Source organism: Macaca nemestrina, chromosome 10 (genome assembly GCF_043159975.1).
Source record: "Macaca nemestrina isolate mMacNem1 chromosome 10, mMacNem.hap1, whole genome shotgun sequence".
Lineage (NCBI taxonomy): Eukaryota > Metazoa > Chordata > Mammalia > Primates > Cercopithecidae > Macaca > Macaca nemestrina.
Window position 1 is genome coordinate 51,407,668 of NC_092134.1, and position 72,089 is coordinate 51,479,756.

A 72,089-nucleotide genomic window follows, 5' to 3' on the forward strand; every position below is an offset into this window, starting at 1 on the left:
TGTGCCACACTTAGGACAAGTAAAGTACATGTCAAGTAATAAACTACTTTTAGCACAGAAATAACAGAAGATATGCTCACATCCTGTGGTGTGAGGCATAGTGGGACAATCTCCACATAGAGATCATTCTTTGCCACTAGTGGTTAATGTATTGTCACTACTGGGAGCACCAGTAAGAGGGATACACCATGAAGATAACTTGGCTTTCAACTTCTGGACATTGGTAAATGGTAGAGAAAAATCAGAAATTCAGAAAAACCATGCCAGAAAATAGCATCTCTGAATTCCTACATGTTGTGGGAGGGACCCAGTGGGAGGTAATTGAATTATGGGGGCAAGTCTTTCCCATGTTATTCTCATTATAGTGAATAAGTCTCATGAGATCTAATGGTTTTATAAAGAGGAATTTCCCTGTACAAGCTCTCTCTGTTTGCTTGCTGCCATCTATGTAAGATGTGGCTTGCTCTTCCTTGCCTTCTGCCATAATTGTGAGGTCTCCCCAGCCATGTGGAACTGTAAGTCCATTAAACCACTTTTGTTTGTGTGTAAATTTCCCAGTCTTGGTTGTGTCTTTATCAGTAGCGTGAAAATTGACTAATACAGTAAATTGGTACCAGTAGAGTGAAGTGCTGCTGTAAAGATAACCAAAAATGTTGAAGGGACTTTGGAACTGGGCAGCAGGCAGAGGTTGGAACAGTTTAGAGGGCTCAGAAGATAGGAAGATGTGGAAAAGTTTGGAACTCCCTAGAGACTTGTTGAATGGCTTTGACCAAAATGCTGATAATGATATGGACAATGAAATCCAGGCTGAGGTGGTCTCAGATGAAGATGATGAACTGTTTGGGGACTGGAACAAAGGTGACTTTTGTTATGTTTTGGCAAAGAGACTGGCAGCATTTTTTCCCTGCCCTAGAAATCTGTGGAACTTTGAACTTGAAAGACATGATTTAAGGTATCTGGCAGAAGAAATTTCTAAGCAGCAAAGCATTCAAGAGGTGACTTGAGTGCTGTTAAGGGCATTCAGTTTTAAAAGGGAAACAGGGCATAAAAGTTTGGAAAATTTGCATCCTGACAATATGATAGAAAACAAAAAATCCCACTTTTTTTTTAGGAGAAATTCTAGCCAGCTGCAGAAATTTGCATAAGTAACAAGGAGCTGAATGTTAGGTGTCCAGGGCATGTTAGAGACCTTTGTGGTCGCACCTTTCATCACAGGCCTGGAGGTTTAGGAGGAAAGAATGGTTTCATGGGCTGGGCCGAGGGCCTCTCTCCTGTGTACAGTCTAGGGATTTGGTACTGTGTGTCCCAGTTGCTCTAGCCATGACTAAAAGGGGCCAAGGTACAGTTTGGGTTGTTGCTTCAGAGGGTGGAAACCCGAAGCCTTGGCAGCTTCCATGTGGTGTTGAGACTGAAAGTACATGGAAGTCAAGAATTGAGGTTTGGGAACCTCCACCTAGATTTCAGAGGATGTATGGAAATGCCTGGATTCCCAGGCAGAATTTTACTGCAGGGGTGGGGCTCTTAGGGAGAGTTGCCTTCCGCCATGATTGTGAGGCCTCCCCAGACATGTGGAACTGTAAGTCAATTAAACCTTTATTTTATTATTATTTTTCTTTTTTTTGCCAAGTCTCAGGTATGTTTTTATCAATAGTGTGAAAATGGACTAATACAGATGCCATGTTACAGGGTTTGAATGCCTGTGGATCAGGCATTCTCTAAGCCTCAGGCTGGTGGCAGCAACTGAGTCACAGCAAGCAGGAAAGGCAAATGCACATCCTAAGTAGGTGTCTAACCCTTTGAGAATGAACCGCTGCCCCTCTCAGGATGGAAAGAGCCCAGTGCTGTTTATTTCCACCATGTGGTCAGTTGGTCCCTTGAGGAATAGTGCCACACTGGGATGTCTGGAGCTGTTATAGACTGAATTGTGCCTTTCCAAAATTCATATTTAGAAACCCTAACTCTCAATGTGACTGTATTTAGAGATAGGGATTTTCAGAATATAATTAAGTTTTAATAAAATCTTAAGGTAAGGCCCTAATATGAGAGGACTGTTGTCCTCATGTGCGGAGGAAGAGACATCAGAGTTCTGTTTCTCTCCCTGTACATCCCACAAAAGAAAAGCCACGTGAGAACACAGTGAGAAGGTGCAGTGTGCAAGTGAATGAGGGAGGCCACACCAGAAACCAACCCTGTTGGCACCTTAATCTTGGACTTCCAGGCTCCAGAACTGTGAGAAAATAAATTTGTGTTGTTTAAACCACCCAGTCTGTAGTATTTTGTTATGCAGCCCTAGCAGACGAATATAGTGGCTGACTGGATAGAAATTCAAAGATGTAGTAGCTGAATGTGTGTATCAATTATGCTCTCTCCAGAGGAGGCTCTGAGTGAGTGACTGTCACACCTTATTATTTTATTAATCAATTGGCAGACAATATTTTAAAGTTGGAATTGTTTTAAATATAAGAATTAACTACAAAATTTTAATAAAATGCCTTCTCCATTCAAATCATTTTTTTGTTTTAAATTTTCTTAAATTGAGATAAAATTAATATAACAAAGTTCAACACATTAACAATATTAAAGTGTAAAATCAGTGCTTTTTGGTGTATTCACAATATTTTGCAATCATCACCACCAAATAATTCCAGAGTGATATATACACCCCCCAAAAAACCCTACTCTTATAGAGCACCTGAATATTTCAGTTACGAGTGCTAGGGAAGAGATAACTAATACTATATGTCAGCCCTTAGAGCTTTCAACAGTCTGTGAAAAATTCAAATAACATGTATTTCTGCAAGAAGGTATATTTTGCCTTCAGTTTCAAAAGGCATGTTATTGAAATTGCTAAAAATAGAAAGTAGAATTGCCTTAAACATCTTTTTATAGTCCATTCATTAAATCTTTAGCATGAATAAAAGTGAATTTGACATTTTTAAAATCTCAAAATAAATCCATAAAAAAATCATTTCCCACTTATTTGGAGTTGACATCTCTGAACCACTGCATACATTTATAAGCAATGTGGCATATTTTTATTGTGCATCTGCTGTGTTTTACCCAACTAGGTGGTCAGGATAAAACAATCAAAAAGACAGGTGCTCATTCATGCTCATCCTACTCTTAAGGAAATTACAGAGTAATGTGTTCCTTATCAGACCTTCACTTAAGATGTTAAGATCAAAGAGATTTTACATCTTTTGATGCAGCTTTGGAGGCCTGTGTATCTGTTTTACCTCTATTACCATTTGTATGGTCAAGTAGAGCATAATGAGAGGAAACACTGGGCAGAGTATCTGTCATTTTATTCAGTTGATACACACTGTGAAGATAAATGTTTCTAATAAGGTAAGCAAAAATGAGCATTGTCATACAGTGCATAGCCAGCTGTAAGTAAAAACATTAAATGCAAATGAAGGAAACCCAATCCAAATCAAATTTATGAGCTATAGAAATGGGACCTGGATATGTTTTAAAAATTGTTTTATATGTATTAATATTTTCTTAAATTATATGTTACAGTCCACGAGTGTCCAATCTTTTGGCTTCCCTGGGCCACACTGGAGGAAGAATTGTCTTGGACCACACTAAAATACACTAACATTAACAGCAGCTGATGACCTTTAGAAAATGGCAAAAAAAAAACCACCTCATAATGTTTTAAGAAAGTTTATGAATTTGTATTGGGTCACATTCAAATTTGTTCTGGGCCACATGCAACTCACAGCCTAGGGGTTGGACAAGCTTCTTATAGACCATTTCTATAATGTGTTCTATAAAATAATAATTTCCAGTGATGAAATTATTTTCTTCATTATTTACCAAAGATATTTTAATCTTTTAAGGTGTTTAAGGTATCTACTATTTTTGCAGTGAACAAAATTATTTTGTTGAAAAGTGGTCTACAGTGTGTGGGTGTGTGTCTTTATATATGTGTGTGTGTGTGTGCATGTGGGTGTGTGTCTGTGTGCACACTGTTTGGTATAATCCTTATATTTCTTTCTACCTCATCTAGTTCTTTATTTACACTACATATATTCTAGAGTTTATGCTAAATTACTCTTCTATATTAAATTAAAAATCCTCATGAGAAAATGTCTCTTCATTCCTTTGGAAGTTAAATTTAATATAGTCATAGTAAAGTTTATTCTCAAGACTTTTAGCTATATATAATAAATATGTCTAAGTAAGAACATGCATTATTTTTATATCATCAAACTCAAGGACAGTATCACTGGAGTAACTTTATAGCATTTTATAAAATTAAATACATATAATTCTTTTGTTGCAGTTGCCTAGGAACACATTACATTTGAAAATGCTTCCAAGAATCCCAGTAAGGTGGAAGGAGTAGATTGGAGCCAAGCAGAAGATTTTACTTTATAAATACAGTTTACACTAAACTCCTTTCAAAGAATACAACTGGAGTTGTGATGATAAGTTTGCTTCTGAGTTAGATAGAAAATGTCTACCTCTTAATTAGTCATATTTGTTAAAATATAAAAAATTGTCGTATCTTCTCTCATGGGATTTGGTCGCTAGACTACATAGTTAATGATGTGTAATTTATGAAGGTGTAACTACTCCCTTCGTAACGCGAGGAAACATTTTAGTCACCTTATTCCTCCTAATAATTTAGCTTCAATTTTGAATGTGTTTCCAGTTTATGAATCACAAAAGGGTTATGAATAAAATAATCCTTGTGATGTCATTTTGCTTTCTGAGTAAGGAAATATTTGGGTCTGGAAACAGCAAAACAAAATAATACCCAGTGTTAGGGAAGGCACGAAGAAGGCAAGTTGTGCTGTTCAAAAGTGGGCTGCTTTGGCTTTTTGCAAAATATAAATGTGTTCTTTTCTCTCTTGATTATTACTTTTTGCCATGGGTCTAAGCTTATTATTTTATTATAATTCACTAAACACCACTTCAATTGGTTTATATGTTCTATAAAGTACCCTATTAACTAGTACTCCAATTACAGGTATAAAACACAATCTGAATGTGACCTTAATGTAATTCAAGAATTGCATAATCATGTAATTAGAGTTCTGATTGGTTTTATTCTTATGTGAATGAAGCAGAAATGGTTTACTTGAAATAGCTGAGTTTTACATTCCCAAGTTAGGACTGCAGGGGGTGTCCTGAGGCTGGTGTGTGTACCCATCTCTTCACAGTTCAAATAAAACCAATCAGAACTCTAATTACATGATTATGCGATCCGCATCTCAAAGATGTAGGAAGCACAAGTCATTCCTGCAGCAAATATATTATTGCCTGTGTTTTATATCTCCATAATATGTGACAACTTATATTTGTTCTACATATGTATCTAAAATGGCGATTCAACAAATACTGTGGATAAAATAACCCAAAACACATCAAACTTATTTATATTACAGGTTGAACATTCCTAATCTGAAAATTCAAAATCTGAAATGCTCCGAAATCCAAAACTTTTTGTGCTGACGTGATGCCATAAGTGAAAAATTCCATGAAGACCTCATGTTATAGTCATGGTCAAAATTTCGCTTCATGCATAAACTTATTTAAAATATCACATAAAATTACTTCAGGCTATGTGTATGAGGTATATATGAAACATAAATAAATGTTGTGTTTTGATTTGGCCACCATCTCCAAGCTGTCTCATTATGTATGTATAAATATTTAAAATTCGCCAAAAAAAAATCTGAAATCTGAAACACTTCTGGTCCCAAGCATTTCAGATAAGGCATATTCAACCTTTATATCAATATGCTAGATATTCTCTGGGTAGAGTCTCATGCTCCTTTGAAGTCACTTGAGATAGGTTCAAACCTCCAATTCCATGATCTGTGGAAACATAAGCCCTTTTTCCATTCAAGTGTTGCATGAATGTATTGGGGCTTCTGTGGTTACCATTTCTCTACCCTCGAGCTCAGGTTTCTGCACATGCCGTGTTTCACCCTGCCCAACTTACCCCATTTGCAAGGCTTACAGGGAAATATCCTACAAGAAAACACTCATAACTAAAGTAGTTCCATAGAAGATTGATTGGGAAGGATATCATAATGAGGTGCTGGATTTGGGGGAGGTAAGGTTGAAGTAACAGAAATAACTAGAAAGGAGACAGTTGCTATTGGATGCTTCTTAAAAACCTCCTGTTACACACCATCGCTCTGGTTCTTCTGACTTTCTTGCTGTTCTGTCTTTGTCTTCATATATTGATCTCTCAGGAGCTGAACAAATCCCTTTCCTTGTCTCCTAGAGAAAAATTTACTCACAATTGTTTGTTTCTTGGTTTTTCCTGATCCTAATGTCTGCAGTACTTAACCTCTGCAGAAAGTAGCTTAGCACAGTAATTAACCAAAGACATTTTTTTTTTCCTTAGGTAAGTTCTTATTTTGTCGTATCCATATGACTTTTGTGAAGGAAATGTTCTTATGTGAATGAAGCAGAAATGGTTTACTTGAAATAGCTGAGTTTTACATTCCCAAGTTAGGACTGCAGGGGGTGTCCTGAGGCTGGTGTGTGTACCTATCTCTTCACAGTGATGGCCATATCAGTTGCCACATTCACTCTGTGATACAGCTACCTCTGCAAAAGTAGGGCAGCATTTTCACAGGGAAGGGCATCTTTCTCTCGTTTCAAAGGAACATATTTACTACTTACAACTTTATATGAAAAGTGGGTCTTTTCCTTTAGTTTAAGAAGTGACAAATATAACCTCCAAAAGCACTGAAAAAGAAAGAAAGGAGTGACAATTGTGTTACTGTTTTTTGCAGTATTAGCAAAACCCAACATTTTTTATATAATAAATTACTGAATTTTTAGTGCTGTACCTTCATAATAAAATTACATTTACTACACAATAATTTATAAATTGAAGTACATGTTATCAAGTCAGAAGATAGCTTCTTATCTTATCATATATTTCCAGAAATATTATCTGTGAAAGACCTTATTTCCAGAACAGGGCCATTAATCCAAAATATCTGAATAGTTGTCTTAGAAATGATTCACGAGTTACAAAAAAGAAACCAAAAGTAATTAAAAACATTTTATATCTTGGCAGGTGAACAGGGCCAAAATGGAACTGAAAAATTAAAATTAACCCAATGGTGGTTGAGATTTTGCTTTCCATTTCATCCTCAATCCATCCACTTTCTCTGAATACACCAGCTCACACACACGTAACCATTTTTGAAAGATAATATAGAAATATTTATTTTTGCAAATAATATGAGCCGAGTCCACAAAATGCCAGACTTACCATAGGCCTTACATGCTTGTACTTTAGACATGTCTCCATATCTAAGAATTGTTTTACACTGTTGCTTAGCAACAATCTGGTCATTTAATTCAAAAGCTATTTCTAAACTACAAAGCCTTTTGTGTAAAAGAAATCAAATAATCTGATGTTTTGTGTGTATAGAAAAAATGCAGGCAAGGTCTTCTGTTTTTCATAAAGGGACTATAGTATTAAATCTGGAAAATAACACTCTGATGGAAATGTTTGTTATAATTTTTAAGTCTTTTTATTTAAAATATTGAAAATAATGAAGTCAAGTGTCCTTTGCTCTGCTTATTCAGTTGCTGGTTAATGTGACATCCAATTTATATCCTAAGTTAAATGTGTCTGGGAGCTAATCTTTTGAGGAAAGCTGGTTGAAAAGGTGGTCCTTTGAGTTTTGTTTCTTTTGTTTTGCCTAAAGAAGAAAAGATTAAGGAGATACTTAATATTTAAAACACATAAACATGTATTTAACCATTGTACTTATGCATCTATTATAGAAACTTGTTACATTCTACCTGGTATTAGAGTTTTCTACATATTTTTTCTCTCACACTATTGATTGTATTATTTATAATCAGGTATCCTTTCTTATTTCAGTTTTCTATAATCTATTATTATCTTGTATGAAACAGGCTCTTCATAAATATATATCAAGTTTAATATATTAATAATAGTTATAACAATAATAACAATGCCATTTTTGACCAGTTATCTATGTGCCATGCATTTCATTAATGATCTATTTTAATGGTAAGAACAATTATGGCTATTTTTTCTGTTTCTATGAAGGACAGAGAAGAAGGAAATCTTAAATTATAGCTACTGTAAAGGTTGGGAAACACTAAAATAGGTGACCAAGAACTTGCATTCTCCCATATTATGATAATAAGGTAAAGTTAAATGCTTATATTTTTGGGTACTAATGGGTTTCAATAATTGTTTTTTACAAACTTAGATCTTAGGCCACATCAGGAATAATAATTTATATCATAGTGCAGTGGATATTTGTTGATTTGACCTGTGTCAAATTTTGTATCACTATTTTTGGTGTTTTCTTTTTAACCTAAGAAGTCTTCTCTCCATTCTCATTTTGTGTGGTTTCAGTGCGACAACCCCAGCCCCCAACTAGAGAAAGAGGAACATAAGCCAGGCCTTGTCTATGACAGTGGCCTTCCCTTTGGCTATGGCAATCGAGTTAGCACTGTATGGTACATGCCCCCACAAAGGAAACCATTGGTAGCTCTATTATAACTGGGGAAAAAGGTGCGATCTTTTTTTGGGATTGCTAAGCTGGTTAAACTAAAGTCTAGAGCTACTTTCTGTCACTATTTCTTCAGCAATGTCTTTCTGAAAATGAATCTAGGGCAGAAAAAACATTGCCAAGGCAAACGTCACAGAATAATTGTTGCAGTTTTGAAAGGAAAATAAAAACATGGGAAATAATTCACTATGCCTAAAGGAAAAAATTAAGCTAAAAACTGAGTCACACAAGAAACTGCTTTTCCTTTTGTTGCTAAGCAGATAGCTCCAGGTTAAAGGTTAAATCTCTCCACAGGTAACTACTTTATGTTTGCCATATCTTATGTAAAGTGCCAGTTTACTGAGGAAGAGAGGAATATATAATTGACTATTCCCCTGCCTTTTCCCTTTCTATGGCACTTGTGGATTACCATACACTCCCTCCTTCCCCTCCAGCCCACTTTTCCCCTTTAAATATTGAAGTTCTCAAATTCATCTTTGGAGGAAGTCACAGACCACAGACTGTTTCTGTGATTTTGTGTTCTTTTCTTCCAGGCATGTCTTTAACCTTGGCAAAATAAACTTCTAAATTGATTGAGTCACAGACCACAGACTGTTTCTGTGATTTTGTGTTCTTTTCTTCCAGGGATGTCTTTAACCTTGGCAAAATAAACTTCTAAATTGATTGATTCCTGTCTCAGATGCTTTTTGGTTTACACTGTCAATATTCACCAATAGATGTTAAAATCATTGAGTGAAAGTTTGAGGAGAAAAATGATATTAACATAGTCTCAAAGTGTCTTCCTGTAGTTATTTATTAATTACAAAGGGGAAAATGTTAATTTTACAATGGAAAAACCTGGTAGAGAAACCTTAACCAAGTAATCAAGGTTAATATTGACAGAAATAACATATATTGGCACTGTGTTCCCCCAATAATACGTACTTAGAGGGGAAAAATAATTACTTCTGTAATTTGTGCCAAAAGGAAAAAACCTCAATCTAATCATAAAGAAACATCAGACAAAGTCAAATTGAGGCACATCTACGGTATAATGGACCAGTACTTATAAAAAGTACCAAGATAATGAAAGGTGAGCAAAGACCATGGAATTGTCACAAATAGAAAGAAACTAAAAAGACACAACATTAAATGCAATGTGGCAGCTTTGATTGAATCTTAGAAAAGAAAAAAAAGACTTTTGGGAAAAAAACTACCTGATGAAATTCAAATAAGATCTGTAGTTTAATAGTACTATAGTAACAATGTTAATTTCCTGGTTTTAAAATTACGGCTATCTAAATTTTTAACAGTAGAGAAAACTGAGGAAAGAATATATGTGAACTCTTTGTAATATATTCCTGATATGGTTTGGCTGTGTCCCCACCCAAATCTCACCTTGAATTGTAATAATCCCCACATGTCAAAGGTGGGGCCAGTTGGAGATAATTGAATCATGGGGGTAAATTCCCCCATACTGTTCTCCTGGTAATGAATAAATCTCATGAAATCTGATGGTTTTATAAATGGGAGTTCCCTTGCACACACACTTTTCTCTGCCACCGTGTAAGACGTGACCTTGCTCCTCCTTTGTCTTCCAACTTGATTGTGAGGCCTCCTTAGACATCTGGACCTATAAGTCCATTAAACCTCTTTTTCTTTATAAACCACCCAGTCTCGGGTATGTTCTTATTAGCAATGTGAGAACGGACTAATAATTCCCAACATCCCTGTAACTTTTAAATGTATTTTAAAATAAAAAGTTAAAGAAATCGAGTCAAGAGATTAACAAAAATAGACTCCTGGTAATTCTATCTACCTCTGTCCAGCCATATTTGAATAGAAACCTACCACTATACTTTTCAGGTACATGGGTCAAAAATTATTTAATCATTTTATTTGGGTTTCTTCTCATTTCTATGCAAAAGAGATATGACTAATATATATTTCTTTTTTCCTCTGGTGAATTTACTATGGCCTGTGTAGAAAATACCTCATTACCAATGAGGTGCTTCACATAAGGGAATTTTCCAGATAATTCTATACTCAAGGCAATAATTTTTTCAGTTTAATAATCTTGCATGGAGCCTTTTCTATAATGTACTTTTCACTTTCCTGGCTTTGCTATGGAGTACACAGAAGATGATTTTTTATTCACTCGATGACTTTGAGTCATCACCCTGAACATAAATCATCTTGTGTAATAATAGCATGTGATGGCATCATGATCGATTGAGGTGTGGAAGTGTATGTTTCTATTCTACATTAATTGGCCTCTGCTAAGATTTTTTGTCTCTATTCATAATTTTTGTGAATATTTCTCAACTTATATGGTTTTATACACATTTTTCTGCTCTTAAACTATATTTAGCAGTTCTTCTCTCTGTAGAACTTGCTGCTACATATCTGCCTTAGAAAACACAATATTAATAAAATCACATCTAAAATAATAGTTGTGCTCTGGATGAAGATCTCTCATGTAATCAAAGTTCCTGTATTTTGTGCTATTGATTTTGACTAAATAGATTGGTTGGTTTCCTTTTCTTCATACTAATAAGTGTGGACTATGATCTAGAAGGGTGAATTTGGTGACTATATGACCTTGGAATATGAGAGTATGGCTGTATTAGAAATTAAAGTTTGTAGCTTATATTATTGTTAACATTTTTTTAGCATTTGTTTTCTCAATAAGTCATCAGTATCCTGTTCACTATGATACCTTTTCCAAAATGACCTATGAAAAATGAACATCACATATAACAAGAACTAAAAGTAATTCCCTTGGGCAGATTAAATGTTTCTCCATGTGCCAGGGCCTGTGATTACTTTGATTACTTCTTCCTGCTTACAGAACTATTCATGATATGTCTGTTATGACAGGTCTTTTGTCCTTGCTGATGTGAATTTAGAGGCTTTTCTTTTTCTTTCTTTTTTTTGGTATAAATTTGTCCATTCCCTACAGCCAACTTAAATGCCTATCCCTTTTTATCTCGATCTCCTTCGAAATTTGTCCCTTGCACATGTACTGAACTTGTAATTAATCTGAGCTGATTGCACTTTTCTTCACTGCCCATATGCATCTATTATTATCCATTCTTCTTTTTTTTCCTTCCTTCAAGTCAGCACCAGCTATACTGTGCTGTCATTTCCTTGGCTTGGAATCAATTCTCTTTTGCTGCCAAGTGCCATAGATCCTATAAAGTGCTTCTGTTGCAGTAGTAATTTTGTTACCTAATATAAATGAACAGCAAAGCTTCAGAGCCGTTACTATAAATAGCATAGAGCTTCTCAAAAGTCTCCCACTGATTGTTCATCAGACTGATTTAATCTCTACTAATAGTTTTAATTCATAAATTGACATTTTAGCAATTCATTCTGGATTTTTTCCCACCACAGTGCACATTAATTTTTCATATTGTATGTAGAGAAATAGTTCTTCATTGTTTGTTTGTTCATTTTCAAATATTTATATGTAAATATGTCTAATCTCAAAGAGAAGAAAAAAGGAATTACAAAGAAAATCCAGGATTTCCGATTATTTCTTATCCTTGTGAATTATTTGCCCCTCAACCTTTTGAACAGAGTATAATTTGGAGTACCTCCTTTGGTACATTTTGTCAATTAGGATCATCAGTTGGTAAGCAAATATAGGGACCATTGACTATGCTTAGGGTGTGGTGTTTAGTAAAAGGGAAATGATGCACTGATGTAATGGAGACAGTCCTGGGCTGGGAGCCAGAGAGGTGAGTTTTAGTTCCAACTATGCTAATATATTTATGTATACTCTTGTGAGTTTACTCTGGCCTGTCTAGAAAATCCTATCTTCCGAACATGGCAAGGTATGTATGACTATGTGAACTTAAATTGCTTTCATCTCTAATAGTTTATGAGTCTAGAATACTGTGTTCCTTTAGAAATTCACAATTTGAGATGGAGACTGATGAGTTCTGTTGTCTGCAATTCCTATGAGAATTTGAAGTAAAAGAACCATGTCTTATCCTGTGTATGGTTTCAACTTCAAGCATAGTCTGAAACAGGTTCCAGTTCCTTCCCTCTAACATGCAAATGACAGATGGCATTCGTATTCAAGACAAATGCTCATAAGTCTACATGATATTATGAACTGTTCCACGATGATAACTTTCACCTTTATTTCTGTCATATTAAAATCCAATGATACTATTGAGTCTGCTTTTAAAAATGTATTAAAACATCTTTTTCAGATATTATTAAAACACAATATGTCTTTCACATATTTAAACTGTAAAATTTAGTAAGTGTTGACATATGTATATTGCTAAAGAATTATCACCACAATCAGGATAATGAACACATCTATCAACTCTAATTATTTCTCTGTGCTTCTTTATAATCTGTCTCATCTGCTTCTCCATCATCTTTCTTCATCAATAAGCAAATACTGATCTTGCTTCTCCCATTAGAGATTATTTTGTATCTTCTAGAAGTTTAAACAAATTAAATCAGTAAACAAGAAGATATTAACACTATAGCGGGGGTTGGTCTGGCTTTTGAAGCTGCATAATTGTTTTTATATTCATCCGCCTTTTGTGAGTTCATAACTTTTTAAGAAAATAGACTTTGTTTTTATAGCGGTTTCAGGTTCACAGCAGTATTCAGGAGAAGTTACAACAATGTTCCATATCCCCATCTTGCCTGACACATACATAGCCTCGCCTATTATTAAGATCACCCATCAGACTGGTACACTTATTACAACTGGTGAACCTACATTGACAAGTCATTATTACCCTAGGTGCATAGTCTACTCTAAAGCTCGCTCTTGGTGTTATATATTTTATGGCTATGGATCAATTTATGTTGACATGTATTCATTATTATGATACAGAGTAGTTTCACTGCCCTGAAAACTCTCTCTGCTCTATGTATCCTTCCCTTCCCACTAACTCCTGGTAACTGATGTTCTTTTTACTGTGTCCATAGTTTGCCTTCTATAGAATGTCATCTAGACAGAATCAGACAGTATATAATCTTTCCATATTGGCTTCTTTCACTTAGTAATAGCGACTTAAATTTATGCCATGTCTTTTCATGGCTTGGTATTTTATTTCTTTTTAGCACTAAATAATATACCATTGTCTAGATGTAACATTTTGCTTATCAATTTACCTACTGAAGGACATTGTGTTTGCTTCCAGGTTTTGGCAACTATGAATAAAGCAGCTATAAATAGTTGTGTGTAGATTTTTGTGTGAATAGGTTTTCAACTCTTTTGGGTAAATACCAAAGAGTGGTTGCTGGATGGTTTGGTAAAAGTATGTTTAGTTTTGTAAGAAAAAACCAAACCATCTTCCATAGTGTATTTTGGAACCATTTTGCTTTCCCACCAGAAGTAAACGAGAGTTATGACGGTTCCACATCCTCACCAGCATTTAGTGGTGTCGGCGTTCTGGATTTTTGCCATTTTGATAGGCGTGTTGTGGTATTTCATTGTTGTTCTAATTTACATTTTCTGATCATATATGATGTGAAGCATCTTTTCATATGCTTATTTTCCATCTGCATATGTTCTTTAATGAAATTTCTGTTAAGGGCTTTGGGCCATTTTTTAACCTGGTTTTCTGTTTTCTTATTTTTCAGTTTTAAGAATTCTTCATATATGTTAGATAACAGTCCTTTATCAGATATGTCTTTTGCAAATACGTTCTTCCTATCCGTGGCATATCTTTTCATTCTCTCAAAAATGTCTCGCAGAGAAGAAACTTTTAATACTAACAAAGTGCAGCTTATCACCTTTTTTCTTTTATGGATTATAACTTTGGTGTTGTATCTAAAAGGTCATCACCAAACACATGGTCATTTAGATTTTCACCAATGATATCTTCTAGGAGTTTTTGCATTTTATATTTAGTTCTGTGATCTATTTTATTGTTTTCTGTATAGATTCATTTTTTTGTATATGTATATCCAGTTGTTTATTGAAAAGGTTATATTTTCTCCACTGTGATGCATTTGCTCTTTTGTGAAAGATCAGTTGACTATTTGCATAAGTCTATTTCTGTTTACTTCCTTATTTGGTGTTGGAATCTTCGGTATGCTCCAGTTAAATAGAATTTTAAATGAAAGTGTTCTTTAAAATGTAATATAATATGTGATATAATTTGGATATTTATCCCCACCCAAATCGCATGGTGAAATGCAACCTCCACTGTTGGAGGTGGGGCTTGGTGAAAGGTGTTTGAATCTTGGGGGCAGATCCCTCAGGAATGGCTTGGACCATACTCTTGGTGATAAGTGAGTTCTCGCGCTGAGTGCACATGAGATCTAGTGGTTTAAATTTGTGTGGCACCTCCCACCCTACTATTTCTCTCTTTCTCCTGCTTTTGCCATGTGATGTTTCTGCTCTCCTTTCACCTTGTGCCATGACTGGAAGCTTCCTGAAGCCTCCCCAAAAGTAGATGCTGCTATGCTTCCTGTATAGCCTGCAGAACCATGAGCCAATTAAACTTTTTCTTATAAATTACATAGTCTCAGGTAATTCCGTATAGAAATGCAAGGATTGCCTGATATAATACATAGTCCTTGAATATGTAGTATAATGTAACGCCTTTACATTATATAATAGAAGTTAATTTAATCTAAGTGTTTTCTAATACCTAGATCAAATCTGATCATTAAGGAAATAGTAAATTGGAGGGGTGTGACAAAGAAAGAAGTAGGATACATTGAATACATTGAAAATAAGTGAATAAAAACACAGTAGTTTACTAAGCAGTAGGAAGATATGGCACAGAACTTATGACGAATACTAGAAACCCAACAATATCTCTTCATTACCTCATTCTTTAGTATTTGAGCTTCCAGGTTCTAGCTGGCCATATGGTTGTCATATACAGGCTACATTCCCAGCTTTCTCTGCAGTTGATGTAGCTGTGTGATTAAGTGCTGGCCAATAATCAGTTTGGACTGCTATAACAAATTATCATAGACTGGAAGGCTTAAACAACAGAAAAGTATGCTTCATAGTTCTAGATTCTGGGAAGTCCAATATCAAGGCACCCACATATCCAGGGTTTGGTGAGATCAACTGTGCAAACCACATTGAGTTTAGTTTGCAGAAATGCTTGGAAATAAGAGGTGATTTAGTTTTGTTCCAGCTATGAATGTAAAAATCTCTGGATTTTTGTTTTATGTGTGATTAAAAGACATTGCAGGACTTGAGCAGAGAAGTGTCATGATCTGACTGATGTTTTGAAAAGATAGCTCAGAATGCCATTTAAAATCAATTACAGAGGGGAGCATGAGTGGAAACATGGTAAACCATTAGAAGATGGTTATAGTAGTGCTATTTAAAGATCATATTGGCTGCAATTGGGTGGTCAAGGTGGAGGTGGTCAGAAATAAGATTTGTGATATATTTTATAAAGAGGTTGATAAAATTTGCTAATTGATTGAGATCTAGTTTTAGGATATAATCAAAAGAGAAGAATGGAGTATTACTTCTAGTTTTCTTACCAAACCTACTTAGTGAATGATACCATCATTTTCTGATATGGAAAATCCAGGGTGAGGAGATTCCATGGGTAATCAAGAATGCTGTCTGGAACATGTTAAATTTGAAATGCCTCACTGGCAGCCAAGTAGAGTTGTCCAGTAGGGGTGTAGATTTGTGCAAAAGATTGGGACTGGAGACTTAGATGTTGGAGTTATCAGCATTATGGATGGTATTTACACTTATCCCATATACTTTCTCATCTCTGACGTTTGTTAAATGTTTTCCCTTTCTGAGTAGTTATTCCTTATGTTGTTTTGTGAATTTTGACTGATTGTATATGTTGCTCTTATTAGTGGTCTATTTTGGTTCATATACTTTGGTAATTCAGTCTTACAATGTTGTGGTAACACCATCTGGAGTCCCTGAGTTTGCAGTGCTGTGATGTGTCACAGATATATTGTGTCTGGAGCAGAGGAGAATTCATTGTGGTATCTCTTTAGAAACATTGCACACAAGATATATGATTAGGCACTAATTGGATTAAGTATGTAGGGAATGTACTTCTCTTATACTGGCTAACTGTAAGGACCATGAATTGAAAAAACATTAAAGTTCATTTCTCTGGTTGCTCTGCAATCAACATAATTGTAGCAGCCTGCTTCTTAAATAACTGAATGATCTTGAAGTCAAACTGTGTCCAATAAGAGAAGGTAGTGGGAATAGAATTAGAAGTCAGTACTCCTAAATTCCAACACTCTTTCTTCCTCATTTTTGACCCTTCATATTCATCTCTTTTTTCTCAAAGTATTTTGGTCACATCTCCCTTTGGCACCTATATTTTGTCTATATGATTGTTTTGTGGGATATATTTTATTGTCTTTACTAACTTTTGAACTCTGTTTAAGTTATACTATCACCTTGTTTTTTAAAAATCCAGTATACCTATAGCAATGATTTATGTAAAATAGATGTAAGAAAATGTTTCTTTCCATCTCAAATCAATTTATCAGTGATATTTGCTTTTGTATTTGTTGGTATTGTCAGACAGTTTCTTAAGGCTACCAAATGATCTAAATCTAAGATGATACCGTCTTTTGCAAAGTAGTAGTCAAGATCAAATGAAAGACATAAAATATTGATACCAATATTAGGAAGACTTAAACATGAATTTATAATGCCATAACTTTTAAGGATTTTAAAAATGAGTTCCAGAAAAATTGAGGATATAATAAATGTTTTACCTCTGTAACATTAGCTATTGGTTTTTAACTGACTTATCAATAAGTTTTTTTCCTACATTTTGTTTATTTTTGAGTTCCTTGATATTAAATTCAAAATAAATATTTTTAAAATCCTTGCTCCTTACATAATAAATTCAATAATAAATAACAAAATTATTAACCAAATAAAGATTTTTGTTTATATTACATAAGATCCAGTCCAAGCTGCAGAAATTTGAGCAGCAAAATAAATACAGCATTATTAGATTGTAACTCACAGTATAAAATAAATATATGAGTTCATATTGACAAAAATGAATGATTAATAAATTCTTAAGTGGGGAAGAGAAGACAAATCTTCCATGGTGAAGAACTGCAAATTAATTATATAGATATTTCAGTCTTAAGGGGGGAAAACAACTCCCTGCTCATTAAGTATAGGCTGCACATGGGAGGCTTAATACCAAAGACTAAGGTATGAGAAAAGGAGGAAAAGAGTAGCTTACAGTGGAAGCACCTAACAAGTGCAGCCTCAGCCATGAGATCAAGGTTAACATGAATAGCCATAAATCATGTTGATAGCATATTTTCTTGTTATGATGTAATTAAAAATGGTATGTTAGCACAGTGGTATTCTCTGCTAAAACCCACAACACCAGTAAAATCACAAGAAAAATGTCAGACAAATGCTGATAGAAGTGCATCTTACAATGCAACTAACCAAAACTCCCTGAACTTATCAAGGTAATCAAAAATAAGGAATGTCTGAGAAACTATCGCAGCCAACAGGAGCCTAAGGAGATGTGACAATTAAATCTATTGTGATAACATGTATAGAATCCTGGAATGGAAAATCTAAGAAAACCGGAATAATCTATGGACTTTAGTTAATAATAATATGTCAGTTTAGGTCTATTAATTATGCCACATGGGCCACACTAACATAAGATGTTCATAATAAGGGAGACTGTAGGCAGGGAAGATGTGGGGGTGGAACTTATGTGGGAAGTTTCTGTGCTGTCTAATTTCTCTGTAAATTTAAAACTATTCTTTACAAATAAAATCTATTAATAATGGTAATTTTAGAAAACAAAAGAGGAAGAAAGACAGTGAGGCAAAGAAATAGTAGCATAAAGTGGATTCAATGTCCTGTTGCTTACTGGTCCTGAGATGTAGGTGTCTACATTCAAGAACCCAACAGAAATCTGTAAGAACTAAGAACAGCCTGTAGCCAACACAGCTAGCAAGGAAATAAGAGATTATACTTTAACAGTCATATGGAACTAAATCTGACAACATCTGAATGAGCAGGAAATGGATTCTGCCCTAGGGTATACAGCAGGGCAAGGAACACAGCTCTCCTGATACCTTGATTTTAGCCCAGTAATACCAATTTCTGACCTACCCAACTGTATGGAAACCTGACTGATGCAGTCCTGATCGGAATTTTTTCTATTATATTTGCATATTTACTTAAGAAATATAATAAAAAATTTAACAAATTTAACAACTGGTATTATAACATGTTGATTTTCATCAAAAATTTTGTAGATTTTAACATTTTTCTTAATAGTTTTCAGACTAAATTTTATTAGAGTTGGTTTCCTTAAGAATAGGTGTGATTTAACTAAAGTAAAAACATAAATTATGTTAAGAATTTTTGCATCTCAGTTCATCAGGGATATTGGTCTGTAGTTTTCTTTTTTTGTTATGTCCTGTCCTGTTTTTGGTATTAGGGTGATACTGGCTTCACAAATGATTTAGGGAGGGCTCCCTCTTTCTCTATCTTGTGGAATAGTGTCAGTATGATTGGTACCAATTCTTCTTTGAATCTCTGGTCGAATTCAGCTGTGAATCTGTCTTTTGTCTTGGATTTATTTTGTTGGTAACTTTTAAATTACAATTTCAATCTCTCTGTTTGTTATTGGCCTGTTCAGGGTTTCTAACTCTTCCTGATGTAAGCTGGGAGGATTGTATATTTCCAGGAATTTATCCATCTCCTGTTGGTTTTCTAGTTTATGACCATAAAGGTGTTCATAGTAGCCTTTAATTATCATTTGTATTTCTGTAGTGTCAGTTGTAATATCTCCCATTTTGTTTTTAATTGAGCTTATTTGGATCTTCTTTTCTTGGTTAATCTTGCTAATGATCTTGCTAATGCTTACCACCTTTTTGTTTTATTTATCTTCTTTATTTTCTTTTGTTTCAATTTTATTTAGTTCTGCTGTGATCTTGGTTACTTCGTTTCTTCGGCTGGGCTTGCGTTTGGTTTGTTCTTGTTTCTCTGATTCCTTGAGGTGTGACCTTAGATTGTCTATTTGGCCTCTTTCAGACTTTTTGATGTAGGCATTTAAGGTTACGAACTTTCCTCTTAACACCACCTTTGCTGTGTCCCAGAGGTTTTGATAGGTTGTGTCACTATTATTGCTCAGTACAAAGAATTTTTAAATTTTCATCTTGATTTCATTGTTGACCCAGTGATCATTCAGGAGCAGGCTATTTAATTTCCATGTATTCGCATGGTTTTGAAGATTCCTTTTGTAGTTGATTTCCAATTTTCTTCCACATTGTCTGAGAGAGTACTTGATATAATTTCAATTTTCTTAAATTTACTGAGACTTGTTTTGTGGCCTATCATATGGTCTATCTTGGAGAATGTTCCATGTGCTGATGAATAGAATGTATATTCTGTGTTTGTTGGGTAGAATTTTCTGTAAATATCTGTTAAGTCCATGTGTTCTAGGGTATACTTTAAGGCCATTGTTTCTTGTTGACTTTCTGTCTTGATGACCTGTCTAGTGCTGTTAGTGGAGTATTGAAGTCCCCCACTATTATTGTGTTGCTATCTATCTCAGTTATTATATCTAGGAGTAATTGTTTTATAAATTTGGGAGTGCCAGTGATAGGTACATATATATTGAGGATTGTGATATTTTCCTGTTGGACAAGGCCTTTTATCATTACATAATGTTCCTCTTTGTCTTTTTAGGCTGCTGTTTCTTTATAGCTTGTTTTGTCTGATATAAGAATAGCTATTCCTGCTTGCTTTTGGTGTCCATTTGCATGGAATGTCTTTTTCTACCCCTTTACCTTAAGTTTATGTGAGTCCTTATGTGTTAGGTGAGTCTTTTGAAGGCAGCAGATAATTGGTTGGTGAATTCTTATCCATTCTTCAATTCTGTGTCTTTTAAGTGGAGCATTTAGGCCATTTACATTCAATGTTAGTATTTAGATATGAGGTACTACTGTCCCACTCAATGTGCTATTTGTTGCTCGAATACCTTGGCTTTTTTTAAAAAAATTGTTTATTGTATTACAGTTGTAGAAGTCTATGAGATTCATGCTTTAAAGAGATTCTGTTGTGATGCGTTTCCAGAGTTTGTTTTGGGATTTAGAGTTCCTTTAGCAGTTCTTGTAGTGCTGGTTTGGTAGTGTCAAATTCTTTCAGAATTTTTTTTTCTAAAAAAGACTGTATCTTTTCTTCATTTATAAAGCTTAGTTTCACTGACTACTAAATTCCTGACTGATAATTGTTTTGTTTAAGGAGGCTGAAGGTATGGTTCATATCCCTTCTAGTTTGTGGCATTTCTGCTGAGATATCTGCTGTTAATCTTACAAGTTTTCCTTCATACAGTACCTGGTGCTTTTGTCTCATGGCTCTTAAGTTTCTTTCCTTCATCTTGACTTTAGATAACCTGATGACTATGTGCCTAGGTGATTATCTTTTTACAATGAATTTCCCAGGTGTTCTTTGACCTTCTTATATTTGGATATCTAGATCTCTAGAAAGGCTGGGGAAGTTTTCCTCAATTCTTCCCCCAAATATGTTTTCCAGGCTTTTAGATTTCTCTTCTTCCTCAGAGTGGGAGAAAATCTTCACAATCTACACATTTGACAAAGGATTAATACCCAGAATCTACAATGAACTCAAACAAATTAACAAGAAAGAAAACAAACAATCCCATCAAAAAGTTAGTGAAGAGCATGAATAGACACTTCTCAAAAGAAGATATACAAATGACAAATGAGCATATGAAAAGTGCTCAACATCACTAATGATCAGGGGAGTGCAAATCAAAAACACAATGTGATACCACCTTACTCCTGCAAGAATGGCCACAATCGAAAACTAAAAATAATAGATGTTTGCGTGGTTATGGTGAAATGGGAACACTTCTACACTGCTGATGGTAATGTAAATAGTACAACTGATACAGGAGATGTAAATTATTTAGGCAGAGAGTGAGGGTAAAAAAGTCCTCAGTGGAATTTCCCTTTTAACAAAAAAATGTAGTGCCAGAATCATTTATTTTCTATCAAAGAGCACTCTGAAAAATCGAGTTGCAAATATAGATAAGCAAGCTGGAAGCTTGCCCGGGTGAATGCCAGCAACTGTGCTAACAGAAAAGAGCTACCTGATGGCCAGGCATGTATGATATGGAGGTTCCATCTTCCTTTTCTTTTTTTTTTTTGTCACCACGTGTTCAGTAAAGGAATAGGCAGCATCGTGCTTCTCAGGCGGAAAAGTAATCTGCATAATAAAAAATTAGGGTGGATATGGCCAGCTTTTTGCACACCATGCAAATGACATGCCTGGTCTGACCAATCTTTTGTCCCCTCTGTAAATCAGACACTGCCTCCTCAAGCATTTATTTATAAAACCTTCTGCATTTCACCATGGAATTGGCAACCCATTTCTCAAGTACTTCTCTCTCTACAACAGAGAGCTCTTCTCTTTCTTTTGCCTATTAAACTTCCGCTCTGAACCTCACTCTTTGTGTGTCTGCATCCTAGTTTTCCATGATCATGAGACAATGAATCTTGGGCATTTACTCTGGACACTTCACAACCACTAGGGAAAACTGTGTGGAGATTCCTTAAAGAACTAAAAGTACAACTACCATTTGATCCAGCGTTCCCACTACTGGGTATCTACCCAGAGGAAAGGAAGTCATTATATGGAAAAGAAGCTTTCACATGTATTTTTATAGCAGCACAATTTGCAATAGCAAAAATATGGAACCAGCCCAAATGCCTATCAATCAATGAGTGGATGAAAAAATTGTGTGATACACACACACACACACACACACACACACAATAGAATACTACTCTGCCATAAAAAGAAATGAATTAATGGCATTTGCAACAACCTGGATGGAACTGGAGACTATTATTTAAAGTGAAGTAACTCAGGAATGGAAAACCAAACATCCTATGTTCTCCGTCATAACTGGGAACTAAGCTATGAGAATGCAAAAACATAAGAATTATACAATGTGCTTTGGGAACTCCAGGGAAGGGATGGGAGGGAGGTGAGGGACAAAAACTACAAATTGGGTTCAGTGTATACTGTTTGGGTAATGGGAGCACCAAAATCACATAAATCACCACTGAAGAACCTAATCATGTAACCAAATACCACTTGTTCCCCAAAAACCTATGGAAATAAAAATTTTTTTTGAAACATAAATTAAATGTCCGACATGCCAAAAGGACTATGTTTGGCATTGGAGGAAATATTAATTATGTTATTTAGCCTAACAGTGAGTTTCTGTAGAGGTCAATTTAAAATCTAATGGATGTTCTACTAAAATGATAAATAAGGTATCTGGCCTCATGATTAGAAGTTATTGCCTGATTTCATATGTTGTGGTTATTCTCCTCCTAAAGAGTTTGCTAAACCCTACTTACACACACACACACACACACGGACACACACAAACACACATGCCACATACTTATAAATGAAAGTAATCATGGTTAAAACGGACATTTTGATCTTTAAGAATTTTATACATCTGTGATCTGATTGTATTATTAGGCCTGAGAATTTCTACATGTCCCAAAGACTGGAAATCTTCAGGTTAGGCTTTGATGGCTCTTTTAAGTCTTAGGTTAGCAAGTGGGACCTGTCGTAGCTTTTGACTTTGATTTTTCAGCAGCCTTATATGTTTCTTAAAGTTCTCATTTCTGGTTTTGCAGTTGACTTTTTTACTATGAAGCCTGGGGAGTTTGTTTTGAATTTCGACTTTTATAAGGGCCGGGGAAATAGGCTTATGAGCATACCAGTTTACCCTGCTTTATGAAGGCTTTGTTTATAGGCTTGTGGCAGTTTGTATTTAGGTGAGTGACTTTTATGCAGGCAAGGGGATCTTTTTACATGTGTAGAACTACAGCAACAGCCTTAACAAATGCAGGCGGTCAATGCTGCAATACTGCCCTTAGCAATCTGGCACCACAGAAACAAGGATTCAGTTACGGAGAATAGAGTGGATCAGTTTTATATTGCTGTGTAACATATTTCCACAAGCTTAATAGCAGAAAAAATATACAAATTTACTATCTTACAGTTTCTATGGGTCAGCAGTCACGGCACAGATTGGCTGGATTTTCTGCTCAGTTCTCACACAGCTGAAATAAAACTGTTAGGAGTCAAAGTGTTATCTGGGGCTGTATTCTTATCTTCAACTTGAAATTTATTTAGTTTGTTGGCAGAATTCACTTTTTTGTAGCTGTAGAACTCCTGACAAGTTCCATTTTCTCCTAGGCCAGCAGAAGAGCATGTCTCTCATACTTCACCTTATATTTTAAAATGAATGTTATTGTGTCTATTTGAGATTTACAACATTATGTTATAAAATATGTAGAGAAAGTAAGATGGTTACTATAGTAAAGTGGATTAACATATCTATCATCTCATATAACTACTGTTTTTAAATGATGAGAGAAGTTAAAATCTATTTAACAAAAATCTCCAATGAAATAATTTTATTAACTTTAGTCTTCATTTTATTAATCCTCATTTTATACATTAGATCTGTAGATTTGTTCATCCTACATACCTGCTATTTTGTTGTTTTTAATTTGCATGTCTCTATTTCCTTCCCCATGCCCAGCCCATGATAAAAACTGTTTCATTTTCTATCTACTTCTGTATCTCCATATATTTGAGCTCATATATATATGGCACATATAAGTGAGATTATGTGATTTTTTTCTTTCTCTGTCTGGCTTACTTCACTTAGTATAATGTCCTCTAAGTACATTCATGTTGTGACAAATAGCATAATCTCTTTCTTTTTAAAGGCTGTATAATATCCTGTTACACACAGACCCACTCAGACACACATGTGCATACACACACACACCATTTTCTTTATTGATCTGTCAATGGGCATTTAGATTATTTGTATATCTAGGCTATTGTGAATAATGTGATTAACATGAGAATGCAGGTAGCTTTACAAGATAGCAATTTCATCATCTTGTAGAAGACAAGACTGCTGCGTCATATGGTAATTTTATTTTTATTTTATTTTTTTAGAAACCTCTATACTGTTGTTCATAATGGCTATACCACACTTCATCTTATTTTATTGTATTTACTTGCATATTTATTTATTTAATTGTAGTAAGAACATTTAGCGTGAGATCTACTTACACAACAAATTTTTAAGTGCACAATACAATATCATTAATTATAAGCAAAATGTCAAACAACATATCTCTAGAAATGATTCATCTTGCATATCTTAAACTATATACCTGTGAAATAGCAATTCCTCACTTTCCCTTTCCCCAACTCCTGGAAAAAAACATTCTACTCTCTGTTTCTGAGAGTATGACTATTTTAGATACTTCATATGCATGGAACCTTGCAGTATTTGTCCTTCTGCAACTGACTTATTTCACTTAGCATAATGATCTCCGAGTTTCATTCATGTTGTTGCATGCTGTTGGGAAAAGTGGATATCCACAATGGAAAGAATGAAATTGAACGTTTTTCTTACACAGTACCCCAAAACTAATTCAAAGTCAATTAAAGACTTAATGTAAAACCTGAAACTATAAATCTCCTGGAAGAAAACTTTGGGAAAAATTATATGGCATTGTTATTGGCAACGATTTAGATATGAATCCCAAAGCACAAGCAATAAAATAAAATTAGACAAGTGGGAATATATCAAACTAGAAAGCTTCTAACAGTAAAGGAAATATTTAGTAGAGTAAAAAGACAGCCTATGCAATGGATACAATATTGGAAAACCATATATCTATATCTGATAAGGGATTAATATCCAAAATATATAAGGCTCTCCTATAACTCAACAGCAAGAACAAAACAACCAAACAAAAAGTCCACACAACTAAACTAAAAAATAAAAAAAGGGCTTCAATAGACAATTCTCCAAAGACATAAAAATTACCAACAGATATATGAATAAATGTTCAACATCACTAATTACCAGTATGATTCAAACCACAATGAAATATTACTTTACAACTATTGAAATGGCTATTAGTCAAAATCAAAAGATAACAAGTGTTGGTGAAGATGTGGAAAAATTGGAACCCTTGTATACTATTCATGGGAATATAAAATTGGTACAGCCACTATTAAAAACACTATGGTGGCTTCTCAAAATATTATAAAAAAGAATTGCCTTATGCTCCAGCCATCTCACTTCTGGTTATATTGAAGTCAGGATCTTAAAGAGATATTAGTACTCTCCTGTTCATTGAACTATTATTTACTATTGTCAAGATAAAAAATCTAAGTGTCTATTGATAGATAAATGGATACAGAAAACGTGCCATAAGCATACCATAAAATATTATTCATTTTTTTTTTGAGGTGGAGTCTCTTTCAGCCGCCCAGGCTGGAGTACAGTTGCATGATCTCGGTTCACTGCAATCACCATCTCTCGAGTTCAAGCGATTCTCCTGTCTCAGCCTCCTGAGTAGCTGAGATTACAGGTACCTGCCATTATGCCTGGCTAAGTTTTTGGGTTTTTTTTTTTTTTTTTTTTGTATTTTAGTAGAGATGGGTTTCACCATGTTGACCAGGCTGATCTTGAACTCCTCACCTCAGGTGATCTGCCCGCCTCGGCCTCCCAAAGTGTTGGGATTACAGGCATGAGCCAGAGTGCCTGGCCTATTCATTCTTTAAAAAGGAAATTCTAGCACTTCATCTTATTTTAATTATTTACCTGATTAGGTCACACTTACCTAGGATAATTTTCCTAAGTTAAGCCAATTGAATAAAGGTTTTAATGACCTCTGCAAAATCTTTTACAGCAACACATACATTAGTGTTTGAATAACTGGGGGAAGGTGCGTACACCAGGGCCTAGAAATCTGAGGTGGAGGCGGTCTTAGAATCCTGCCTACCTCGGGATTTCTTTAAAAGGTTTTTAGACATTAAGATGATAAATTATTTTTCGCCTGCTTAAATTGTCTTTCTCAGCCAAATTTACACACTAAGGCTTAGGCTTTTATTCACAAAGATAATTTCCTTCCAGATGGCACCAGAGAGCCATTTTAGATTAAAATTTAATTTTAGATTGATAGCCATTGTGACTGGTGTGAGATGGTATCTCATTGTGGTTTTGATTTGCATTTTTTTGATGATTTGTGATGGTAATTATTTTTTCATGTTTGCTGGCCACTTGTATATCTCCTTTTGAGAAGTGTCTGTTTGCGTCCTTTGCCAACATTTTAATGGGGTTATTTGGTTTTTGTTTGGTGGTTTGTTTAAGTGCCGTTTAGATTCTGAATATTAGACCTCTATCTAATATTGCACGGATTGCAAATATTTACTGCCATTCTGTAAGATTGTCTATTTACTTTTGATAAGTTGTTTTGCTGTGCAGAAGCTCTTTAGTTTAATTAGGTTCCACTTATAAATTTTTGTTTCTGTTGCAATTGTTTTGGGGGGCTGAGCCAAAAATTCCTTGCCAAGGTTGATGTTGAGAAGGGTATTTCCTAGGTTTTCTTCTTGGTTTTTTTTTTTTTTTTTTTTTTGAGGCGGAGTCTCGCTCTGTCGCCCAGGCTGGAGGGCAGTGATGCGATCTCGGCTCACTGCAAGCTCCACCTCCTGGGTTCACGCCATTCTCCTGCCTCAGCCTCCTGAGTAGCTGGGACTACAGGCGCCTGCCACCACGCCCGGCTAATTTTTTTTTGTATTTTAGTAGAGACAGTGTTTCACCGTGTTAGCCAGGACGGTCTCCATCTCCTGACCTCGTGATCCGCCCGCCTCGGCCTCCCAAAGTGCTGGGATTACAGGCGTGAGCCACCGCGCCCGGCCTCTTCTTGGATTTTTATATTTCGAGGTCTTACATTTATATATTTAATTTGTATACGGTGACAGGTAGGGGTCCAGTTTCATTACTCTGCATATGGTTAGCTAGTTATCCCAGCACCACTTAATGACTAAGGAGTCCTGTCCCCACTGCTTGTATTTGTCAGCCATGTTGAAGATCAGATGGTTGCAGGTGCACGACTTTATTTCTGAATTTTTGAATCTGTTCCATTGATCTATGTGTCTGTTGTACTAGTAAGATGCTGTTTTTGTCACTGTAGCCTTATAGTACAGTGAGAAGTTGGGTAGTCTGATGCCTCTGGCTTTGTTCATTTTGCTTAGAATTGCTTTGGCTATTCAGGTTCTTTTTTGGTGCCATATGCATTTTAGAATTGTTTTGTTTTGTTTTGTTTCTAACTCTGTAAAAAATGACTTTGGTAGTTTGAGAGTAACAGTGTTAAATTTGTAAATTGCTTTTGGCAGTATGGTCATTTTAACAATATTGATTCTTCTAATCCGTAAGCATGGAATGATTTTCCATTTATTTGTGTTGTCCCTGATTTCTTTCAGCAGTGTTTTGTGGTTCTCATTGCAGAGATCTTTCATCTTCTTTGTGAGCTGTATTCCTTGGTATTTTATTTTCTTTGTGGCTATTTTAAATGGGACTGCATTCCTGATTTGGCTCTCAGCTTGAGCATTATTAGTGTAAAAATGCTACTAATTTTTGAACATTTGTTCTGTAACCTGAAACTTTGCCGAAGTTATTTCTCAGTTCTTGGAGACTTTTGGTGGTGTCTTTCGGATTTTCAAGGCACAGAATCATATCATCTGTGAGGAGAGATTCTTTAACTCATTTTCCTATTTAGAAACCTTTTATCTCCTTTGCTTGCCTGATAACTCTGTCTAGCCCCTCCAGTATTATGTTAAATAAGAGTGGTGAGAGTGGGAATTCTTGTCTTCTTCTATCTCTCAAAGGAAGTGCTTCCAGTTTTTGCCCATTCAATATGTCATAGCTGTGGGTTTGTCATAGATGACTCTAATTATTTTGAAATATGTTCCTCTGATTTAGTTTCTTGTTTTTTATCATGAAGGGCTATTGAATTTTATCAAAACTGTTTTCTCTGTCTATTGTGGTGATCATGTGATTTTTGATTTTAATTCTGTTTATGTGGTGAATCATATTTATTGATCTGTGTGTGTTGAACCAACTTTGCATCCCAGTAATGAAGCCTACTTGAACATGGTGAATTAACTTTTTGATGTGCTGTTGAATTAAATTTGCTAGTATTTTGTTCAGGAGTTTTGCACCTATGTTTATCAGGGATATTGGCCTGTAGTTTTCTTTTTTCACTGTATCTTAGCCACGTTTTGGTATCAGGGTGATGTAGGTTCACAGAATGAATTCGGGAGGAGTCCCTCCTCTTCAATTGTTTGAAATAGTTTTAGTGGAAATGGTACCAGCTCTTCTTCATACGTCAGGTAGAATTCAGCTGTGAGTCCATCTAGTTTGAGACTTTTTTTAATTGGTAGGGTTTTTTTTATTACTGATTCAAGTTCAGAACTCAACATTGGTTTGTTCATTGTTTCTGCATTTACATGTTCATCACAGCACTATTTATAATAGCAAAGATATGGAATCAAGCTAGGTGCCCATCAATGGTGGATTGGGTGAAGAAAGTGTGGTACATATACACCATGGAATACTATGCAGCCATAAAAAAGAGTGAAGTCATATCTTTTGTAGCAATGTGAATGCAGCTGGAATTATTAATGAATTTATTATTATTATTACTATATAGTAATCATTATTATCATTATTAGTGAATTAATGCAGGAACAGAAAACCAAATACTGCATGTTCTCACTTATAAGTGAGCTAAACATTATGTACTCATGGACATGAAGATTACAACAATAGACACTGGAAAACACTAGAGTGGAGAGAGAGAGGAAATGGGGCAAGTGTTGAAAAATGAACTGTACAGATATAAGCTCTGTATTTGAGTGACAAGATTATTCATACCCCCCAAAAAAAGAAAAAAAAAGGAAAAAATAAATGTTAACATTACACTTGTCAATGAATATTCAGTCTTAGATGACATTATGAGGTTGATGTTTCACTATTACAGACTGAATATTTGTGTCTTCCTCAAGATCATATGTTGAAATCCTAACCTCCAGTGTTACTAAATTTGGAGAGGGGGACCTTGGAAGAAACAATTAGGGGTAAATGAAGTCATAAGGATGGGACTTTGTTCCCTAAGGATTAATGACCTTGCAAGAAGAGATACACAAGAACTCACTTCCTCTCTCTGTGCAAATGAACCAAGAAAAGACTCATGTGAGGACACAGAAAGAAGGGACTCAGCAAGAAGATGGCCATATACAAGCTGGAGAAAGAGTCCTTGCCAGAAACCAAATCAGCTAAACCCTGATCTTGAACTTCTAGCCTCCAGGGATGTGAGAAAATAAATTTCTGTTGTTTAATCAAAAAGAAAAAAGTGGTATTTATTAAACTAATATGGGAATATAAAATGATGTACCATGTCTGTTGCAAAACAGAATTTTATTTATCAAGCTAAGCAATTTAGAGAAAAACATTATACCTTCATTCATTTAAAAAACTAATAATAAAAATAAAAATTATACCTTTTTAGAAAAAAAGAAAAGAAAAGAAAATGTAGTACATATTGGTCATGGAATACCATGCAGCCAGAAAAAAATGAAGTAATGTTTTTGCAGCAACATGGACACAGCTAGAGGTTATAAATCTAAGTGAATCAATGCAGGAACAGGAAACCAAATGCTGCATGTTCTCACTTTTAAGTGGGAGATAAATGTTGAACACACAGGGACATAAACATGGCAACAATAGACACCGTAGACTACTAGAAAGGGGAGGGAAGAAGATAGGCATGGCTTAAAAGCCTAACTATTGGGTATTGTGTTCACTGCCTTGGGTATAGGAGCCATACCCCAAACCTCAGCATTACACAAACTACCCATGTAACAATCCTGCACCTTTACCCCTTGTACCCTATGTATCTTTTTTTTCCTTTATGTTTTTGAGACAGGTTCTCACTCTGTCACACAGGCTGGAGCACTGTGGCGTAATCATAGCTCTCTGCAATCTCAAACTCCTGGGCTCAAGTGATCCTCCCACCTTAGCTCCTGAGTAGCTGGGACTACAGGCACACACCAATGTGCCTGGCTAATTTTTTACTTTTTTGTAGAGATGAGGGTCTTACTTTGTTGCCCAAGCTGGTCTCTAAATCCTGGGCCCAAAGTGATACTCTTACCTCAGTCTGCCAGAGTACTAGGATTACAGGTGTGAGCCACTCTGCCTGGCTATGCCATATCTAAAATTAAAGTTGAAAATGTTTAAAAACAACAAAATAGTTCATGCCAGGTATAAAGGGCTAAATAAGCTTCCTCAAAGTCAACTTCAACTCACCCTCTCAAATTGTATCTGGAAGTGTTAATTAGAAATTTCCAAATGTAGCTTTACATATCCGAGCCTTAATGGGCCATCTCACTCACAAAGGAGAAGTAGGTATTATTAGTAAAAAACAAAAGGAAAGGAATAATCCATCTTTTGGAGTTGTGATAATGAAAAAAACACAATGACATCATTTTAAGTCCCAAAGCTTAGACACTGGTAGGTCTGATACAAACAAAATGGCAGAGTAGCCAGAAGCTTACCAGAGACAATCAGAGAAAAAGACAGCAAATAAAAGCCCGTCTATGATGTAGACAATTCTAGAGGAGGCCTGTGCCTGTGTAATAGGCTTACCCAGACAGAAACATGAAATCTACATGTGGGGGTGTATTTAAAAACACCTCCCAAGACTCACACAAATCAACATGTCTGAAGCTTCACTGGCAAATGGGCTTACACACAACCTCTGACTGAACATTGACAGAATAATAAGCTACTCTGACCCAGAGGTGACTCCTAACCAGTATTCTAAATAATATCATAGTCATTCCTGGCATTCTCAAAAAACATCACGCCTGTAATCTCAGCACTTTGGGAGGCCGAGACGGGTGGATCACAAGGTCAGGAGATCGAGACCATCCTGACTAACACGGTGAAATCCCGTCTCTACTAAAAATACAAAAAAATTAGCCAGACGTGGTGGTGGGCACCTGTGGTCCCAGCTACGCGGGAGGCTGAGGCAGGAGAATGGCGGGAACCCAGGAGGCGGAGATTGCAGTGAGCCGAGATCGCGTCACTGCACTCCAGCCTGGGTGACAGAGCGAGACTCCACCTCCAAAAAGAAAAAAAAAAAAAAAGAGAAAAAGAAAAAACATATGCGTACCCAAGACTGCACACTGTCAGGAGTGACCAGAGAGAGACCCTCTCAGCTATTGTTCCTGGTTGAATATGCAGAGACATGTAAAATTGCTGAACTGTGCTAGCAGTTTACAAACCACAAACACACACTAATGGTAAAGAGTAAAACTAACTGGCCAAAGAGATTTACATGTAACATTTGACAAATTAGTAGCTATACTGACCAGGGTGGCCAGGCTTAAAGAAAAAACAAGGGGGAATATGTGAGCAATGACATCAGAATCTTCTCCCTGTAAGGGAAATATATGGCATAGAATTATTTCAGTCAAGCAACTAAGCAAATTTTAAAAGACCAAATAAGCAATACAACCCCAGGAATTATCAGTATCTAGGATTGGTAAAATAGATTATCTGAAATGTTCAGTTTTCAACAATATAATGGGACATACCAAGAAATAGGAAAGTGTGACTTATAAATAAGGAAAAAAATGGCTATAGAATGTCTTTAAAGTGACCCTGATAGTGGAGTTAGTGGACAGAAACTTCAAAGCAGCAATTACAAATACTTTCAAAGAACAGAAAGAAATCAAGCTTAAATAACTAAAGGAAGGTATGATGACAATATATTATCAAGTATAGAATACCAATAAGGAGACAGATATTATTAAAAAATAACCAAATTAAAATTCTATAGTTTAAAAGTAAAATAACTAAAATGAAAAAATAATTAGAAGAGTAGAAATGAGCTAGCAGAAGAAAAGAATAGTGAACTTGAAGACAGATCAATAGAGATCAGGCAATCTGAAACAGAATAAAGAATAAATAAAAATTAACAGAGTCTCAGAGAAATGTAGAACACCATTAAACACACCAACATACATTTCATGGGACTAACAATGGAGAAGACAGCAAGGGACAAAACAAATAAGCAAAGAAATAAAAGCTGAAGACTTATTAAATTTGATGAAAAATATTCACATAAAGAACCTCAGCAAATTCCAAATACAATAAGTACAAAGAGAAAAACAGCCAGACATATCACAGTCAAAATGCTAACAGACAAAGAGAAAATCTTGAAAGGTGCAAGAGTAAAAGGAATCATCACATCAAGCTGACAGCTCATCGGAAAGAAGGGGCCAGAAGGTAGTGGGATGACATATTCAAAAAGCTAAAAGTAAAAACAGTGAAAAATAAATTTATATCTAGCAAGGCTATCTTTCAAAAATGAGGGTAAGATAAGACATTCCCAAGGAAACAAAAATTGAGAGAATTTGTTGCCAGTAAACTGCCTTAAAATAAATAGTAAAAGAATTTCTTCAGGTTGAAAGCAAGTGACAATAGACAGTAGTTCAAAGCTATGAGAAAAACAAAGAGTGCCCATAAAGGTAATTATGTAGCTAATTGAAAAATAGAGCATAATTGCATGCTCCTGTCTTTTCTTCTTTTGACTGATTCAAAAAGCAATTGCATAATACAACACTCTGACATGTAACACAAAGATATGTCATGTATTTGACAATCACCATTCAAGGAACTGGGTGAGAACGAAGTTATGTTGACTAAGGAAATGATACCAACTGTTATCTCACACCACTAGACAGAATAAAAAGAAACAGAAAGGGTAAATAAGAATGTTAATATAACAGGCTCTATACATATATATTTGCTTCTATTTCTTTAGTTCTTTAAAAAATTAAGATTATATAAAGTAATAATTATAAAAATGTATTGTTCAGTTTGTAAACTTTATAGAAGTAATATGTATGACAGTAATAGGACAAAATGTAGGGAGGAAAGGTAGCTGTATAGGAATAAAGTTTCGGTATTTTATGGGTATTAAATCAGTATAAATTTAAATTAGGCTTTCATAAGTTAAGACATACATTGTAAGTCCTCAAAGAACCACCAATAAATATTTCAAAATAAGATTTAAAATTTACTAAAAATTAAACTGTTACATTAAACATAAGCTGCTTAGTATAAAAAACACAAATAGATACAGAAAAAAGACATGTGACGCATAGAAAAAAAAAGGCAAAATGGCAGATAAAATTCTAAACATATCAATAATATTAAATGCACATGGGTTATATAATCTCACCAAAAAACAAGGACTTTTGAATTGGATTTTAAAGACTGTGATCCAATAATACTTTGTCTGGAAGAGACATAAATAGTTTGAAAGTAATAGGATGGAAGAAGATATACCACACAACTATAAATGAAAGAAAAGCAGGAGTAGCTATTTCATGCTTTTAAAAATATCAAAAACCTGACAAAATTTTAGCTGGACTAACCAAGAATAAAAAACTAAGAGAAGTCTGAAATTACTAAAATCAAGAATGAAAAGAGAATGTTACTATTTATTGTATTGAAATAAAAAGATAATAAGGGAATATAATTACAAACAACTATAAACCAACAAGATGAGTTGCATGAAAAGAATTAATTTCTTGGAAGATACAAAGTACTGACTCTTACTCTAGTATAAATAGAAATTCCAGATAGATCTATAATAAGCAAAAGATTGAATTGATCATTTTAAAACTTCCTGAAAGAAAAGCCAAGTACCATATGTTTTCACTGGTGAAATCTATCAAACATTCAAAGAAAAACTACTATAAATACTTCACAAATTCTTTTAATAAATAGAAGAGTTGGAAACAGTTTCCAACTCATCCTATGAGGGCAATAGTACCCTGATAGTAAAACTAGAAGAAAAAAGCTACGACTTAATATTGCTTATGAATATATTTGCAAAATTACTCATCAAAATACTAGCAAACCAAATCCAATAACATATTAAAAGGATTATACTCCATGAACAAGTAGGATTTATCCTAGGAACACAAGGTTGACTTAACATCCAAAAATTAATTAATGGAATAAGCCATTTTGACAGAATAAAAGAAAAAAATATTATACAGTCATTTCGAAAACATTTGATGTACTACAACTACATTTCATGATAAAAATACTCATTTATACCTAGTAAAGACCATCTCTAAAAAATCAATAGTTAACCTCATACTTAATAGTGAAAGAATGGATATTTTCACCCTAATATCAAGAACCAGACACAGATGTTTGACTTCATCACCTTAATTTAACATTGTGTTGGAGTTTCCAGCCCAGGCAACTAGGTAAGAGGAAATAAAAGACATCTAAATTGGAAAGAAGGAATTAAAACTATCTCTATTTGCAGAAAATTTACAGAAAATTTACAGAAAATTCTAAGGATTACACTAAAAACCTGTGAAAGCTGAAAAATAAAAGATCAATTTCTAAAAATCAATTATTTCTATAGGTTAGCAATGAAAATTATGCATTTGAAATTAAAACATTTCCAACCAAAATGGCATGAAAAAGAACAAAATATTTAAGTATAACAAAAAGGTTTATAAGATGTGTACACTAGAAAATACAAAACGTTGCTTAAAGATATTTTTAAAACCCTTAAATAAATAGAAAGACATCTCATGTTCATGGATTGAAAGACTAATAATGGGCCGGGCGCGGTGGCTCACGCCTGTAATCCCAGCACTTTGGGAGGCCGAGGCGGGCGGATCACAAGGTCAGGAGATCGAGACCACGGTGAAACCCCGTCTCTACTAAAAATACAAAAAATTAGCCGGGCGCGGTTGTGGGCGCCTGTAGTCCCAGCTACTCGGGAGGCTGAGGCAGGAGAATGGCCTGAACCCAGGAGGCGGAGCTTGCAGTGAGCCGAGATCGCGCCACTGCACTCCAGCCTGGGCGACAGAGCGAGACTCCGTCTCAAAAAAAAAAAAAAAAAAGAAAGACTAATAATGTTAAGATGCCCATTACTTCCTAAATTGGTGGAAATATTCAATGCAATCCCTGTCAGAATTCTTGCTGGCTTTTTTGAAGAAATTGACAAATTGAAGTTAAAATTCATGAGGAAATGCAAGGGACCCAGAATAGTCAAGCGATCTTGGCTCATATTTCCTGATTTCAACCCTTACTGCATAGCTACAGTAATCAAGACAGTGTGGTACTGGCATAATTACAAACATATGGTCAATTTATTTTTGACAAATGTACCAAGAAAATTAAATAGTGAAAAAATAGTCATTTCAACAAACACTGCTGGGGAAACTGAATGACCATATTCAAAGGAAAAAAGTTGGAACCTTACCTCAAATCATATGCAAAACAAAAAACAAATAACAACAAAGAAATAAACAAACAAAAACATAAAAACTCAGAATGGATCATAGACTTAAACATAAGGGATTAAACTATAAATTCCTGCCAAAAATGTAGGAGTAAATCCTAATGATCATGGGTTAGGAAACTTTCGTAGTTAACACATTGAAAACATAAGTAGGAAAAAAACAAAATAAATTAAACTGTATTATTTAAAAACTTTTATGCTTCAAATTATATCCTCAAGAAAAAAAAAAACACAGAATGAGAGAACATATGTCTGATAAATAACTTATATCCAGATATTTAAATGAATCTTACCATTCAATAAAAAAGGCAGTAACTCAATTTTAAAATGGTGAAAGGAATTGAATAGGTATTTTATCTGAGAAGATATACATGTGACCAATAAGTGTATGAAAAGTTGTTCTACATCATTAGTGAAAATCAAATCAAAGCCACAATGAGATGCTATTTACACTTACTGGATGGCTATGATAAAAAAGATGACAACAGCAACTTTAGCAAAGATGTGGAGAAATTGGAACGCGTATATGCTGCTGGTGGGAATGTAAGATGGTGCAGTCACTTTGAAAAATAGTCTGGCAGTTTCTCAAAAGTTAAACATAGTGTTATCATATGACCCACAATTCCATTCCAATGTATATATCCAAATGAAATGAAAATCTATATCCATACAAAACCTTGTTTATGATTATTCGTGACAATACTATTCATAGTGGCCCAAGAATGGAAACAACCCAAATGTCTATCAGCTGAAAAATGTGTCCATACAATCTGGCATATCCATACAATGGAATATTATTTAGCAATAAAAAGAAATGAAGTATTAATTCATGCTATGGCACAATGACTCTTAAAAACATTATGCTAAGTTAGAGAATCTAGCCACAAAAGAACATATTTGTATTAAATGGCCAGAATAATGAAGTATATTAGTAAGTTGCTTAGGGTTGGTATAGAATAGGGATTGACTGTTAATGGGAACAAGGATTTTTTTGTTTTAGGATGTTGAAATGTTCTAAAATTTAATTGTGCTGATGGCCATGCAACACAGTGAGTAGACTGAAAAATGTTAGATGGTATACTCTAAATGAATAGGTTGTATGGCAGGTGAATTATTTTCAATAAAGCTGTTTGAAAACAAAAACAACAAAAACAAATGATTCACAAGATCTGGGATTTTCAAAAGCTGAGCAAGACGATGTATTGAGGAGCATATGACAAAAGTTGGTACATCTTAGGCTTCTGGGGTCACAAGTTACAGAAAAAGAAAAAAAAACACAAACAAACAGAGCAAGTTTACCTTAGAAATATGCTGAAGGTGATTCTCCAGTTCAAATAAATGAGAGGACTAGGGGAATTCTTTTCTGTGCCACAGATTTCAAAAATTTCTAAGCTTACCCTTATTAAATGACTGAATTAAAGCATAGGACTAAAATGCTTGCTCACAAGGAAGTGTGAAAGCACAGAGCTCAAAAAATAAATGGAATTAGGAGGGATTAAATTAAATTTAGAGGTGAGACAGGGAGGGAGTAAAACAGCATATGGTGACTGGAGCTGCTACCAGTGTAAATTTCTAGACTTTGCAAGAAGGCAGCAGTAGCTCAAATGGCAGCATGAGAAGACAGTTTGAGTAGGTGGATTCCCTCTAAAATGATAGGTGCTTATTCAAAAATATTAACCCCATAATGAGAACTTTCACTCACTTCTGTTTCACGTAAGTGTTTATGCACTGAAATTGACTGCCTGACAGCTCATTATGGCTAAAATAAACATTTACCCCATTTCCTCTTCCTTCAGATACTATTGAGTTTCTGCTATGGTCTATGGCAGAGGTTAACTCTGGCTGGACATTAAAATATCCTGGGCTGAGACGTCCCTAAATAGATGAATGGATAAATAAACTGTGGTTCATCCAGACACTGGAATATTATTCAGTAATAAGAAGAAATGAGCTTTCAAGCCATGAAAAGACATGAAGAAAACTGAGATATATACTGCTAAGTGAAATAAGTCAATCTGAAAAGGCTACATACAGAATGATTTCAACTAGGTAATTCATCTGGAAAAGGCAAAACTGTGAAGACAGAACAAAAGAAAACAGCAGTAGTTGAGAGCCAGGGGTTCCAGTGGAGGGAAAAAAGAATGAATTATTGGAGCTTAGGGGAATTTAAGGCCAGTGAAACTATTTTGAATCATAAGTAATACTGGGTATATGCCATCCATTTGTTAAGACCTATAGAATGTACAACACAGAGTGAATGTTAGTGTCAACCACAGATTTTAGTTAATAATTATTCATCAAAATTGTGTCATCAGTGTAGCAAAGGTACCACACTGGTGCAATATGGGAACTCCCTGTACTTTCCACTCAATGTCTGTAAACTTAGAACTGCTTTTATTGTGGTTACTAAAAAATAATAATAAAAAACCTTGGGAGATTTAAAAAATACATCTTTACACAGTCCTCATTCAAAGATGCTGATTTAACTATTATTGGGTAAGATATTAGTATTTTTTTAAAGTATACAAGACAATGATAGTATACATTTGGGAATGAGAACTACTGGTTAATGACAACACTAAGTATGTTATTATAATAAAATTTTATGAAGAAATGTCTAGGTATTGGGGTTTGGCTGGTTATCTAGATTTGTCAGAAATGGACCAGGGCTATGAAGCTATGATATATTTTATTAATTATTTGACTTTTTATGGCATGATTTTTTTTTTTTTTTATGAGATGGAGTCTCACTCTGTCACCCAGGCTGGAGTGCAGTGGCATAATCTCAGCTCACTGCAACCTCTGCCTCCTGGGTTCAAGTGATTTTCCTGCCTTAGTCATCCGAGTAGCTGGGATTACAGGTATGCACCCCCACGCCCAGCTAATTTTTGTATTTTTAGTAGAGACAAGGTTTCCCCATGTTGGCCAGACTGGTCTTGAACTCCTGATCTCAGGTGATCCACCTGCCTCAGTCTCCCAAAGTGCTGGGATTATAGGCATTAGCCTCTGCACTCCACCAGAATATTTTGATTCTTTTTTTTAATGAGATACATGAGAGACTTTGGCTAAGTTCAACTTTATTAGTGCTATGGCATTCGTAGCTTTTACAATAGGTGAAACATACTATAGCTTCAAGTATCAAGACTTCTTGCAGAGATTAAATGGAATAAGAAATTGAGAAGAACTTTAAATTTTTAGGCTTCAAATTATTTTACTTAAATAAAATATTGATATCTTAAATGTAAAATTTCTTTGAACATTTTAAAATATTTCTGTGAAACTCATAATGGAAGGGGAGTTTATTTTAGCTGTTATTTTATCTTTGGTACATCACAAAGTTATTTAATCTTATTGCAGAAAATTTGATGAGATATAACGAAATATAGGTTGACATAATTTTAGCTGGGAAATAGTAAAGGGTATATAATTTGGACTGAGCAAATCTTAGAGTTAGTTTTGTTTTGTTTTGTTTTGTTTTTTGATGGGCTGTGGAGCTTTTTGTGGGATATACCTTATGAGTTAGAGGATCACAGATAATCCAGGGAGAACTCATTGGTATTTTGATTGGAGCCTCTTGGGTATGGAAGCAAACTAGTCCTGAAAAAAAGCTAACATGCTTACCTGAGAGGGACAATCATAACCCAAGATGACCTTACGTAAGATGTTCAAATCCAATAGGTAAGAGTGCAAAAGGCTTGAAGGATTGATGATGGCTACTTCTACCTCTACTATTTCTTCCCTAGAGAGGATATTCTCATGACAGGCTGCACAATAGAAACACTTGAGAAGTTTTCAAAAATCCTGATGTCCAGGTGACAAGTAGACTAGTTAAATAAGAATATCTTGGAGGAGACCTAGCATCAAAAAGAGAGGCAGCACTTATTCTTTGGTCATTTGGAAGAACACACTGCATATGTATAGATCACCTATTTCTTTCTTCTCTCACTATGAAATTGGCCTGACTGCAGAGAGATGCATTATCTATCTTTGCATCTATGCTGTGATTATTACTGGGCTTGTGACTAGGTAGGTAAATCTGACAAATCTGGGGTGAATTATTAGCAGTTTGCCCTTCTCCAACTTAGCTTTTATCCCCAATTAAAGCTGACAGCTTGATCTCTGTCATGCTTCCAAATATATCTCTCAATTTGTTCCAAAATAAAGACCTAATTTACTAGCCCATTATGTCTGTGAAGCACTTATGAACTGGAGAAATTTCAAGGAACCCAGTTGCTCGAAATACATCTGGCTTCTAATAAGATTCCATTCTCCTGTTCTCTCTCCCTCTTTCTTTGGGGCTGGAGACTGCATGTTCAGCTTTATTCTCTTTTTCTCTGGATACGTCTGTCTTTGAGTCCCTTGATGACTCATGGTGAATCTAGGTTTCTATGACACTGGTTCTAACAGCAGTTGAACAATACCTTATAACTCCAGGAACCAATGCCAACAAGTTGTATTCCTGAATCTCAAAATGTAAATTTCCAAGAGAAAATAAGATTATCTTATCTTGAAATATATGCTAACTTCTCTTCTCATCAACTGTGCTAGCTAGAAAGTCACAAGTTGCACAGAAGGCTGCCCACTCCTTCATCAGTCTGGGTCTGAGGATGTTTCCCAGAAAGGTGTTGGCTGGAAGGGCATCCCACAGTATAGCTACTGAATCACCAGCTTTGTTCTGTTTTTATATTTATTCCAAGTTTCCCGTGTAACTTTCAAAAAGTTCTTGAAAACTTTTATCCCTTAATTGTAAAAATTACCAAAACTGCCATTGTGAGAATAAGACAATTAGATGCACAATTTAGAGAACTTTAGAAAAAGTTGGATTTATGATATTTTTAGGTAGTTCAAATGTATTTCTTAAACTACAGGTTAAATAAGAGTTATTGTTTAAACTTCTGAAGTTGTTACTATTATTTAAGGATAAAATGATTATTGGAGATTATCTTACCTGGGGAAAGAGAATGATCACAATCATTTTACTTCTAATGTTTCTTTTTTAGACATTAATTGTACCTCTACAACATTTTTTAAAAGAACTTCTTCAAAGTGTTTAAACCCTATTATTGAATGTTTAATTTTGCTTAAAAATAGTCTCAACTGAATTTTACCTCACTAGTGAACTATCTACAAATTGATTTTTGCTTTTCGAGAAAAGTGTTGAAATGTGGCTTGTTAAGGAAATACTGTTTCATTTTTTAAAATATGTTCTCTTACACTTTTGTTGTTTAGATTCCTTTCATTTAGTTTTACTTTAATGTTGTAGGATATGAAATTTCCTAGGGAGACCAAAATGTCCATTTTGATTTTCCCTGCTATTAACCAATTATTCACTGGAGGCAGCACTAGTTTTAAGTTGCAATAGCATTAGTCAGAGTTTTTAGAAGACCTGTATTTGATTCCATCTTTCTAACTAATGAATTGTATAACCTTGGGCTGGTGACAATATTTCTGAACTTCAGTTTCTCATCTTTGAAAGAACAGAGTTAGAATATATTTTCTTTAATTCCCCTTCTAGTTCTGACGTATTATTCCATGAATGGCTCCACAGAGCAGAACTCTTGGCTCATGGTTATTATGGTAAACTATTACAAGGCTATAGAATTACATTTATAGATTTCTATGAAACACCATCAGAGGTTCACTGCTTGTGCCCCAAGAACTTAACAGAGGATCCTAAAAGGTACTGATATTCCTTGATTTATTCATGTACCTTAGCATTTGCTCCTGATCCAAATGGGCAATCAGTTTTCCTGAGGCATTAAGGTGTCATGATGGTAAAGGCAGGGAGTGATGTGTACCGAGAAACAGAGAATATGTGATTTAAAATTTATGTAAGTAGTAGGGTCTTTTCTGAAGAACCTGAAAAGTTTTACAAAATTTAGGAAATCCTTATGCATGAGGCTCATTCCAGGTTTTATTTCTTGATCTTGTTATCGCTTATACTTGCTCTGCATAATGGGGATACAACAGAAGAAGGGCCCACGAGACAGGGCTAGACTAAGCTGGTAGAATGTCATTCCCGTTGTGTTCTATTGATCAAAGCAAGCCACAAGACCAAGTCTTATAGGGAAATAGGCTCCATCTCTTGATGGGAGAATCTGCAAAGTGTTGCAATCATTTTTGAAATCTATCACATCCTCAGATTCTGATAAAATTGACAACTAATATATACTTTACAGAGTTTCCATAAGCATTCAGTAAAATAGAGTGCTTGTTTCAGTACTTGGTATAGAATGTCCACTCAGTAGGTGAAACCTCTTTATCAGCTACATAGCTATTATTAGAATATCATATCTGGGTTTTGGTCATCAGAATGACTAAATCTTGTTACATCTACTCCTATCTTAAAAAAAATGCATCCTTTATTTTTCACTTCTGCTACTACTGCCTCAATTGTGACCCTCCTCACTTCTTACCATGATTATTGAAATAGAATCCCAACTGGTCTCCTTCAGTAATAAACAATTGATTGCCTGTCTCTATTGGGAAACTGTAAACTCCATGAGGGTAGGGACCCAGACTTTATTGCTTATTGCTGCATTTTCCTTTCCTGCACATTTCTTATAGTAAATACTAATAAATATTTGTTGAATATATGAATAGATTAAACTCTGCATATAAAGAAAATTTTATAACATGCAAATCTTGTTACTCTACTTCTTTACATTCTGCGAACGACTCCCCATAGTGCCCAAGATGAAATTTAAGCTTCTCAGCTTAACCTACAAGGCTCTCAATGATCTGACCCCTTCCCTGTTAACTTCCTCTCTCACTCTTCTTATACATGTAACCTATATTCCAGTAGTTGCCTGAAACTATCGTTCAGAAATGGTATCCTCTTCCCAAGAATGGCCTGAGCTCCCTTCTTCATGTGGCTTAACTCCTATATGTTTTAAGACTTTGGCGAAAAATTTCCTCCTCTGGGACACTCACCTTGATGGTTCTGAATTTGGCCAGGCATTACGCCCTTGTCTCTTAGCACTCTATGCATAACTTTGTCACAACAATTTTCAACCTTCCAAAGTAGGTACCTCATCCTCCACATGACCAGCAAGCACCGGCATGTAGTAGAAGCTTTGTAATTTTATATGAATGAATGAAAGCAGCATAACAGGAGGGGAAAAAGGTAGCTTTAAAAATTCATTGCCAGAGCCAGGTGCAGTGGATCATGCCTGTAATCCCAGCACTTTGGGAGGCAAAGGTGGGTGAATAACTTGAGGCCAGGAGTTTGAGACCAGCCTGGCCAACATAGTGAAAACCCGTCTCTACAAAAAATACAAAATTTAGCTGGGCATGGTGGCAGGTGCCTGTAATCCCAGCTACTTGGGAGGCTGAGGCAGGAGAATCATTTGAACCCTGGGAGGCAGAGGTTGCAGAGGGCCGAGATTGCACCACTGCACTCCAGCCTGGGTGACAGAGAGAGATTCTGTCTCAAAAAAAAAAAGTTACTGCCAGAGGTTTGATGGAGTCACACCCTGCTTAAGCACTTAAGCCAAGATATGTTTATTTATTCCATTATTAAAGTCTCGCTAGAGTGTTCTTCCACTAAGTAGACTAAATTGTGTTTCTTTATTCTTAAAAAATTATCAATAGTGAGTTTGGTGTTATTCTATCCCCAAATGACTATTGTCCTAACCTTTATTTGCATTGAAGCTTGACTTCATTTTTCTTTGATTGCTTTTGTTGATTGAGCAAGTGGCTTATATTTTATTTCTGAACAATCTCAAAAGGTTCAGACTAGTCCAAGCAAAGCCATGTTTGTAAAATGCTAAACTATTCATTTGGCAATGACTAAATTATTTTGGCATCTTGAGCACAGAGCTAGTCTCAGCTTCTTCGACAATAATAATGATATTGTGCTAGTATAATTGCCTTTAGGAAAGAAGAGAAATCCAGCATCGATTTGACAAGACTAATGTTTAAGTGGATCCTGCTGCATCTGCCTTTGAGTAGAAAGAGAAAAATAAATGATAGTTAGACAAAGCACCACGTGAATCCTGTGCCTGCCATTGGTGCATCAGTTAAAGTAGCCGCAGGCAACCCTTTTAGTTACTCTTCTTTGATTTACTATCATTCTTACAATAGAACATGAATGCATTCTAAACAATTTTAGGTCACCTAGTGCTTTTCATTATTTCCCAACTATAGCCCAGTTCTCTAAATTTTTAACTATTTAAAGGAAGTGACAAGACATAATTTAGTAAAGAAAAATATAGCAGAACATCACAAGCTACAATCTGAATAACCACAATTTCCTCTTTCTTAAGAATAAACTGGAGTAACCCTTCCATAAATATATTTGATAATTTCAGAGGATAGGTGAATTTCTCTTTGGAAAACAAAAAATTATCCTTTACTTTTCATTGTAATGTTGTCTAAGGTTGAGCACGTGCCTTCATTACGTATCAGTTAATTCCTCTCCTGGCAGCACTAAATAATAAATGACATGCTTACAATAAGATACAAAGACTGAAATGGAGTTTGCTTTATGAAAGCCAACATCCCCTTTATCCTGCTAAGAAGACTGAAGCCAAGGGAACGCAGGTGACTAGGACGGTTATTCAGCTATCTAATAGAAAAACTAAACCAGGGACTAAGACTTCACTCTCTTTCCTTTATATTCTTTCTCCTGAGCCTCTAATTTTCATATTATTTTATTTCTTAGTCTTTTCCTTCTGAATACTTATATGTAACAAATTGTTTCAAAGGTAGCGTTATAACATTGTTTCATTGAAGATTGTTTGGTTGTAATATCGAGAAAAAACATATTCCAGCTGGAGCCAAGGTTTGCATGGAATTTACTAGCTTCTCCCCACACTTGTGTGGGCTTTCTCTGGGTACCCCTGTTTCCTCCCACATCCCTAGGATGTACACATCAGTGAGTTGGAGTGTCTAAGTGGCCCTCGTCTGAGTGCTTGTGGGTGTGCCTGTGAGTGCACCCTGCAATGGAATGGCATCCTGTCGGGGCAGACGGCAGGGAGGTTGTTCCTCACCTTTTCCCTAAACTTTGCAGATAGGCTGTGGCCATCCTCAACTCTGAACTGGAATAATGAAGGAAATAATTGTCTTACCTGTTTTCATGAATCTTTCTTAAATGTTTACATTTACTTCAGTGTTTAATATTAGAAGTGTTTGAGGTATTTATTTTGAAGTTTCATGATGCTTTTGTGACCAGAAATATGCCATAGATACTTAACTGTTTTTTGTATCAATTAGCCTATGTAAAATTGATTTCGATATATGTCGTTTTGCTTAAAGTCACAATTTCCAGGAAATTATTGAGGACATTAAGAAAGGATTTATTGTACATTTTAAACAGAGTGGGATTTTTAACTTAAAGAAATTGGTTTTGAGGAGGATTTGTTTATGGATACAAGAAAATTATTATCCTGTCCAAATTATAAAGCTGTCTTTTTTATATAAGATTTTACATTAACAAAAGAGAAATTAATATTTAATTACAATTGCTATGAAGATTGCAAGTCTTCTCCAGGATTTTTTGAGATACATGCTACATGTATATATTCAAGGTAAAATATATCATTTACATTTAATTCAAATTAAATTTAATTTTTACTGGATGTTCTAGGAATTGCTAGTGTATATTCTACAACATTGTCTGGGCCTGTATACATATTGCTTGTTGTACTCAGTCTTTAATATAAATCTACCTACAAAAACACGGGTATATTTATGAGCAGTCCAACTTTTTATTTCAGGCTTGATTAGTACTCATGCACTCAAGATGCAAATATGTCTGGATAATATTGAAAAAATGGCTGGATTCCTTAAATTAAATCCTTTGTACATATGTCAAGGTGCCATAACATATATATATTCCATGTAGTTTGCTGTTTTGTAAATATATGAAAATAATTTTTCAAGATTTTTTACAAACTTATGGTCTGTATGAGCCGGAGTACAGTTATTCCTGTACATGCCAAGATAAAAATAGCATATATATATTTATGTTTATTTACTTTAAGATCTCATTTATTTAATATTACCTAATTTTCCTTCACTTTATTATATGTATCTATCTCTTGTAAGATTTGATTGTCAAAGAGTGGTTTCTCATTTTTAAAGCATTTCATAGATCTTGCAAATTAGACTTTTCTAACAACACTGTGAACCATCCGCAGTGGCTCATGCCTTTAATCCCAGCACTTAGGGAAGCAAAGGTGGGAGGATCACTGGAGCCCAGGAGGTCGAGGCTGCAGTGAGCCCTAAGCATGCCCTGCGCTCCAACCTGGGTGTAATCCTAGCACTTTGGGAAGCCAAGGCGGGTGGATTGCCTGAGCTGAGGAGTTGGAGACCAGCCTGGGCAACATGGCTAAACCCTGTCACTAGTAAAAATACAAATAATTATCTAGGTGTGGTGCTGCGTACCTGTAATCCCAGCTGCTCAGGAGACTGAGGCAGGAGAATCGCTTGAACCCAGGAGGTGGAGGTTGTAGTGAGCCAATATTGTGCCACTTCACTCCAGCCTGTGTGAAAGAGTGAAACTCCATCTAATAATAATAATAATAATAATAATAATAATAATAATAAAATAACAACACAACTAGGAAAAGATTATATAATTTTTATTAAGGAAGAAATATAAATTCAGAATTTTTTTTGTACTTGTGTTTTCCGAGCTAGTTTTCTTGTCAAAATAGGCGGGACTAGATCTCAGATTTATTGGGTTATTATTTTACTACAGGTCATGTTAAAACCTTATCTCTTTCTCTAGTGACAACAGAGGACTGAATTTGGATGAACTCTAATAACTACACACTCTAAAGTTAACAAGTTATTAAGAATAAAATGGTTACTGACACTTCGAGTTTATTTTGCAGTGTGTGTGCGTGTGTGTTGGTTTGGGAAATGAGAATGGCAGTGGGGATGGTGATAATGATGAGAATGATTATGAAAATGTTTTGTGGAGTTGACATTAGACTGACTTTGGGAGAAAAGGAGAGAGGTAACCAAGAAAGGAAGTGTGAACAAATGGCAAAAGAAAACACTGAGGAAGAAACCCCCTTAAAAAAAAATCCCTTAATCTGTCAAATATGCTTTTGGTTGCAAGTCACAGAAGCCCAGCTCAATCTGGCTTAAGCAAAAAGAATTCTTATTTAAAAATATCATAGAGTAGATTTAGTTTCAGGCCAGCTAAACCCATGATTTTGACACTTGTGATGTAAAATTTTTTTTCTCGTCATCTCTCAGCTCTTTTATCTGTGATATTTTACAAGCTTGTAATTTAGGAGTCAGATCTGTATAAGGAGTACAGATTTAGGAGTCATCACCAGGTAACTGTTAATTGTTTTCTTAGTAAAAGATGAAATCATTCATGAGAAAGTTCAAGAAAGAAGAGAAAAGGACCTTGAAGAGAATCCCAAAAAACACCAGCATTTAGGAGGAAGAGAAGCCTAACAAGAACAGGAAGAACTACTGGAAAAGGAAGAGTACAAGGAACACTGAGGCCATGGGGAAAACTGCACGTGCCATAGACATGCACTGTCTGGCTATTTGACTTATAGCAGTTTCCTCTTTTCCAGAAATAGTCGCTGTACTCAGGAATGGCCATTTGGACCATAGGATGCTGACTCCTGGCCATAGCTACATGTTTTAGGTGGCTCCAATTGAGCCAGGCTGGCCCCATCAAATTCCCATTTCTTTTGTTGCTGTTGTATTTATTTATTTATTTATTCATTTAGAGACACCAACACGACTCCTTTTCCTTCTTTGCATTGTGTCACAATGTGAAAAAAAGAACTCTGGTAAATTTCTCTACCATATTGTTATAAATAGGCTCCAACAATTAAATAACCTAATATGTGGGGTTACTTTATTGCAAAACTAGTGAGATGCAGTCTGAGTCTTCAGCTACCGATACTGAATTCCAGGGGTCTGTCTGCAAGGCCCCAACCCATCTTATTCTTGCTGCAGTTTGGCATCATCTAGTAGTGGCTCTTCACCCTGGTGTAAATATGTTCGAAAATGATTCTAGGACCTAAAACTGGCTGTGACTTCTTGGACAGCACTTGTAATTCCAAGGCTGCTCCTAGTTATTTTGCCCTTCACCTATTGGGACTAGTAAATTCTAATAACACAAAAATCTCTTCCACTGTCTGCAGTTTTCTTGCCTGTTTACAACCCCCTTCTATTGTATTCCCTTCCTTCCAGAAAATGAAAGCTTTAATATGTTCCAGTTTGAGAATGGGAGCTGGAATGGAAGCCAGGGGCTGATGACCCTGTGTGTTACACTATATGTCAAGTTTCTCCTGTCTTCTCAAATGTGTTCCTTAGGATTACCATATCCTCAATGCTTATTTAGCACAGTGCTGAGTACATTGTAGGATGTCAATTCAATTTTGTAAATTATGTGAATGGATGGATACATAAATGAATAGATGGACAATCTGTACAAATTGGAGGAGGCCAGGATCCAGAGTACAAGAGAGGACAGATAACTTTTAGGGAAGAGGAACTTCTTTTTCTATTGAAACATTTCTATTCTTCAGGGAAGGAAACAATATGCCTTGGTGTGGATTGTAGTATATATGTCACATACTACAAAGAAAAAAAGAAAATCAGATAACAGGAATTTAGTGTTCTTTTTTAAAAAATATATTTTTGAGCAATTTTAGGTTCACAGTAATAATGAAGAGGAGGTACAGAAATTCTCCATCTGTTCCTGCCCACACTCAGGCAAAAATCTCCCCTACCATCAAAATCCCCACCGGTGTGCTTTAATTGTTATAGTTGAGGAACATACATTGTTAAGATTCCTTTAAATTTTCAGAATGGTGTCCTGGGTGAATAAAGAATTATAATAATTGGGAATATGTTTAAATGTGTACTTCCAATTTTCATTTCTATGTGAATTAATTGAAGTAGTTTGATATAATTTTCTTATTTTGGAACAACCAGCATTATTAAAGTAAGTTATCATGGATTGAATGGATTGAACAGCTGTGAGTTTTAAATTGAGCATGACTATTAAAGCAATGTCTCTTAGGCTTAAAAACATAGTGCTTTATTTACATTGCTATTATTTAAAATGGGGCTCTCTTTGCTCAAAACCTTTGGGATTTTTTTTAAGTGTTAGTCTTTGACTTCTGCATCTTTCTTTCTTAAAACAAGCAGAGAACAACAAGCAGAGAACAATTCCTATTTTCTGATTCTTTTGGAAACCCAGAAGCAACTCTCTAGAATAGGCATTTTATTATATGTCTGATAGATTACCTAGTTCACAGCAATTTTTTTCATGCTGTCTGCTTTTATCCCTGTTATTCTTGAAATATCCTGTAACCCTCCCTGTTTCTGTTTGATAGGTTCTTTTTAATGGATGGGGAAAAAAAAGAAAAAGAAAATCTCCTTGAAATGTGTTTTCAGATTGTCAAGGGTTGGAGATACTTTGATATTTAGGTAAATTGATGAAAAGAAGTTTAGCTTTGTTATGTTAATTGTACTCGGCCTCTATATATATCAAGACAAAGTTATTCTAGGGAATATTGTTTTGTTTACCTTTATCTTTCTTAGAGGAAAAGATGGAGATAAGGAAAGAAGCTTGTAATTTTTAAAATTTAATAATATTGGAGCCTCTCTAGAGGCTCACGTGATTTTCCCACCTTTGCCTCCCTAAGTGCTGGGATTAAAGGCATGAGCCACTGCAACTGGTCCACAGTGTTGTTAGGAAAGTCTAATCTGCAAGATCTTTGAAATACTTTAAAAATGATTAACTGCTCTTTGACAATAAGATCTTAAAAGAGTTAGATACCTATGATAAATTGAAGGAAATTAGGCAATATTAAATGAATGTTAAGTTTTAATGTGATTTAATATTTAATATGATTTGTGGGGATTTTCTTATAGTTCTAAAATTAGATTAGGCTAATATGATGACATCTAGTGCTATTTATCAGTATTTCTGGTTCTCCTTTTTCTGGATACAAGGAAGGATTGCATCTTTCAGCTTTTTTGAAGATAGGCGTGACCATGTCACTTTCTTTGGCAAATAAAGTGTGAGCAGAAATGGCACGTATCACCTTTGAATGGTAGTCTTTGAGGAATGAAACATAATTTGTCATGTTCTTTTCTTCCTGTAGTGGCGAACCACAATATTTCAGGAGGTGGAATCTCCAGCAGCCTACAACCCTAAAAGTGGTTAATGTACAGAAAAACTGCTTGTTGACCCAAGACGAATGTGTAGCATGAGTGAAAAATAAACCTTTGCTTTAAATTACTCTGATTTGGGCTTCATGTAAAAATTAGTCGATTTTCACATACACAGGAATTAGCACAAGGAAGTAGAGATCCTCTATAAAAGCTAAAAAGTAATATATGATGTTCACTTATGAGCTGGTGGCTGGATAAAAGGCAATACATTTTATATGGTAACTGTGATGACTAATACTGAGTGTCAACTTGACTGGATTGAAGGATGCAAAGTATTGATTCTGGGTGTGTCTGTGAGGGTTTGGCAAAGGAGATTAACATTTGAGTCAGTGGGCTGGGAAAAACAAGCCTACCCTTAATCTGGGTGGATACCATCTAATCAGCTGCTAGCATGACTAGAATATAAAGCAGACAGAAAAATGTGAAAAGACTAGATAGGCTTCGCCTCCCAGCCTACATCTTTCTACTGTGCTGGATGCATTCTGCCCTTGAACATTATAATCCAAGTTCTTCAGGTTTGGGTCTCAGACTGGCTCTCTTTCCTCTTCAGCTTGCAGACAACCTATTGTGGGAACATATGATTGTGTGAGTTAATACTGAATAAACTCCCTTTTGTATATGTATCTATCCTATTAGTTCTGTTTCTCTAGAGAATCCTAACTAATACAGATTTTGGTACCAGGAGTTGTTCTAGAGGAATAGAATATCAAGGATGGAGTTCCTTTGTTGGTTTTGGGTTTTCTGGAGTTGGCTGCTAAATATGATTAGACCCCAAAACGCTAAGGACTCTACTTCTAATAGTATGGAGAACAATGATGGTTCTTGGCTTTAACTGTTTAGAGAGTTACGCAATATAAATGCATTTAACACTCCTGATTCACTGCTCATGAGAGGCAAGCAGTTTTGTGCCTCTATACATAATACCTTTGACCATATGTGGAGAACCAAGGAACATAATGAAGCTGGTTGGTTGCTCCTAAGTTCAGTGGACAAAGTAATGAAAGGAAATGATGAACTTAGGGATTCTAACTCCTGACTTTAGAAGCAGATACTGAGCCTCAAATCTATTAAGATTGCCCTGAGAGTCTCATCTCCTGTAGAGAAAGAGCTGACATTGTGGAAAAACAGACACACACTCTTATCATGTGAGTGGCTGACCTGCAAGAAAAGGTGCATGCACAGCCTTGTCAGGTGTCTACTGTTAAAAAAAAGTGAGGGCATTGATTGGAAAAGAATAGGACCCTGCAACTTGGAATGGGGATATGTGGGAGGACCCTGATGAAGCTGGAGACACTGAACTTGTAAACTCTAATGAATGTCTTTTGCCAGAAAAACAGCTTCCCCATCCCCAGTAGTGGCAACATCCCCTCCTCAACCCATGCTACCATCAGCCTTTCCACCTTTGTCTGAGGAGATACACCCTGCACTGACTGAGGCAACAGTGATGGCCTCTCCTGAGGCAGTTGCCAGTCAAGATAATGTTGCTTCTCCTCAGGAACCACCCCCAACACACCTGTTTGCTTCTAGACCTATAAATGAACTAAAGTCCCAGTGGGCCTTTAGAGGTGAAGTTAAGAGCATGACCCATGAGGCAGTACAGTACACTCAAAAAGAGTTCCATGAGTTTTCTAATTTATATAAGCAGAAATCTGGAGAACAGGTATGTGGATAGATATTAAGGGTGTGGGATAATCGTGGAAGGAACATAGAGTTAAATAAGGCTGAATTTAATGATTTGGGCCCACTAAGTAGGGACTCTGCATTTAATGTTGCAGTTCGAGGAATTAAAAAAAAAGTTTCTAATAGTTTATTTGCTTGGTTAGCTGAAATATGGATTAAAAGATGGCCCACTGTGAGAGAGCTGGAAATGCCTAATCTCCCTTGGTTTAACATAGAGCAAGGGATCCAAAAGTTTAGAGGGATTGGAATGGTGGACTGGATTAGTCACTTTAGACCTACTCATCCCAGCTGGGAGGGTCCAGAAGATATACCCTTGACCAATGCCTTGCAAAATAGAGTGCAGCACCTGTATCTTTGAAGAGCCTTGTAATAGCCCTTGTCTCTATGTCAGATCTAACAGTGGGAACCACAGTCACTCAACTACAGAATTTAAATACACTGGGAATAATTGGATCCCAACATGTCAGGGGCCAAGTTGCAGCACTCCACTGTCAAAGGCAAGGTGGACATAGCTACCATAATGGACAGCAGAGACAAAGTGGCACCAGCATAGTCTGACTAGTGGACTAGTGTAGAGCTCTGGCATTGGCTAATTAGTCATGGGGTTCCTAGAAGTGAAATTGATAGGAAGCCTACTGCATTCCTACTTAATATATGTAAGCAGAAAATTTCCAGGTCAAATGGACAAAAGACTAATTTGAATTATAAAAACAGAGGAGGCTGTGTCCTTTGAGGAAGGACCCCACTACACCACCTACAATTTATGCTGCTAATCTTTGTCTCACCCTTCCCCAAGGAAAGCTATGCTCTTTTTACCAGGGTAACTGTCCATTGGGGAAAGGGAAATGTAAGGGTGCATTAAATCCTTTTTTCCTGTATAAGTTACCCAGTCTTGGGTATGTCTTTAACAGCAATGTGAAAATGGACTAATACAGTAAATTGGTACCAGTAGAGTGGGATGTTGTGAAAAGATATCTGAAAATGTGGAAATGACTTTGGAACTGGGTAACAAGCAGGGATTGGAACAGTTTGCAGGAATGAGAAGGAGACAGGAAAATGTGGGAAAGTTTGGAACTTCCTAAAGGCTTGTTAAATGGCTTTGCCCAAAATGCTGATAGTGATATGGACAATGAAGTCCAGGCTGAGGTGGTCTCAGATGAAAATGAGGAACTTGTTGAGAACTGGAGTAAAGGTGACTGTTGTTGTTTTATCAAAGAGACTGGCAGCATTTTGTCCCAGTCCTGGAGACTTGTGGAATTTTGAACTTGAGAGAGATGATTTAGGGTATCTGGCAGAAGAAATTTCTAAATAGCAAAGTATTCAAGAGGTCACTTGGGTGTTATTAATGGCATTTAGTTTTGTAAGCAAAGCAGAGCATAAAAGTTTGAAAAATTTGCAGCCTGACAATGTGAAAGAAAAGAAAATCCCATTTTCTGAGGAGAAATTCAAGCCAGCTGCAGAAATTTGCATTAGTAATGAGGAACTGAATGTTCCTCACCAAGATAGTGGGGAAAATGTCTCCAGGGCATGCCAGAGGTCTTCAAAGAAGCCCTCTCATCACAGACCCAAAGGCCTAGGAGAGAAAAGTAGTTTCATGGGCCAGACCAGGGTACTTGTGTTGTGTACAGGATAGGGATTTGGTGCTTTGCATCCCATCTGCTCTAGCCATGGCTGAAAGGGGCCGGTGAAGAGTTCGGGCCATGGCTTTAGAGGGTACAAGCCTCAAGGGTTGGTAGTTTCCATGTGGTGTTGAGTCTGCCAGGGCAAAAAGTCAAGAATTGAGGGTTGGGAACCTGACTTCAGAGGATGTATAGAAATGCCTGGATGGCCAGGCAGAAGTTTGTGGCAGGGGTGGGACTCTCATGGAGAACCTCTGTTAGGGCAGTGTGGAAGGGAAATGTGGGGTCAGAGTCCCCACATGGAGTTCCTTCTGGTGCACTGCCTAATGAAGCTGTGAGAAGAGGGCCACTGTCCTCCAGACCCTAGAATTGTAGATCCACTGACAGCTTGCACAGCACAGATAGAAAATCTGCAGACACTCAACACCAGCCTGTGAAAGCAGCTGGGAGGGAGGCTGTACCCTTCAAAGCCACAGGGGTGGAGCTACCCAAGACCATGGGAACCCACCTCTTGCATTAGCATGACCTGGATGTGAGACATGGAGTCAAAGGAGATCATTTTGGAGCTCTAAGATTTGACTGCCCAGCTGGATTTCAGACTTGCATGGGGCCTGTAGCCTCTTTGTTTTGGCCAATTTATTCCATTTGAAATGGTTGGATTTATTCAATGCCTATACCCCCACTGTGTCTAGGAAGTAATTAACTTGCTTTTGATTTTACAGACTCATATGCAGAAGGGACTTGCCTTGTCTTGAATGAGATTTGGGGCTGTGGGCTTTTGAGTTAATGCTGAAATCAGTTAATACTTTGTGGGACCATTGGGAAGGCATGATTGGTTTTGAAAGGTGAGGATATGAGATTTGGGAGTGGCCAGGGGTGGAATGATATGGTTTGATTGTGTCCCAACCCAAGTATCATCTTATATTCCCATGCGTTGTGGAAGGTACCTGGTGGGAGGTTATTGAATCATGGGGACAGGTCTTTCCTGTGCTGTTCTTGTGATAGTGAATAGGTCTCAGGAGATCTAATGGTTCTCCAAGCAGTAGTTTCCCTATACAAGCTCTCTCTTTCCTTGCTGCCATGCATGCAAGATGTGACTTGCTCCACCTTGCCTTCTGCCATGGTTGTGAGGCTTCTGCAGCCATGTAGAATTGTAAGTCCATTAAACCTTTTTTTCCTGTATAAATTACTCAGTCTTGGCTATGTCCTTATCAGCAATGTGAAAACAGATTAGTACAGGAGGTCAGGTAATTAATGGAGCTTTAGCTCAGGTCCAACTCACAGTGAGTCCAGTGGGTCCCCAGACTCATCCTCTGGTCATTTCCCTAGTGCCAGAATGCACAATTGGCATAGATATGCTTAGCAGCTGGCAGAACCACCACACTGGCTCCCTGACTGGTAGGGTAATGGCTATTATGTTGGGAAAGGCCAGATGGAAGACATTAGAGCTGGCTGTACCTCAAAAAAATAGTAAATAAAGAAAGATATCACAACCCTGGAGGGATTGCAGAGATTAGTGCCACCATCAAGAACTTGAAAGACGCAGGAGTGGTGATCCCCACTACATCCCTATTCAACTCTCCCATTTGGCCTGTGCAGAACATGGACGAACCTTGGAGAATGACAGTGGGTTATTGTAAGCTTAACTAAGTGGTAACTCCAATTGCAGCTGCTGTACCAGATGTGGTTTTATTGCTTCAGCAAATTAACACATCTCCTGGTACCTGGTATGCAGCCACTGACTTGCCTAATGCTTTTCTCTCCATTCCTGTCCATAAGGCCTACCAGAGCAATTTACTTACACCTGTAAGGCCAGTAATATACCTTTATTGTCCTACCTCATGGGTATATCAACTCTCTGGCTTTGTGTCACAATCTTATTTGGAGAGACTGATTGCTTTTTGCTTTTGCAAGATGTCCCACTGGTTCATTACATTAATGACGATGCTGATTGGATCCAGTGATTAAGAAGTGAAAACACACCGGACTTATTGGTGAGACGTTTGTGTGCCAGAGGATGGGAAATAAATTTGGCTAAATTTCTGACTCAGTAAAATTTCTAGGGGTCCAGTGGTGTGGGACCTGTCAAGATATTCCTTCTAAGGTGAAGGGTAAATTGCTTCATTTGGCCCTTCCTACAACCAAGAAAGATGCACAACACTTAGTAGGCCTATTTGGATTTAGGAGAATACACATTCCTAATTTGGGAGTGTTACTGTGGTCTATTTATTGAGTGACTCAAAAGGCTGCGAGTTTTGAGTGGGGTCCAGAGCAGAAGATGGCTCTGCAACAGGTCCAGGCTGCTGTGCAACCTGCTCTGCCACTTAGGTCATATGACCCAGAAGATCTAATAGTGAGTGAGGTGTCAGTGGCAGAGAGGAATGCTGTTTGGAGCCTTTGGAAGGCCCCCATAGGTGAATCACAGTGGAGGCCTCTAGGGTTTTGGAGCAAGGCCATGCCATCTTCTGCAGATAGCTACTCTCTTTTTGAGAGACAGCTCTTGGCCTGTTACTGGTTTTGGTGGAAACTGAACATTTGATTATGGGTCATCAAGTCACCATGTGACCTGAACTGCCTATCATGAACTGGGTGCTTTCTGAACCATCCAGCCATAAAATGTGTCATGCACAGCAGCATTCCATTATCAAACAGAAGTGGTATATATGTGATCAGGCTTGAGTAGGTCCTGAAGGCACAAGTAAGTTACATGAAGAAGTGGCTCAAATGCCCAAGGTCTCCACTCCTGCAACCCTGCCTTCTCTCCCCCGGGATAAATTGACGGCCTCATGGGGAATTCCCTATGAGGAATTAACAGAGGAAGAGAAGACTAGGGCCGGGTTCACAGATGGTTAGCACGATATGCGGGTACCACCCAAAAGTGGACAGCTGCAGCACTACAACCCCTTTCTAGGACATCCCTAAAGGACAGTGGTCAAGGAAAATCTTCCCAGTGGGCAAAACTTTGAGCAGTGCACCTGATTGTGCACTTTTCATGGAAGGGAAATGGTTAGATGTGTGATTGTATAAAGATTCATGGGCTGTAGCCAATGGTTTGGCTGGATAGTAAGGGACTTGGAAGAATCATGATTGAAAAATTAGGGACAAAGAATTTTGGGGAAGAGGATGTGGATGGACCTCTCTGAGTGGTCAAAAACTGTGAAGATAATTGTGTCCCATGTGACGGCTCACCAATGGGCGACCTCAGCAGAGGAGGATTTTAAAAATCGAGTTAATAGGATGACCCATTCTCTGGACACTACTCAGCCTCTTTCCAGCCCCTTCTGTCATAGCCCAATGGGTCCATGAACAAAATGGCCATGGTGGCAGGGATGGAGGTTATGCATGGGCTCAGCAACATGGACTTCCACTCACCAAAGTGTACCTGGCTACTGCCACTGCTGAGTGCCCAATTTGCCAGCAGCAGAGACCAACACTGAGCGCTCAATTATAGCATCATTTCTCAGGGTGATCAGCCAGCTGCCGGGTGGCTGGTTGATTATATTGTATCTCTTCCATCATGGAAATGGCAGAGGCTTGTCCTCACTGGAATAGACACTTACTCCAGTTATGGGTTTGCCTGTCCTGCACGCAATGCTTCTGTCAATATTACCATCCGTAGACTTATGGAATGACTTATCCTCTGTCATGGTATTCCAAACAGCATTGCCTCTGATCAAGGCACTGACTTTATGGCTAAAGAAGTGCAGCAGTGGGCACATGTTCATGGAATTCACTGATTTTTCCATGTTCCCCATCATCCTGAAGCAGCTGGGTTGATAGAATGGTGGAATGGCCTTTTGAAGTCACAATTACAATGCCATCTTGGTGACAATACTTTGCAGGGCTGGGGCAAAGTTCTCCAGAAGGCTGTGTATGCTCAGAATCAGCATCCGATATATAGTACTGTTTGTCCTACAGCCAGGATTCAAGGATCCAAGAATCAAGGGGTGAAAGTGGAAGTGGCACCACTCACTATCACCCCTAGTGATCCACTAGCAAAATTTTTGCTTCCTGGTCTCACAACATTACATTCTGCTGACCTGGAGGTCTTAGTTCCAGAGGGGGGAATGCTGCCACCAGGAGACACAACAATTATTCCATTAAACAGGAAGTTAAGATTGCCACTTGGACACTTTGGGCCCTTGTTACCTTTAAGTCAATAGGCTAAGAAGGGAGTTACAGCTTTGGCTGTGGTGATTGACCCGGACTATCAAGATGAAATCAGTCTACCACTCCACAACGGAGATAAGGAAGAATATGCACGGAGTACAGGAGATCCATTAGAACATCTCTTAGTATTACCATGCCCTGTGATTGAGGTCAATGGGAAACTACAACAGCACATTCTAGGCAGGACTACAAATGGTCCAGACCTTTCAGGAATGAAGGTTTGGATCACTCCACCAGGAAAAAAACCATGACCTGCTGAGGTGCTTGTGAAGGCGAAGGGAATACAGAATGGGTAGTAAAAGAAGGTAGTCATCAATACCAACTATGACCACATGACCTGTTGCAGAAACAAAGACTGTAATTGTCATGAGTATTTCCTCCTACTTTTGTTAAATACATGTTTGTGCATGTATACACTTGTATGAAGAAAATATCTTCATTTTATTTCCTTTTTCCTTTATCATGTGACACAATATTTATTGATTTCATATCAGCATTTAAGTATTGTTAACTTTTTGTAACAGTATTTGGGCTGGGGACCAGGGCATTTCTGGTTGTACGAAGGATAGTTGTATTATGTTAGGTATAATTATGAACTTATTTTTGTCTTTATTTGAAGATTATGTATGATGTCAGGAGACGTGAATGGGTTCAAGTTGACAAGGGGTGGACTTGTGATGGTTAATACTGTCAACTTGATTGCATTGAAGGATGCAAAGTATTGATCCTGAGTGTGTCTGTGAGGGTGTTGCCAAAGGAAATTAACACTTGAGTCAGTGGGCTGGGAAAGGCAGACCCACTCTTAATCTGGGTGGATACCATCTAATCAGCTGCCAACATGGCTAGATATAAAGCAGGCAGAAAAATGTGAAAAGACTAGACTGGTCTAGTCTCACAGCCTACAACTTTCTCCGGTGCTGAATGCTTCCTGCCCTTGAATATCAGACTCCAAGTTCTTCAGTTTTGGAACTCAGACTGGCTCTCCTTGCTCTCAGTTTGTGGATAGCCTATCATGTGAGTTAATACTTAATAAACTCATACACACACACACACACACACACACACATATATATATATATACACACACCCTATTGGTTTTGTCCCTGTAGAGAACCCTGACTAATAAAGTAACAATCAATGTTATGTTATGTTTGTTATGTTATGTAATGTTATGGGAAAAAATATTTGGCAAACCTGTCTCCTAAGGTAACATTAGAGGCAGACCATGTACACAATGAACTCTTAGCTTTAGCCGATGAAGTTGGAAGACAGGCTACTAATGTGTATGTCGGTCATTGACTGCATTTGATCAGTTGTTGGAGGAAGCTATGAGATTAACAAAGGACTTGCTGGGGTTGCAAGAAAGAGTTAACAGCAGCAGAAACTGCAGAAACTTAAGGCCATGAAATCTTGGCAGAGACAACTAATTTTATACCCAAAAGAGTGTAGATAACAATGTAAAACACTTTGAACAACAAAAGCAACAAAAGCTAATTAAAATTCAGTCTTATCAGTTTTATCTCTACACATCTATTAGAATGGCTAAAATCCAAAACACTCACAATACCAAATGCTGGTGAGGATGTGAAGCAATAAGATTTTTTTTTTTTTTTTTTTGAGATGGAGTTTCACTCTCGTTGCCCAGGCCGGAGTGCAATGGCACGATCTCAGCTAACTATAACCTCTGCCTCCCAGGTTCAAGGGTTATTCTCCCTCAGCGTCCTGAGTAGCTGGGATTACAGGCACTTGACACCATGCGTGTCTAATTTTGTATTTTGAGTAGAGATGGGGTTTCTCCATGTTGGTCAGGCTGGTCTTGAACTCCTGACCTCAGGTCGATCCGCCCGCCTCGCCTCCCAAAGTGCTGGGATTACAGGCATGAGCCACCGCGCCTGGCCAGCAATAGGATCTTATTCACTACTGTTAGGAATGCAAAATGTACATCCACTTTGGGATACAATTTGGCAGTTTCTTAGAAACCTAAATTTAGCCTTAATGTATAATTCAGCAATTCCACTTCTATGTATTTACCCAAATGATTTCAAAATTTATGTCCACACAAAAACCTGCACATGAATGTTTATAGCAATTTTCTACGTAATTGACAGAAATTGGAAGTAATGAAGATGTTTTTCACTAGATGACTGGATAAACAAACTGTGGTACATTCATACTATGAAATATTACGCAGTGATAAAAAGAAATAAATTATCAAGCCATGAAGAGATGAAGACACCTTAAGTATATTTTGTCACGTGAAAGAAGCCAATCTAAAAATGCTGCAAAATGTATATTTCAATTATATGACACTCTAGAAAAGGCAAAACTATGGAGACAGTAAAAAGATCAGTAGTTGTTGGGGATTCAGTGAACAGACACTCACACAAACAAACACACACACACACCCCTGACAGCATTTTAGTCATTAAGATTTTGAACATGTGTGAACAATAATTTCAGTTTTGACTGGAATTTTCTCTTGCTATTTGAGTAGCCTTGAAGAGGAAGAGGCTTTGTACTTGGCTTTCTGCTTATTCTCAGGAAGTCCAAGGAAGTACCACTTAAAATGAGAATGAGAATCTAAGACTGTTGTACAAATAATTTGCATAATTATGATTGCTAGTTTCATGTACATTTTGGGAATCTTGAGGTACATATTTCCCTTCTTATTACTGTATTGTTTTTTAAAATGAATATTTACTCCTTGGAGTTTTTGTGTATGTGAGTATTTGTATATGTATGTGCGTGTGTGGAGGGGCAGTAATGTATTTATGTCTATTTGATCCAGAGTGCACCATGGTAAAAATTATGAAAAGTCTGTGCCAAGCAATTCACACTGAAGAGAGACCTGAAAGAAAACTGGACTTTGATTGCTTAAGGACGAGTACATATTGTAGTATGGTTGGAAGAAACCATACTTTGAAGTCAGGCAGACTGAGGTCTAATTTAGGTTTTGCTACCATGAGTCTCTAAAGTTTTGTTAACTTTAAGTCTTGATTTACTAATCTGCAATGTAGGATTAGTAATTTATAGCTCATAGTGTTACTTTGATAATTAAAAGATGATGTACGCAAAAGGCTTGGCTCATAGTAGAAGCTCAGAAGTAGGAACCATTGAAAGTGCTTGAAAAAACAGTGAAGCAAGTGAGAAAGTAGATCTAGAGAAACACACCCTTGGTTAGGGGACCATAAAAACCTTGGTCCGCTGGTTGCGGTGGCTCACTCTGGTAATCCCAACACTTTGGGAGGCCGAGACGGGCGGATCACAAGGTCAGGAGATCGAGACTATCCTGGCTAACACGGTGAAACCCCGTCTCTACTAAACATACAAAAAATTAGCCGGGCGTGGTGGCAGGGCTCCTGTAGTCCCAATTACTTGGGAGACTGAGGCAGGAGAATGGCATGAACCCCGGGGCTGGAGCTTGCAGTGAGCGGAGATCGTGGCACTGCAATCCAGCCTGGGGCGACAGAGCAAGACTCTGTCTGAAAAAAGAGAAAAAAAATCTTGGTCCAAGCTCCATATAAATTCTTAGATATAAATGAATAACAATTTTCTTATGTTTAGTCTTCATGAATAAATATTTACTAAGCAATTTTGCATTCCATACTACTCTAAGGTATATGTATTCAAAAGCATCTAATTATTTTCTTTGTGATGTTTAGAAGAAGGTTGAGAGAGTGATTATTCATAAATCTAACAGATAGATGATACATAACAAACAGTAACAAAAAAGGGAGTACACATTGACAAGTGAGACCAGATTGCTATGATCCAGGAATGTTGGCAAAATCCAGGTTGAAGATGAAAGATTTGATCTCCATTCTAAAAGAGGAAAATGGCTTAGATATGGGAATGTAGAATCAGAACACAGTAGAGGAGTAGGTGACTGATATTTGTCGAGTGATGCAATGTTTCAGGCACTATCAGCAAGTATCAACATATTTAGATAGGGTCTGATATAATGTTTGCAAGCAAACAGATGGATAGATGGATTATATTGCTTTATCAACAATAAAATCTGGTTATTTTCATTTAAATAAATTTACATTTGTTTAGATGACTAATACTTTCTTTTTGTTCTGGATATCATATGTCCTATAACATTACAATACAATTTTATCATTATATGCTGTATAATATTGAGGAATGCCGGTTTGTATGGGGATCATTGATAATGAGCAATTTCTGTTTTGTCTGTCAAACATTTACTGGAATATTACCAAAGTCAGTATAAGTAATTATTATAACTTATTCTTACGGTGCTTGAACACATTATATGTGGCTTTCATTTCTGTATTCTTTAATGAGACATCTTCAAAAGGCGAGTACATATAGATTGAGAAAAGTTTTTGATTTTCTACGTCACGAGTTTTTTTTTTTTCAATTTTGTATACATAGTTGCTTAATACTACCTATCAATGGTGCTATAAAAATACTGTTGGAGTCTCTTTTTTCATCCTCTTGAAGGAAGTTTTCTGTAACTGTCAAATTAATTTTCTATAAGATGCATGTGACATACTGTCTTTCACATGAGGCTTATATAAAATTTATTTAGATCATCAATGGTTTTTCTCTAATTGGCTTAGCCTATTATTTTTACATGAGGTTATTATTTGGTTGTTTAAGTTTGTAGTTAAAAGCTGTATCTGGCCTGTAATCCCAGCACTTTGGGAGGCCGAGGCGGGCGGATCACAAGGTCAGGAGATCGAGACCACAGTGAAACCCCGTCTCTACTAAAAATACAAAAAATTAGCCGGGCGCGGTGGCGGGCGCCTGTAGTCCCAGCTACTCAGGAGGCTGAGGCAGGAGAATGGCGGGAACCCGGGAGGCGGAGCTTGCAGTGAGCCGAGATCGCGCCACTGCACTCCAGCCTGGGCAACAGCGTGAGACTCCGTCTCAAAAAAAAAAAAAAAAAAAGCTGTATCTGTTTATTATTAGATTTTCCTAGCAGTTGGCCAACTGTCTCATGTCATATATATTAACATTTTAAATTAGTCACAATATTCACTGTTCGTTAGTGTCTTATGTAAAAAAAAAATAGAAAATACATCTACTGCATATATTTATAATATAGGCACATGTAAATAAGAAAATGAGTAACTCATAATTACATGACAGGGATAACTACCATTAACCTTTACATGCATTTTGAGAGTTAGATAGAAAATAGATAGATGAAAAAATTATACTAAGAAGTTTAATTTTCTTGGTGAAGTCACATTCAGACACACTTACTGGTGTAGGCATTAAATGGTTAGCCTTGCAACAGGGTTTATCATCTAAATAGGATCATCCCCCAAAATTGCAGTCAAGAAAGCAGTAGACACACAGCTTTAAGACAAAAATGATCAAAACCGAATCTAATCTTATGTCCCCAAGAGGAGATGGATATGTGAATATTCCAGTTGTAGTGGCAGATACATAAATTTCTAAATCCTATAATATTCAAATTCTCAGATAATACAGTTAGTAATCTGGGTTTTAATGGTATTAATATATGATTTTTGAATCTCCAATGTTGGTAGGAATGAATGGCCTATCCAATAATATTTAGACTATTATTCAATAATTTCTTTCTAAAAATATGCTCCTACAAATGTGGAGATGTGCAGATACTGCCACATAGATGTAAGACAGAAAGAGAACATGTAATACAGAAAGAGAAGAAGCCGTGGAGGGTGGATAGCTATGAGCCTCCTCTTCTGCTCTAAGCAGAGCCAGTTCACTTTTTTCTGCCTTTCATGTGTATTACTGTATTACATTGTTTTGAAGAATGGGCTTTTTTTTTGCCAGCAACAAATATTTGAAAATTTTTGCATATATGGTTCCAGCAGCTCTTACCAGTTCCTAAGTTGTCAAGATTTATTTTTGTTGCTGTCGTTCCACTTCTTTTACAGAAATTTTGTGGCAAATGTCAATTCAATCTCTTTTCCAGTAAATATACTTCTGAACTCAAATTGGTATATTTTTAACATGGTATATGGATGAGATAATGAGTCATGGAAAATGAAAACATGTATATACTCTTCCCTTCTACTATTTGGGGGAAACTCACAACACCATAAATTAGTGATAATAACATATTCATCTAGGGCTTCAAGGCATTCAGATAGTATTTCAGGCATGGGAAAAGGGTGATCCTTTTCCTCCTTATGGGGAAAGTTCACAGTCGACACTCCTATAACAAAAAACAGGTCAATAAGAGAAAAGCATGATGCATTTACTACTGTTACATGTACATGTGTGCATGGGAGTCATACAAAAAATGAACTCAAAGAGGGGCCAAATAGTTGAGACTTAAATGTCCTGTTCATAAGGGAATAGGAAGTGGTTGGTGTAGGAGGGAATTAATTTCAGGAAAAAGGAATAGACCCAATGCTCAGACAATGGTTCATTGGAAAAAAGTTGGTCTTATTATGCAGATAAAAATGTTTAGATTATCTCTTGGAGCTGCCTTCAGATTAGATGGAAAGTCTGTCTGGGCATGATGATGACTCCCAGTGTCTTCTCTTCTCAGAGGATGAATGTTTTCTGTGTATTTGATGAGGTCCCAAGGGAGGAAATCGTCAGACAAGTGCATTTATTTTGGAAAGAAGCTTTCTTGGCCAGATAACAAAATCCAGAGAGTCCCTGTCTCTGCTTGGAGAAGGGCAACAAACTAGGTTAGAGGGACCTTGATTTTGAGGCAGCTTCTAAGGCCTCTCAGAACACTAACGTGCCAGTCTTTGAGGCATTGCTTTCTGAGCCCCATCTGTGTGTGTGTGTGTGTGTGTGTGTGTGTGTGTGTGTGTGTGTGTATAGTTTGTAGTTAAAAGCTGTATCTGTTTATTAGATTTTCCGAGCAGTTGGCCAACTGCTTTTATATATATATATATATATACACACACACACACACACACACACACACACACACGCATACATATACACATATATATACTTATATATAAATATATATATACACACATATATATACTTATATATACTTACATATAAGTATATATACACACTATATATACTTATATATAAGTATATGCTTATATATCTCATATGCTTATATATATACATATAAATATATATGTGTGTATAAATATGTGTATATAAATATAAATGTGTATATATGTGCTTATATAAATACATATATACACACACACACGGTTCTCATAATTTTTATCTGTGATTTTCCCTTTTTTTATCTGAAAGGATTTCAAATTTGTTCTGAATTATCTTTTTTCAATAATAATTCCTTTCTGTTTATGTAATTTAAACCTAAACACTTCTATTCTATTTTAACTACTTCCATCTTCTGGTCTGACATATTGAGAACTTAGATGTCATCGCTCCCATCTTCACAACTGGAAAAACACTAAAACCATTACATTTATTAGATCCATTAGAGAACAAAGGTCACAGGGCAGACCACTGCCCCCATGACTGGAGAGACACACAAGAATAGAAAATCCCAGTTTACTGAGATTAAAAGCTACTGCTTGAGCCAGCAACCAGTAGGAAAACTTAAAGGATATTGAAGATATGCTGGATACAACACGGATCAGCTTGAGAGACAAAAACTCCTTAAAAAGGGCTCACACTTTCATGAGTTTTACCTCCAGGAGTTCCACCAAGTTCTCTTAAGATGAACAGAACAGTCTCCTCATGCTTCTGGCAGGGAGAGGAGAAAAGTAATCATTTTTAAATATTCCCAGAGCACTCTGTTCTTAACAAAGGCTTGCATTCAAGGGAAACTATTTTACCAGAGCCTAACCTATTTGGCACATAATGGAGCATAACTGACGTGGGAGAAGGGAAATATCCAACTTCAGCCCTGTCTAGTCTTCCCGTCTCACCTAAAACGGCTGAAGATAGCTGAGAAGCACTTAGGAAGGTCACGTCCCTGGTATGGAAGCTCACTGAAAGACTGAGACTAATCATGGGATTATAAAATGCTTCCCCTTTTTCCACACTTTACCACCAAATCAATCAGGCTTCTGCATGATAACAGGGGATTACAATGGAAAGAACTGCCAGCCTCAAATGCTATTTAAGAAAAAGCCCTTAGGAAACCCAAGGAAGCAGAGAAGATAAATGCAGGGACTCTAGAGGAAACTCTGGCCCCTGACTCCAAAGTTATAGCAGAAAGTTTAACTCTTACCCAGATCAACATAAAACCTCACACTAAGGCCAATTTATCTGAGTGTCTTTTCCACTAATATCATGTTTAGTTTTCAAGAACAAAAATTAACAGGAATGCTAAAAAGCAAAAACAATCTGAAGAAGCAAAGCATGCATCATAACCAGACTCAAGTATGGCAGAGGCTTTGGAATTACTAAACCAGGAATTTAAAATAACTATTATTAGTAGAAAAATGTACAAATGATGAGGAATATAAGCAGCGAGATGGAAACAAAAATGAATATCTTTGAAGGGCTTTTCAGTAGACTGAACTCAACTAAGAAAATAACGGGTGAGCTTGAATATAAGTCTATAGAAACTTCCCAAACTGCAAATCAAGAAGAAAATTAGATTAAAATTTGAAATAGAATATCTAAGAATTGTGGGATAATTACAAAAAGAATGTTACATATGCATAATGGAGAAACTAGAAAGAGAAGAAAGAAATGGAAGTAATATTTGAACCAATAATGACTGAGAATTTTAATCAATAGCACACACCAAATCACAGATCAAGAAAGATCAGAGAATGCCAAGCAAAAAAGATACCTATCAATCTATAGGTAGGCATATTCCATTCAAATTGCAGAAAATCAAAGACAAAAATATAATCTTGAAGGAACCCACAGGAGAGGATAAAACACCTTGTCTATAAAGACTAAGAATAAGAATTACATTGGACTTTTCCTCAAAAGACATACAAGCAAAAGGAATATGAATGACCACCAATATAGACTTATATATTCAGCAAAATTATCCTTCAAAAGTGAAGGAGAAATAACGACTTTCTCAAACAAACCAAAAACTGAAGATAGTTGTCACCTACCATGCAAGATATATTAAAATATATTTTTCAGAGAAAAAACAATATAGGTGAGAAATTCAGAGCTACATAAAGAAGGAAGAGCATTAGGGAAGTAATAAATGAAGGTTAAAAATACATTTTTAAATTCATCTAATGGATAATAACTTGTTCACAGTAATAATAGCGACAACATATAGTGTGGTTATAGCTATGAATAAGTGAAATGAATGAAAGCAAGGTAGTAAGGAATAGGAAGGAAAATAGATGATTCTTTGTTATAGGTTACCTGAGCCACTCCTAATGCAGTATGGTGCTATTTATCTCCCATATGAATGTTCATCAACCAAAAGCAAAGCTGGAGACATATACTTCCTGACTGCAAATTATATTATTACAAAGCTATAGTAATCAAAACAGTTTAATACTGGCCTAAAAATAGACACATACAACAATGGAACAGAATAGAAAGTTCAGAAGTAAATTTGCATACATACAGTCAGTCAACCAGTCTTTGACAAAAGAGTCAAAAATACACAATGGGGAAAAAATAGCTTTTTCAAGAAATGTGTTAGAGAAACTGGATATCCAAATGCAACAAAAAAAAAAAAGAAAAGAAAAGAAATTTGATCGTTATCTTACATCATACTACAAAATCAACTTAAATTAATTATATATTTAAATATAAGACCCCAAGTAGTTAAAACTCCTAGAAGAAAACAAAAGGAAAAAACTCTATGACACTCATCTTGGCAATGATTTTTTGGATATGACAACAAAAGCACAGGCAACAAAAGCAAAAGTAAACAAGTGAACTAAATCAAACTGAAAAGTTTCTTTTCAGCAAAGGAAAAAAATCTACAAAATCAATAGGCAACTATGGAATGGGAGAAAATATTTACAAAGCATATATCCATTAAGTCGTTAGCAGTCAAACCATATAATCAACTCATACAACTCAACAGCAAACAATAAAACAAACAAAAATATAATAATCCAGTTTTAAAATGGGCAGAAAATCTGAGCAGGCATTTTTTTTCAAAGAAAAGATACAGATGGTCAACAGGCATATGAAAAGGTGCTCAACATCACTAATCAAGAAAATGCAATGCAAAACCATGAGATATTAACATACACTTGTTAGGATGGCTATTATAAAAAAGATGACAGATAAGGGTTGGTGAGGTTGTGGAGAAAAGGAAACCCTTGTGCATTTTCGATGGGAATGTAAATTAGTACAACCATTGTGATTAACAGTATGAAGTTTCTGCCCAAAAAAAAACCAGCAACAACAACAACCACACAACAAAACAATAGAACTACCTATGATCCTGCAATCCCACTTTTGGGTATATAGCCAAAAGAAATTAAATAAGTATGTGAAAGAGATAATTGCATTACCATGTTCATTGTGACATTCTTCATAAAAGTCAAGATACGGAATCAACCCAAGTGTTCTTTGACAGATAAATGGATAAAAAATGTGATACATGTATACACAGACACACACATATATATATATACACAATATTATTGTGAAATATTATTTAGTCTTGAAAAAGAAGGAAATCCTATAATTTATAACAACATGGATGAACCTGGGAGACCTTATGCTAATGAAATAAGCCAGTTACAGAGGAAAAAATAATGGACTGTTTCACTTCTATGTGGAATTTTTAAAAATCAAACTCATCAATGGAGACCATCCTGGCTAACACGGTGAAACCCTGTTTCTACTAAAAATACAAAAAATTAGCCAGGTGTGGTGGCATGTGCCTGTAGTCCCAGGTATTTGGGAGGCTGAGGCAGGAGAATCACTTGAACCCAGGAGGCGGAGGTTGCCGTGAGCCCAGATCACATGCTTGCACTCCAGCCTGGGTGACAGAGGGAGACTCCGTCTCAAAAAAGAAAACAAACAAAAAAAAAACTCACAGAAGCAGAGAGTAGAAAGGTGGTTACCAGGAGTCAGGGATGGGAAAAAATGGGATGATGTCAGTCAAAGAGTACAAACTTGTAATTATAAATTGAATAAGTTCTATAGAACTAATGTACAGCATGTTCACTATAGCTGATTATAATGTGTTACACATTTGAAGTTTGCTAAGAGAGATCTTAAATATCTTCATCAAACCCACACAGGTAACCAAGTGAAGTGATGGATATATTAATTAGCTTGATTGTAGCAATTATATTACAATGTATAGATATATTAAAAATACCTTGTTAGATGCACAATTTTTGCTTGTCAATTATATCTCAATAAAGCTGAAAAATCAAAACCAAATGAAAACAAGACATGACAAGACTGCAATATCCACTCCTCTTTGAGTTTCCAGCTGGCTGGCCTTCCCTAGAAATTTTAGACTTGCCAGTCCCCACAATTGCAAGAGTCAATTTCTTAAGATAGATCTCTCAATATGTATGTATGCACATGCCCTGTTAGTTCTATATCTCTGGGTAATTCTGACTGATACAGCAAATTTTAAAAATCGTGTATGTATATATGTGTTTATTTATTTAGTTTTGAGATAGAGTCTCCCTTTGTTACCCAAGCTGGAGTGCAGTGGCACAATCTTGGCTCACTGCAACCTCTGTCTCCTGGACTCAAGTGATGCCCCCACCTCACCCTCCCCAATAGATAGACACCCACCACCTTGCCTGGCTAATTTTTATATGTTTTTGTAGAGAAAAGGTTTAACCATGTTGCTCAGGCTGGTCTTAAACTCCTGAGCTCAAGAAATCCTCCTGCCTTGGCCTCCCAAAGTGCTGGGATTTAAAAGTTATTTAGGTATAAGTTAAATTAGCTGTAACATGAGACGAATAAATGACACCTAAATCATAGTATTATTATGAGTATAAAATCAGAGTGCAATCAAATCACTTAGAAAAATATCAGACAAATCATAAGCACTTTATAAATATTAGCCTCCACTCTTTTTACAGTATTCTGATTTCTAAAGCTGAAAAAAATATCCTGGTATAAGTTTATTATTTTTATCTCTGTCTATATCTCAATCTATTTTAATGTGTAATAATTTCACTGAGCTTTTCCTATAGCATGGCTCATGATATGATTAAATTTTCCAAATATTGAGGGACTGATTCTTTTTGACAGCGTGTTCATTGATTATCTCAACTCCTCAGGTAGACTGAACTCATATTTTAAGTCTCGAAACTATTGAGCTACTATAAATGATTGTCTAGATAATGTTCACAGAAAATCTATGATCAAAGAAAAAAATGATAATGGGCTCAATCTTACCCCAACAAGCCTTTGGTCATTTTAGTCAAAAGTTTGGCTTATTGTTCAAAAGTATTTACTGAACATCTACTGTGTGTCAGGAGTTGTTTTACCAGCTGATTAAATAGCAGTAAGCCAAGCAAACAAAGTTCCATTTTCATAGAGGCTGCATTCTATACGGGGACTTTGTAAGGACTTATGCTTTCCTCAGAAGGAATTCAAGAGCTATTGGAGGGTTCTGAACACAGGAGAGCTGTGTGTGGAAGCATAATTGGCAGTGTGTCCTGCTTCCATAATGAATAAGTTTGCCCGTCTAAACTTTACTTATGACATCATGTCTTCCTGTAATAAGTAAAATAAACTCTTTGCACTCTAGATAAAGCAACAAACAAAAATTGGGTCACCCTTTCTAGTTCTAATCCTCCAAATAAATAGAATTTTTTTTTTTTTTTTTTTTTTTTTTTTTTTTTTTGCATAAGTTACAAACTCCTTAGCGGAAAACAACTTTATCCCTGACTTGCATTGCTAATGTCTGAATATATGTAATGTCTGAAATATATTTGTTATCTAATCCCCACATGCTTGAAAACTGTTTTACTACCTTGAACAGATTAATTAATATAAATATGGTAAACGTACTCATCCTGCATTTTTCATTTAATCCTTTTTTGTTTATTTTTTTATTTGACTAAAATTGCATGATGAGGAGAAAGAAAAAGTGATGGAACAATGTCCTTGAGTAAGTGGTAGAGCTTTACGATGTGTGCTGGTGCATAGAAACAACGAGCTTCCTGGGAAAAAGCCCTGATTAGTAGCATTTGCAAATATTTGTGGTATAAACACTCCCTTCCAAATTTGTGTTGTTTTGTTTAACAATGAGCACAATCAGGAAAGGTAAATGAATGTATCTATGTAAAAGTTCTTATTTACCTAGAATGAATTCTTTCCCAGCACTTTTTAGGAACGTGTAAACGTCTGTCATCAACGTTACTGGTACAATACTCACCTCTGCTAAGATGAAGCAGTATGCATGCTCTCATCTTCTTTTTTTAAGTTCCAATAACTTTCTTCTCCATTCAAGTAGGAATAATATAATATAATAAAATAATAAAGCTATTATATTCATAATAAAGACTCTAAGCGAATTGAATGAAACAGCATCATTAAATTCAGAGTCATTTCCACTCCAGCAAATCAGAATGTAAATTGATTGAAACAAAGCATCACAAGCTAATTTGGGGATTCTTGACATATCGGTCATTTCTAATGCGGTGCAAAATTTATTCAATCATCTTCCCTCAGTATAAAATGAACATCATGTTTTATGTTTTGTACAATAGTGCAATTATAATAAATTTAGATGCTGATTGAAACAATTTCTGATTCCTATTTTTATGAATAGAAATTTTAACTCTTGGTGGTAACCAACTCTAATGCTTTATTTTATTTATTTGTATTCATTTATTGAACATATTATACTCCAGATGCTGTATGTGTCTTTGAGATAAAATGGTACACCACATGGATATAGTCTCAGCCTTAGAATACACTGGGGATTACAGTCTTGCTATTTCATAATAGGTTTTAAAAGAACACACAAAACGTATTATTCGTGTGTGTTTTAGGGAGATAAATAAAGAGAATGTTGAGTCATGTTACAGATTGACCTTCCCAAGAGGGACATTCTGAGGAAGGATTTTCATGTAAAGTTTATTAAAGAGTATTTTGGTCCTATTGTGGGGAGGAGGTAGGGGGAAGGAATAGCATTAGGAGATATACCTAATGTAAATGATGAGTTAATGGGTGCAGCACACCAACATGGCACATGTATACATATGTAACAAACCTGCACGTTGTTCACATGTACCCTAGAACTTAAAGTGTAAAAAAAAAAAAAAAAAAAAAAAAAAGATTATTTTCTTGCCTGAGGAAGAAGACAAGAAAGTAAGATTGCTCAGAGTAAGATTTGCGGTCTCAACAAAGGCTTCTGTCAACCAGGAGAAATTTTAAAGTTGATATGACCCTTCAGGGTTTTCCTAAGTTGAAGCAAGGGAGTGAGGTTTTAATGGACCTGCACAGATCAGTTTTTAAGTGCTTGGTGGTCTGGGAAGGGACCATGACCGTGGGTGAGGAGACTCTCTTCAGCCTAGGCGATTCTCAAAGCAGGCTATGTGATGATCAGTTTTATGTATTACCTTGTCTGTGTTATAGTCTTGTTATGCAAACACTAACAAAGGTGGTGTTGTGAGGGTGATTTCAGTTGTCTTTACGTAAGAAAGATTAACCTGGATAGTCTTGTCGAGCCTGATTCAATAAATTGAAAGACTTTTAGAACAAAACTGAGGCTTCCCTGAGAAAAAAGACATTCCACCTGTGAATGGCAGCTTCAGCTTATGCCCAGAAGATCTGACCTGCCTTTCCTGATGGACTGTCCCACAGATTTTACACTTGCCTT

General features: G+C 36.2%; 1 long non-coding RNA gene across 1 annotated transcript; it reads right to left on the reverse strand.

Moving 5' to 3' along the window:
• Positions 1–6,014: 6,014 nt before the first annotated feature.
• LOC105473283 (uncharacterized) lies at positions 6,015–40,173 on the reverse strand. The gene is made up of 3 exons (XR_982141.3): positions 39,733–40,173; positions 39,408–39,640; positions 6,015–6,717 (listed from the first exon to the last, which is right to left on the reverse strand). It is a non-coding gene; the product is annotated as an uncharacterized lncRNA (long non-coding RNA).
• Positions 40,174–72,089: the final 31,916 nt, after the last annotated feature.